The sequence below is a fragment of the Bremia lactucae genome, linkage group LG1 (genome assembly GCF_004359215.1).
Source record: "Bremia lactucae strain SF5 linkage group LG1, whole genome shotgun sequence".
In the NCBI taxonomy this organism is placed as follows: Eukaryota; Oomycota; class Peronosporomycetes; order Peronosporales; family Peronosporaceae; genus Bremia; species Bremia lactucae.
The window spans coordinates 15,433,276-15,504,060 of record NC_090610.1 but is presented as its reverse complement, the minus strand read 5'-3'; the positions used below and the strand labels follow the sequence as shown (position 1 = coordinate 15,504,060).

Sequence of the window (70,785 nt, the reverse complement as noted above, 5' to 3'; positions counted from 1 at the left end):
GACCATCAGTCTGCGGATGGTTCGCAGTGGACATATTCATTCTGGTGCCAAGTACTCGGAAAATTGATTTCCAGAATTTACCCGTGAAACGGGGATCCCGATCCGAGACAATTGCCACTGGCAAACCATGTTGTCGAAACTCGCGATCGATAAACAGCTTAGTTGTACCCTCTCCATCAATGGAATCCGGCACGGCCGCTAAGTGAGCCATTTTGCTCAAACGATCAACAAAGACCACTATACCGGAGTTACCGGCTGAATCTTTCGGTAGCCCAAAAACCAAATCCATACTAATGGACTCCTTGCATCCTATGGGGACGGGAAGACTCGCCAGTGGCGCAGCAGCATGTGTTGAGGGTCAACCCATTAGCACGTTTCGCATGTGCGAACATATGTGCTGACCCATTTATAAAGTTTGGGCCACCAATAACTCTGGCTGATAAAGCCGTAGGTCTTTTCTCTACCGAGATGACCACCAAGGACAGTATCGTGTGCCTCACAGAGGATCCGGTACTTCATATCCTCATCATGAAGAGCATCGACACGCGGAGGGTCTGTGATGTCTGTGCAATAAAGCAACAGGTTGTTATCGATAGAAAATCGATGTAATTTAGCACGCAAACGTGCCGGCAATTTAATACGCGAATCCGAGTTCTTTAAGGCTCGTAGCAGAGCTGCACGCTGTTCATCCTTTTGGCGTAAGCCGAACGGATTAATTCAGGAATAGGTGACGAGATAGTCGTTAAATAAGAAAGCTCATAATCCGGCCTGCGTGATAACGCATCGGCCAAAGCATTTTGCTTGCCGGGTTTATACTTCACCTCGAAGTTGTATTCCGCAAAAAAAGGATAGCCATCGGGCCATTCTCTGTGGGAGATGGGGCGACTTAGTCGCCGTGCATAATGACGCGTGATCTGTATAAATCAGAAACGGATTAGAGCCGAGCAGATGATCTCTGAATTTGACGAGAGTATACTTCATAGCAAGCAACTGTTTGTCATGAACTGGGTAGTTCTTTTACGCAGCTTTAAGCTGTCTAGACTCGAACGCAATAACACCTTCATGCCCCTCAACATCCGTTTGTAACAGACCACTGCCAATGGCAAAATCTGATGCGTCACAGACAACACTGAAACGCCAATTTGGGTTTGGCAGTGCCAGAATCGGGCATGGATAAGACTATCCTTTACTGCTCGAAAAGCATTATTTTCGGTGCTAGTCCAGCACCATTCTGTATCCTTTTTAAGGAGATTAGATAATGGCCTAGCCATAACATGATTTTCGCCATATTTGTGTAAATAATTGGCGAGACCCAACCACTTACGCAAATCCTTTTGGTTTATAGGAACCGGCCGATCTACTATGGTTTTTACCTTAGCGGGATCCTCTCTAAGGCCTCGCTTTCCAATGAAGCATCCTAAAAAGGAAATTTCGTCTGCGCCAAAAATGCATTTAGATGCATTGGCATATAATTAGTGCGCATACACTCGAGCACTGCTCGCAAATAATCTAAATGTTTTTTTTATATCCGACCGACCCTGCTCCGCACGACTATGGACAAAAGTGTCATCAAAACAAGTCCGTGCAAAACCTCGATGAGGGCGAAACAGTTGCGTCACTAGACGATAAAAGGTAGCCGGAGCGTTGGAGAGCCCTTGTGGCATAAACAACCACTCCCATAGCATACGCTTGGGGAGCTAACCGCTGTAAGAGTGATATCACTAGCTCGCAGGAGCAGTGCACTGTACATTGTACATCCCCCATATTGTTTTAAAAAACATCCTTTCTAGGAATAACGATTTGTGCTGGTATAGTGGTAGCCTTTAACTTATTATAAGCATGCACAATGCGCCATTTACCATTTGGCTTTTCGACACAAAATGCCGGTGTCGAATGTGGAGATTTGCTCTCTCGTACCATTCTCGCCTCGTGCTTAGCACGAAAGAAATAGTTAATGACGTCACACTGTTCCCTTTGTAAAGGCCACTGTCGTTGACACAGTATTTGGTTTCCGGGACCAAGTCAATTTCTTGACGGACATTTCTATCCGGAGGTAAAACAGATGGTGGATTGGTACACACCACATCTTGGAATTCCTTAATCAAGAAATAAAATGGATCCGTAGATCTTTAAAGATCGATGACCCACCCCACGCACTTAGTGTAGCTTTTGTGTCATTCAGGACAGCTTCGTCCATAGGTGACGATGGATTTAACTTAGTCGTCGTCGAATGACCGCCATTTCAGATAAGTCCCCAACTTTTAAGGCTCGACCGCACTCATCGATAGACATCTCTTTTAGCTCTAAAGAGCATGTAACGAAGGGATTGCCGCAAGTCTTATTTCTCCCTCAATTTTACCGGTTACACCATTTACAAGCGTGTGTAATTACTCACACGTATCACTTTGTGAGGGTATAAACGCTTCGCGTCTCCCCTGCCTTGGAGTAGAGACAATACGCCTCTTAGAGGCCGGGATATTCACGTCCCCGGGTTTTCCAGTCTGTATTGGTTCTATACAAGACATGGTGTCTAATTTGACATCCAAGGAGTTAGGTAACTCAACTTCCTTATCCAGCGAACGTTTACGTGTCGCTTCACGTGCATTAGGAGGGTTTGACCCAAAATTTCCTGGCGAACTGCCAATAGTGTCACTATTGACTCTCAGTATGGTGCCACCTCGGCCGCCCACACTCGGTGGACTTAGATGTACCACTCCATGTATCTCAGGGATATTGCACCCTAGAGGTCCTGGCGAACCGCCAACAGTGTCACTACTGACACTCAGTATGATGCCACCTCGGCCGACCATACTCGGTGGACTTAGACGTGCCACTCCACGTTTCTCAGGGATATTGCACCCTTGCTGATTCGGCCTTAGGCCAAGAATGCTTTCAGCATTTAGTGAATCGTTATTATAACGAGTGTCACTCGACGGAGCACGTGTCGTTCCTCTTATTTCTGCTGAGTCGGGCTCAAAATTAATGTTTTTAACATTAGAGTTTATTAACTCAGACATGCCAATGTCTAAAACACTGACAGACTCATTCAATGATCCGCGCTAATAGCGCTTTTGTTGCCTAGCAAAGGTGGATTCATGACTCTCCAAAACTTTGCTAGGAACATTGCGCGTGGCGCCTAAGGTCTTAGACCTCCAATCGATCCATGGCTCATGGTGTTCAAACCAGGCCATACCAAGGATGAGATCGTATCTCGAATCCAAATCAAGGACGCGACAGCGTTCCATACTGTCAAAGTCCAGACTTGGTGATACAAAGTCAAAAGTCAATAGAATTGTGTTATTCTTAACTAGCAAATCTGTTGACTGTTGTTGCCGTAAGAATATTTCAAAACTGTTCATTCACAAGATGGTCTGTCTTGATCTGCAATCGCCAAGATGGGTGATTGCATCAAGCGCTTGCAATCGATCCATGGCTCATGGTGTTCAAACCAGGCCATACCAAGGATGAGATCGTATCTCGAATCCAAATCAAGGACGCGACAGCGTTCCATACTGTCAAAGTCCAGACTTGGTGATACAAAGTCAAAAGTCAATAGAATTGTGTTATTCTTAACTAGCAAATCTGTTGACTGTTGTTGCCGTAAGAATATTTCAAAACTGTTCATTCACAAGAAAAGCTGCTTAAAAATGGTCAAGTTCGCACCTCAAAAGCGTTTATTTGTTCTGCACAAGATGAAATTGACAGGCCGCTGAGCTATGAAAAAGGGTTCTCCTATTTGTGGCTCTGTTTTCGCTTATTTCTAGATGATTGGAACAGGAACAGGCTTAAGTTCACTTTGTTAATTCATGCCATTTTTTAATAAAGTACGCACCTTGCGATTGAAGCGCTTGCGAGCAGCCCTCTTTTCATTTTTTGCATCGATTTTCTGCTGTTCTTCGTATGAAAGCGACTCGTATTCCTTTTGCTTCTTTTCAATTCGCTTTGCTTGATAGCGAGCAACCTCCTGCGGCATTCCGAATTACTTGTTATTTTTAAGCCAAGGAAAGTATCGAACTTACATTTTCCTGATCCAAAGCTACAGCATCAGCAGCTTGCTTAATTTTTAAGCGCCTCTTATTCGCGGAGTGCTTCGCCTATCAAATAATTAAAGCTGAGTTGTGATACAGCACGTAGAGCAAGCAGCGAGACGTACATTTGATGACAGCTTGGTGGTGGCCCCCACAGCGTCAACCAAAGCAAAAATAAGCTGAAGCGCTTGTAAAATGTTCAGCTTCTTGGAGCCGCCGTGAAGTTTAAAACGGGCCCGCAAAACGTTCGTCTGCGTCTTTGGCAATCCCCTATTAGGTGACACCGATACATTTGTCACATCGCCCTTTGATTCTAAAAAGCGACAACGCCGGTCACATCAAGTTATTGGTTAAATTACTCACATAATGAGCTGCTTATTCATGTCCGTGACAACAATAGATTCAATAAAGTCTTCGAGGTCTTTAAGCGACTGCAAATAACGATTAGTCTAATAGTACGTATGATGACAGACGAAAGAGAAACGAGGACTAACTGATTGGATAGAGTGTGTAAGCGCTGCTTTTGGAATTTCAGCGCAGTCTGTTGCAATCCACATGGACTCGGGGATTTCCTTAGAAGTAATTTGCTTCGCTATTTCGATCTGTAAACATGTTAAAAGTTAAAGAAACAAAGCAACTCCTTGATGTACAAGACAAAACGCACGAGCTCAGGAAATGTTTTGGACAATGCCGTAAAGCGCCGCTTCTTGATGATACCGATAATAAATGGGTCCATTTCTTCGCTATGAAGCCCAACGTCAACCGTCTAACAATGACCCTTTGTCAGTATGAGTAAATTGCATTGTATACATGAAATGTTGCACATTTGTTGTGCTTACTAAATAATCCGACGTTGGCACAATGATACGGCAAATACGGGAGATAAGGTCGTGGCGAGGAAGTAGCTATCGACACGAGGCTTTGACTACGCTGATATTGGTAATGATTTTAAAGACAGACTTTGCTCGCACCTCTAAGCTTGCGACGAAATGCGTCAAAAAGCGGCGACCCGTGCAAAAGTATTTGTAGGTATTGTAGCTTTCCTCTATAAGACCAAGGCTGTCGTCCACTGACGACCCCAAGAATGAAAATTGGGTGCGCAACACTGGTTCTGCTTCTTTCAGCCTTCGTCACGACATCTTTTAGTTCGCGATTCGTTCTCCCTCACCAAAAGAAAAGCCAAACATACCATTTGCTCGCAATTTTTCGATTCTGCGCTTTACCAACAAAGAAATGCAGAATGTACAGAATAGCAAAGCCCCAGCTAATTACCTCAAAGATAATGTCGTCCGCTGGCCAATTACAAATGCAAAAAATTAAATGTTAGTCCTTCAGTGCAAACGGATTTGGCACACCCACGATTCTGAAACGGAATCAGCTCTTGAGCAACTGTAATCAAGCCTTGCGCAGGCATGCTATTCGAAGGCTTAGTGGTCGCGGTTTCTAAGGGCTACACGACACGTCACATATCCATCAAATCTTATCAATATAAGACCCTAACTCGCAAGGTATGGACCTCAACTAAGTCAAACTCGTCTTCTCCTAGTTCTCACAAATAATAACGATAGGATTCATACATGCGATGAGAACTGTGAGTATGGCTTTGCTCACCGAGGACGAAACTCACTGCCAGTTGCGTCAACATTCCCGTATTATGCCACCGCATGTGGCGACCAACACGCGATGGATGCACTAGAAATCGGAATTAAGCGGAATTGGATAAATTGTCATTCGGTGCGACTATTGCCACAGGTTAATCGAGAGCACCTATCGACCAATCATATTAGTTTGCACCGATCAGCCAATCAGAGTGTTTTTTCTTTGGCAATAGTCAAAACGTCTGTGGCAATAGTCGCACCCTTTGTCATTTAATAGCAATTTCTCGCTTTAAGGTATGTGTGGGAGAATTCAGGACTTTGCATCAAAGAGAGTTTGTGGGCGTCCATTGCTATTCAATTAAATCGATAATTTTTTAACACCTTGGCCTGTTGTACAGTCATTCCTCCGATAGATCAACCCTCAGAAACTTATAACCCTCGCTAACTTATAAGATTTGACGTCCTAAAGGTCTAGACAAAGGCTTTAGAATAGAGAAAAGAAAAACTGCATTTATTTAATTAGTTTCCTACGTAACGATCTTCTATCTACTACTGAGCTTATAATATAAATAATTAACTAAGTATGGCGCTTCCTTGCGCACCGCACAATCGTATCTTATCACGATTGGCGGATTTAGAATTAAATCAACCTATCAATTGAGCTAATGTCTTATTGCATCAATATTACCCAATTTGGTAATATTGGAGCCATTGCAGTCAAAATTAATAAAGATAAAAATTTTGTACTTCTATCTCATAGGAAATAATAGTTATTGTTTCTCCTATAAGAGAAAATACTTATGTAACCGGACACCCCGTTACATCAACCCCCTTCTTAACCAACACAATATAGTGACTGATGTAAGGTGACAGGAAGTACTAATATGTCTTTCCAGTGATTCTGCATTATTAGGTTCAATTAAAATTCCGAGTTTTTCTGCATTATTGATTTTGACTAAATCAACACGGCGAAAAAAAATCTGTGCGCGTGGCCCGTGAGGCCACAGCTGTTATGTTTCAGTAGATGCTAATTCGTCTACGTGGGGAATACGTCACCTCCTACTCCCATTGGAGGTGACTGATACATGTCATCTGTTGATGAGATTGCAGGTGACGGTGACAAGTCACCTGCTTCACCAATTGTAGGTGACTGGTCCAAGTCACCGGCATCGCTCGACCTGGTGGCATCTGTAAAGGCCGCCCTATCACCAGAAGCTGAGTCCGTTAAGCCTTTAGGTTCTAACGTGACAACCAAAGAGGTGATGACGAGGTCGTTCGACTCGTCGGACCTCTTTGATGGAGAGTCATCTGATGATGGCTCTGTGGTCGACGATCAATCTCGTGACGTTAGTATGTGTCATCAGGAACTAATTAGTCGTGAAGGGAAGAGTGCTGCTGGTGGTGCTAGTTTGCATCACCAGGAAAGTGATGCTAGGGATCGCTCCAAGGGCCAAATCAACTTTAACATTAATATAAACCAACCAAGGAGAGGGACCGCCATACGTTGGGGCTCGCTCGCGAAAAGAAGCCTTGGTTGCCCTCGAAGGTCATCTAGCTCGTTGGTTTGGTGTGACCAACGATCGTTACCAAATATCGCTATTTGACTTATCCAGACTTCAAAAGCCTGAAGCGGATAATACGAAATTCTTCATCTATGCCTTTTCCGGCATTGGTGGTACACTTGTAAGCGGGCGAAGGATGTCAAACCTTTGTTATAAGCGTGGACGGCATTTCGCAGAATGTGCAAAGCATAGGCCGCGGGACTGGCATGACAAACTGGATATTTTCGTGAACGGCTCGAAAAACGGACCGTAGTCAGTGCACGCTATAAGTTGCACCATTTGCATATAGAGGCAGGGATACCTTCCCTTCCGTGGGAGACTCATGTCCATGCTGTTATAAGGGCGCAGGTCATACCCTTAAGAAATCATGCTCCCTTAAATATCCTCACTGGAGGACGCTCATCTTTTGTGAGGTGCACCTAGAGAATGAGAACCTTCAATCCTTTAACGAGCGCAGAATGCGCTCGTTCTCTGGTAATCCCTCTGTCGAGGAGGATGGGTCTCGTCGTACTGAAAAATGAGACCCGGAACGTCCAACATCAGTTGGGAACGAGGTTCCCAATTATAATGCGAGGGTATGAACCCTCGCCAACGAACGAGATAACTCCCTCGAACCCCCTTTACCTCGCGGTGGTTCAAGAGGCGTTCAACAAGAAAACGCTTATCACCACTCGAATTCGTTAATGGATGCGAAGGGGGAGGAAAAATCGGGTTGCCCTCGTCTGACGAATTCGAATCAACAGCGTGACTTGAATCACACCCTTCACTATTTGAGGGAGGACATTGATCACGAGCGACTTCGTCGCCGCGAGTCAGCGGTGACGGGCGATAATGTTTAATGTGACCAGCTGAAAAGTTGTGCGCAGAATGCGACTGATCAACTAGCGAATGAAAGGACACATCAGTCCCGTCAAAACAAGCTAATGACAGCTCGTCAGTAGATCTCTTCCTTGGATGAAAGAGTGGATCTTCTGGATCATGCGAATCAGATTCTGCACCAAGACTATCATACTTTGGCTCGTGACTATCAGGCTTTGGCGGATGCCCTAGATCGTTCCGGTGTAATCCGGAATCGGAAGAAGCTTCGCACTGATGGTACGGGCGGAGAGCCCAACATAAAACGTAGGATGCGTACGCATACTACGAGGCAGCTCGATCGTGTACGCATTGCCATGGCAGTGCAATACACGAAACGGGCCGATATACCTGGGCAGTAATTTATTACTGTCCCTCCCCAGCCCCTTGAATAAGAGTCACTGTCAAACAAGATTGGTATATGTGGATGGCGTAAGTCTTTCACGAAAAATGGTGTATGCTCCGCAGAAGCATGCACTGAATTGTTGATGGCAAATTCTACAATCGGCAAGAACTCGCTCCAACTCGCAAAAGAGATGGACGTCTTCGCGAAGGATCTTTTGGAGGATACGATTTGCACGTTCTGTCTGACCATCTGTTTCAGGTTGGTCAGAAGTAGACATTTTTAACTGTGTACTAAGTGATTTGAATACAGATTGCCAAAACTCCGCCGTGAATTTAGGGTCTCGATCTGGGACCAGTTCACGGGGATAACCATGGAGACGAAATATCGTGTCAACAAAGACACGAGCACAGCCTTTGGCTGTGGTCCACTCCGGTACTGCATCAAGATAAACCATCTTGCTGAAATGATCAACAAGCACAAGAATACCATTATTCTCGAGATTTCCTTGGGAAATCCGAAGACGAAGTCCAAAAATATAGGGAATGCCAGCACTCTCCCGAAACAGGCAGAGGTTATAACGAAGCGCAAAATGAAGCACTGGGCTTATGATACGTAAGTACTTATTTAGAAATACATATTTTAAAAATAAGAAAAAGGCATTAGAATACTATATTATTTGGTTGAAAAACAAAATTAATTTTGATTTTAACATATATATTCAACTTTTCATTATGATATTTAAAATTATGTCTTTTTCTTTGATTAATCTACAGCCGTTGAAAGGTTTAACTGTTTTATATAAAAGAAATTTAACTTAAATTCTCATTTTATTTTCTTAAAAACATTGTATCTCCCTAAACCTGTACCATGTATATTTTTTTAAGTTTTACTACTTAACTAACCCCTATTATTTTTTTAACTTTCAATTTGAATTCTCACCGAGTTCTCATTTAATTTCTTCAAAGCTTTCAAAACACTAATTTGATCGATTTTATGTAAATCGTCCGATAGCTCACCTAATGATTTGATTGGTTGTAATACCGAATTATTCAAAGAATCGGTAATTTAATTTAAATTATAAATTCAATGCAATCATTATTACACCATTTTAAAAATCATTCAGAAAATATTTCTATAAATATGGGAGAAACTTCCTAAAGGTGTATATGTTGTTTGTTTAATATTTATGGAACAAATACACCCTTTCGATGTAAAGTAAAATCTCCAGGGTTTTTCCTTCCAAAATATCAATAAAAAGAATATTATAGTGATTATCTAAAAGGTCAACTAAATAAATAGGGAACCGGTATAGGCACCCCCTTTGAGTATGGCCACCACCCTCCCCGTCTATATTGACTAAAGACCCTTAGCCTTTGTTTACATGAGGGTTCGAGGCACTGAAGGTCAACTAGTACTGATTAGTACTAGTGAAAGGTGCCCCGTTACAAAGATGCAGTCTAGTTCTAGAATGCTAAGCCCTAAGAAGCTTTAAAGTAGCGGGATCCATAATATTTTCTTTCCATTTTGCTCCGTGCTATCAAAACCAACAACAGATCTCCCTCACATAAATTGCAGCCCCTTTACTATAAGTTTATAAGAGGTTAGTCATTGGATTACAGTAAGTTATAAGTTAGCGACATTAGAACGACCATGGTGGGAACAAAGACGTCATATAAAATATTTTTACTGTATGGTCATTCCACTGCATCCAAAAATCAACAGTTATTCCTTTACAGTCGTGTAGCGGAGCTATCTCGCTCCCAAAGTCAGAAGACTTTTAGACTCAGAGAGTCTCTTAGTTTTATTAAATCAATGGGATTAACAACTCAGGAAGCCGTACAAGCTATAAAAGCTTAATGAGTCCTAGTTCAAGGGATTCAGGGGTTCGTAGAACCAAGTGGCAACTAGTGCCCAAGAGGATATACCTTAGAAAGGCTTCTATCTCTTACAGATCGATGCGCAAGCCTTAGAAAGGCACTTAACGCCCTAAGATCATAAGGGGAACCGCACTTTATTTAATCATTTAAAACTAAAAAACCTTACCTTAGCTAATTAAAAATTTAATTTCGGCCGCCAGATTTATATCTGGCGGAGACCACATTTGTTACCCCTAGTAATTGGGGTTTAAGTAATTATTTATTTTTAGAATAGGATAAAAGGGTATTTTACCCATAAAGTATGTACCACAACAACGGTTCTCCAACCGATGTGTGCCCCATTACACCCCCCCCCATCAGACTGTTGACACCGAGTGACAACATTCGCTTCATTTCCTTTTTGAGGTTTGAACCTAAACAGCTAACCGTTCGGCATAGTGAATAAATAGATTCACTCCGCTTGGTGCGGACGAGCGTCTCAAGGAGATAGCGGGTCATAGCTTGGCCATCTGGATCTCCGAACGGTAGCGAGAACGCCGGAGGAGATCGCTGCTCGCGACGCTCTTGATAAGCGATACCTTACGTCAAAGGTAGTGATGCGAAATCAGTATTCTGGACGAAGCTGTCCTGGATGACACAAAAACAGCGTGTTTTGAACACAATTAGGTCCAAATTCAGATAGCTGTAAGATTGAGATTTATTTTCTGAGAACGAAAGTGTATTTAATATAGCAAATTCGTTGACCAAACTTTATCAACTACAGCTGGACGCTTTATATTGTGAGTATACAGGGGCTGTTGAGAAGTAGCACTGTTTTTGTGCCATTTGATAGGTGACAACGTGTCAAAGCAAGGGCATTACGTATAAGGTGACTTGTTGATCTCGCCAGCGCCGTTGCACCGCACAATCGTGTCTTGAAACGATTGGCGGGGTTGATTTAGACTTAAATCAACCAATAGAGCTAATGTCTTATTGCACCGATACTACCAAATTTGGTATTTTTGGAACTGTTTAAGTCAAAATTAATAAAGATTATAGTTTTACGCTTCTTTATTAATTTTCTCTCATAGAAAATAATATTTATTATTTGTCTTTTAGGAAATAATACTTATGTAACAAGACACCCCGTTACATCCCCCCCCTTAACCAACAGACACCATAGTGATTGATGTAAAGTGAAAGGAAATATTATTAGTATTTTCCTGTAACTAGCATTATTGGTTTTAATCAAAGTACCAATTTCACTTGCATTATGATTTAAATCAAAATAACGATTTTATTTGCATTTTGATTTTAATAAAAAAACAATTATATTAGCATTCTTGATTTTGACCAGAATCAAGATGGCGACAAACAAGTCTGTGCGCGTCGGCCACGAGGCCGCTAAACTGGCAGCTGCATAGATCAGTGCCAGCTGTCAGTAAGGCAGATGTTTCAGTAGACGCTAATGCGTCTACTGCGGGGGATATATCACTTCCTACTTCCATTGGAGGTGACCGGGGTATGTCATCTGTTAATGACATTGCAGATGACAGGGACACAAGTCACCTGCTACACCAATTGTAAGTGACTGGTCCAAGTCACCTGCATCGCCCGACTCAGTGGCGACTGAGAAGACCACCGGATCACCCGGGGCCGAGCCCGTTAAACCTGTGGGTTTTAACGTGACTACTAAAGAGGTGATGACAAGGTTGTTTAACGCGTCGTACCTCTTTGGTTGGGAGTCATCATAAGATGACTCGAGGCGTTGACCACTCTGGTGACGTTAGTATACGTCACCGGAACTACGTGGTCGCGAAGGGAAGAGTGCTGCTGGTGGTGCTAGTTTGCATCACCAGAAAGGGGAGTGAATCTAGTGATCGCGCCCATATGAGCCACCAGGAGAGGGACCGCCATGCGTTGCGGCTCGCTCCTGAAAAGAAGCCAGAGTTACCCTCTAAGAGAAAACTCATTCGTTGGTCTGGTATGCCCAATGATCAATATCATTTTCGTGATTCGACTCATTTTAGTCTTCACAAGTCTGGTGTGCATGAAACGGAATTCTTCATCGATGCCTTTTACCGGCATCGGTATTACACTTGCGAACGGGCAAAGTATGTCATACCTTTGTTCCAAGCTTGGACAGCCTTGAACAGAATGTAAAAAACATAGGCCGAGAGGTCTGGCTAATAAATTTCCACGACCGTAGTCGGTGCACGCTATAATTTGCAACATTTGTCTAGCGAGGCAGAATTCCTTGCCTCTCGTGAGGGGGCAGGTCATACCTTAAAAACTATGCTCCCTTAAATATCCTCATTGGAGGACGCTCATCTCTTGTGAGATGCAACAAGGGAATGAGAACCTCCAATTCTTTAACGAGCGCGGAATGCGCTCGTTCTCTGATTGTCCCTCTGTCGAGGAGGATGGGTCTCGTCGTTCTGCAAAATGAGACCCGGAACGTCCAACATCAGTTGGGAACGAGGTTCCCAATTATCATGCGAGGGTGGATACCCTCACCAACGAACGAGATAACTCCCTCGAACCCCCTTTACCTCGCGGTGGTTCAAGATGCGTTCAACAAGAAAACGCTTCTCACCACTCAAATCCGTCAATAAATATGAAGGGGGAGAAAAAATCGGATTCCCCTCGTTTGGCGAACCCGAATTAACATCGTGACTTGGATCACACCCTTAACTATTTGAGGAAGGACATTGATCACGAGCGACTTCGTCGCCGCGAGTCAGCGGTGACGGTCGATAATGTTTAATGTGACCAGTTGAAAAGTTGTGCGCAGAATGCGACTGATCAACTGGCGAACGAAAGGACACATCAGTCCCTTCAAAACGAGCTGTTGACAGCTCGTCAGAAGATCTCTTTCTTGGAGGAAAGGGTGGATCGTCTGGTTAAAGAGAATTAGACCCTGTTCCGAGGCAATAAATCTTTGGCTCAAAATTATCACGCTTAGGCTGATATTCATGCCGGCTCCGGTGTAATCCGGAATCGAAAGAAGCCTCATACTGATAGTACGGGCGGAGACCCCCAAAATAAAACGTAGGATGAGTTAACATACTACGAGGCACCGCGATCGTGTATGCATCGCCTTGGTGATGTAGTACATGAATAGGGTCGATATACCTGGGCAGTGATTTTGTTACTGCCTACATTCGTCACTACATGTTTTGTTTGATTTATTGTAGACAGTAGGACTTGATCATTAACATTAAATAAAAGTATGTTTGCATTTTTCAGTTTTTCAGAGTTCCGTTTTTGTCGGTCCACCGCATCAGCGATGAAACCATGTATGAAATGGACCACTGCTTATCTAGCCAGCAGGAGATCACTTGCTGACCCGGTTTGTTTTTGTTTTCAGTGCGACCGACTCGCACTTCGGAGATATTAATCTCTTCACTATTGAGAGAACTATAATTCTCATAAATAGTATTTTTTTGATCTTGACTCTTTCATCATCATTGTCTACTTCAATGTTTGTTAATTCAACATTGGTATCCTTCGCATTGACCTTAGCTCTAATGCGTGATGAGCAAGGGCTAAAAGGTTCTTTGCTCGAGCGAGTCCCTCCCCCCCTTAAATAAGAGTTCTCTCAAACAGGGTAGGTATATGTGGGTGGCGTAAGCCATATACGAAAAACGGTTCAAGTGATTTGAACACGGTTTGACAAAATTTTGATGTGAATCTAGGGTCTCGATCTGAGACCAGCTCGCGGGGTAACTCATGGAGTCGTAATCTCGTATCAACAAAAGACACGAGAACCGCCTTTGGCGGTGATCGACTCCGGGACGGCAGCAAGATGTACCATCTTTCTAAAACGGTCAACAAAAACAAAAATACAATTTTTCTTGTTGGTTTCTCCGGGGTATTCGAAGACGAAGTCCATAGATACGGACTGCCAACACTCTGCCGGAACAGGCAGAGGTTGTGACGGCACGGGATGAAGCACTGGGCTTTACCCGATGACAAACTTCGCAAGCTCGTATGTACTTGCGGACGAGTAGAAGTCGCGACTTATTGTTAGATAAGTCTTCTCACGTCCACGATGACCACTTATTTATGCATCGCGGTACTCAAACGTGATGCGTAATCGCAAATCATTATGGGTAAAAGGATGAGGACACGAGGTGTGTCACTAGCAATGTCTGTATAATACAACAAATTCTTTGCATGTTGTACATCGATCTGTTGAGGATCGATACAATTTCAACAATCCTTTTAAGGATTGTTGAAATGGATTTGTAAGGTAATCCATCAACCTCGATAAGCTCTTCTAACTTCGTCGAGTAATGTTGAAGACGGGATACTTGTTATTGCAACAGGGGCCTTATGCTCACTGTTGATTTGCGCAGCCGGCTCAAAATCGGGCCGGCGCGAAAGGGTATCAGCGCGACGTTAAGTCGTCCGGGTTTATACTTCACGGGCTAGTTATACTCCGCTAAGAAAGACAACCATCTCGCCATTCTTTGCGAGAGGTGTGGACTGTTACGGCCGTGCGTAAAGACGCATGGTCCGAATAAACAATGAACCGTCAATCTCCCAAGAGATAGATCATAAACTTTGCCAGTGCGTATTTCATGGCAAAGAGTTTCTTGTCATGCACTGGATATGACACAGACGACGCGCACTGCGCCGTCTGTGTCATATTGCTTTAACGCACAGCCGATTGCAAAATCGCTGTCGTCAAAGACCACATGGAATGGTCGGTCTTGGTCCGCAATCGCCAGGATTGGCGATTGCATCAAGCTTTGCTTGATATTCTCAAAGGAACGCTGACAATCAGCATTCCATGACCACTTTTCATTTTTTTTTCAACAAAGACTAAAGATGTACTGTCGTTCCGGCATTAATTGCGTGAGTACTTGGGCAGGTACGTCGCTAAGCCGTGGAAATTTAAAATGCCTTGACATCGACTGGCACAGGCTAATCGGTGATCGCCTTGATCATTTCTGGATCCGGGCGTACACCGTGTTTACCCACGATGCACCCAAGAAGTGGTATTTCGCTTGCAGCGAATATGCACTTCTTGAAATTTGCATACGACTTGTGTTTACGCACACGTGTAAGTATCTTTCGAACGTGGGTACGATGTACTTCAACATCCGACATTCGTTTATGGCTCTGCTATGAAGGAAAACGTCACCAAAATAGCTCGGTGCAAAATCCCGCACCGATCTCAACAGATTGGTTACACATCTGTTAAATGTTGAAAAGGCATTACTAAGTCCCTGTGGCATGACTAGCCACTCCCATAGCATACCGCTTGGGGTGCTTACTGCTATGAACGGGATATCATGTTCACGCATAAAGATTTGATAGAATCCATTCATCAGATCCATTGACGAATATATAGTACTCTTTGACATACCATCAATGATTACGTCTTTTCGTGGATCGGCGTTTTAGCCGGTACTGTTGCAGCGTTCAATATACTGAATGCATGCACAATCTGCCATCTTCCTCTTGCTTACGCACAGAGAAGGGCGAAGAGCTATGTGGAGAAGTTGATTCCCTTACATGGCTTGCTGCTAAGCATTCGGCAAATAATTTGTCAATCGCTAATACTTGTTCACGAGGCAATGGCCATTTCATCATGACATAGTATTTTAAACCTGGAACTAAGTCAATTTCGATGCCTTTATCCTTACGAAAATCGCACGTCAGATTAAGGAAATACAACATTGCATTCGATCGCCTCTTCAGTCGATCTAGGACTTTCGCACTGTCGCTTATAGACAGGCGTTGGACATTTTCTTGGATGTTGCTTTTCAAGCTAGCATCCTTCTTTCGTACCACTCAACTCATTCGAGTGGTCGGTCTTCGACTCTGCCTGTGCTTGTGCACAGCCGTCGAATCCAACTTCACAGTGTGATGCGTTATCACACTAAGATCTTGTGAAGTCGTGTGAACGACTGAACCACATGTGAAACCATGCATGCACACTTTTATGGACGCTTCAAGACGTTCATCAGATGGCCATCTGATGAACAAGTGGCAGGCATCATCATGGCTTGATATTGCCAGCTTATGCATGGCTCGCACTTCTGAGCCATGGTTATCCAAGGATGACATCAAATTGGTCATCCAAATGCAGTACGATGAAATCATCATCGTACTGTTTACACTTTAACGTGTATTGGACACCAGCTCCACGTTTCTAAACTGTTAGAGATGCGCCTGTTGCTAGGCGCACTGTCATATTCGTTAGAGGGATGTCACGCTCAATAAATTTGAGTCTACGATCTTCTAGCGATTGGCATCAATTGACGCCCCACAATTTAGTAAGGACTTTAGAGGCAATTTATTTTTAACTATAATTAGGGTATGAGTTTAACATCATCATCTGGGGCAGTTACCCACAAAGTTTGTGTGTTAGGAGCAACTTTTGTCAAAAGGCCTCCAAATTCTTTTAACGTTGCTGTATCAGTAGGGCACTTCGCATCTACTGAACCCGGCCTTTTTTTGAACGATCGCCTCGCCGTTGCAATTTCGTAACAGCGTCGGATCCACAACCTCCGTTGTTCCTAGCGAGAGATCAGTCATCTCGCTCAGTAATTTTAGGCACTGGCCGTGGGGCACCACGCTCGTAGGCGTAGTGGTCCGTCATTTGACAACGATTACATTTTGCAATCGCTTGTAACTTGAAGAGCGAGGTTTCTCGCTTTCTACATACGAGAGATCCATGGGTTCTGGGCCTTCGTTTTCCTGTCGTTTCGGTTAACGATATGCACCCGAGTGGACGAAAACCTGTTACATGCTGAAGCTCTCCGATTCCGCTTTAGCGATCGCTTGTTCGAGCGACTCTAATTCTAGCTGGAACAGATGGGACTTAAAACACAGCTACCTGTGTTTTTTCATCAATTGGATGACTAACGATACAACTGACCAGGTATCGTGTATGTTGGGCATAAGCGTGAAGGTCATGCTTGCCATGCTTCAAATCCAGGAGCTCGGCTCGAGCCCTGAATTCGGCACGTAGCGGCTCAAATGTTTGTATGAGCCGGGTCTTAAAGACCTCAAACGACCCAACGACTAATGCGTCGTGAAGCTTGAGCCTCAAGGCCCAAGATTTGGCACGTCCGGCTAAGTTTGACATGCCAAATTTCACTATCGTCCATCATCATTGATACGGCGACTTTCTATGGCGCCGTCTAATTCGACGAACCATCTTAAAAGGGAGTCGCCTTCGACTGCCTTAAAACCTAAAGATTTCGACCTTGAAGAGTTTGGGTCGACGCGGAAGCGTCGATCCGCAAGCACTATGTAAATGCTGCTGTCTCAACAGTCCCAACTGTTTAGCACCCTGTATTTCTTAGCACCTCTGCGTATTGAGAGCCTTGCTGGTGAAGCAAGGCTACTTTCTCTCGGGCCCCGTCGAGTTCGTTTTTTTGTGAACTCGGCTATGGCCGCACGCTGTTAATCTCTTCCGAGAGTGTACAGCATGGCGCCAACAGTTGGCCCGCCTAAGGTCGAACTCGTTTGCTCGAACGCTTACCATTCAAGGTCAATCAAAAAAGAAAGCCCTTCACTCGTGACGTGAAAGCCTTCTGTAGGGGCTGGAAAGCTCACCTCCTTCTTCATCCAATATGTCCATGTTGGATGGAATGTGGTTAGGTCGTTGAACGGACTACGAAGTGCTACCAGGTATAACGGCGCTTTTTTCACTGGGCACAGAGGAAGGATTCTAAGTAGCTAAGGGTCTTTAGCTACTAAAGGTAATTCAAAGGATTATAATTAGGGAAAAGTAAAATTGTATTATATAAATAATTAGCTTCTTACGTAACGATCTTCTATCTACTAGTAAACTTATTTATTGATGTCTAACTAAGTATAGCGCCTCCATGTGCACCGCACAATCGTATCTTATAACGATTGGCGAGGTCGCTTTAGACTTAAAATAACCAATCAATGGAGCTAATATCTTACTGCATCCATATTACCAAATTTGGTAATATTGGAACTATTTCAGTCAAAATTAAGATCTAATTTTGTGCTTCTTTTTTATTTCCTTTCATAGGAAAAGAAGTAATTATTATTTCTCTTATCGGAAATAAAACTATGTAACGGGACCTCCCGTTATACAAAGTGCAGCCTTGTTTTATCGACTTCGAAGCCAATTTGTCCCCCTCATTGGGAATTTGTTATCCGTTTGGCGCATCCTTCACGTAGCACACTTCAAAACCGAAGGCTTGCGGAAATCATTATGAATTTAGTCATCCTGGGGGAGCAAATACGACAACATTGTCTCGCACCTCCAAGGGTGAATGCGGGCGCTTTAAAAGCTGCCTCGCCCTACAAGCCACACACCTTTTAAGCACAGCGAGGAAGCAGTTTGATCGTCTTCTCTCACGTGTAGTAAGGTAGTTAGTGGGCGCCTAAAGCGACCTCACACAACGAACTTTTACCTAAGAACAAGTGTCACCGCGGAAGCGGTCACCCGGCTTCACATGCGCACTTTTATGTAGCAAGTACTTTTAAGACAAATTATATCTAATCGAATTAAATATAAAACTTTTTAATCAATGCATACACGCCATCAATAGATGTGTATCCCTACGTGGCGAGCGTATTGTTCCAAATACCTCTGCTCGCGGATGACACTAGACGTCATCCCTTTCAATGTGAATATACCTATGTACATCACATACACAAGGGTGGGCCACTATGTGATCCTTACCCTAGTGGCAGGTCAAAGTACTTCACATTAAGTAATTGACTTCCCGTCAAGTGTACTTAACGGGTGTGCACTTTAGCCTGTTACAAAGAGAATTAAGGCTATAACGCCTAAGAGCTGAAAGAAGTATATTTGCAAAGATGTCTACAACTTTTCTAACGATCATGCTGCAAAAAAGGAGGCAATTGACAGTAAAGCAGCAGATGATCTGGGAGGCGGGTGCCGTTGCTCTTCTGGCTAACGCACTCCTTCCAACCGCACCATGCTCCAGACACTGTGCCGGTTTATGCGACGCTTGACTTTCTGTCAGCTCGCTGTCTGCTGCCACAGGCTTTCGGGTCTGTGCAGGACATTCGGACACATTACTACTTGTCATCCTTCTTATACTACACCAGTCTCTCCAAGCTGGGTAGGACTTGTGTCACCTGACTTCCTGTCACCTGACTTCCTGTCGGTACACTTTCTGCTACACCAGGCTTTAGGCCCTGGGTAGGGCATGGTGACGTTTGAGATCTCGTCGACGCGCCCTCAACTGCGTCTGACGCGACATCAGTTGCATATGCCTATCGCAGGAGCACATCCTTTCCGGTGTCCTGCGTGGAGTTAGCAATTGTGCGTGTACGCCAGTGTATCCATTAGTGGTGTTTTACCAACCATGTCATGCCTAGGATGAGGTCATACGGACTCTCCATACCCAGCACTGTATGCATCTTTTTACAAGAGAAGTTACTAAAGCTTGAGGCGAGTTCTACTTGAACTCTCCTCTCATTTTACGAGCGCGCCGTTTGCTTGACCAGCGCGCCGTTCGCTAAACGAACGTTCGCCTCTTCTTGTCTGCCATCCTGACGGGCCTTCGAACGAGGTGTTCGAGACCGTCAAAGACAATTTAGCGGAGGTATTCTCATTCAAGATGCTCAAGCATGTCTTAAGATCTGCCGAAGGGATGGTAAACCTCCCGAAGATGTCGTGGGATCTGCTCCTTGCCGAATTAAAGGAACGAAAGATCCACAAAATAGTCACACCAAATACAGAAGAGAATTTGGTAGATTGTTGCTCGTCGTCCACAATGGACGAAAGCGTCCTAGAAACGGATAGAAAGACACGGTTCGCTGCTCAAGGTTGGGATGCTTTAAGAGACAGTCCATTCTTGAAGTTCTGTGGAAAATCGCGTTGTGGTCCCAGAAGAAGTGCCGAGCAGCCTACCAGCAGATAGGGGCATCGGACACGAAATTAATTTAAAGCCTGGCACCAATTATTGTGTGACTAGGTAATTACCGCTGCCGAAAGAACATGTCGATAGATCGATGAGCTCTTCGACAAGCGAGCCAAGGCAGGACATGTTCGTGAGAGCAAGTCGCCTCACTGCAGCCCGACCTTTTGTGTGCGTAAAGCCGCAGGTGAATGGTGAATGGTGCGTGGTTCATGCTTACAGATAGCTGAACACGGCGTCCATGCCGGTGCAAACGTTAATCTTGCGGAAGATGTTGTTGAACTCCATGGGAAAGTCAACTATCTTTTCCGCGTTGGATTTGAAAGATGTCTACTATCAGGTACTCATGAGAGAGTCCGATGTGGCCAAAACAGCTGTAAGCAAGCGGTATGCTTTGGGAGTGGCTTATGATGCCCCAAAGTATGAAAGACACACCAGCGAAATTCAACCGAGTGGTGGCTCACGTGATGTGTCAGCACCGTGCCGACACGCCCCATTACTTTGACGATGCATTCGTGCATAGTAGGGCCGAGGACGGGCTGACCGCAACACAAGCGTCATTTAGACGCTGTGTTGCATACTCTAAAGGACGCCCAATTGTACGTCAACTTGCAAAAGTGTGTCATAGGGTCGTACTTTCTGAGCCATGGTATGACATCAAATTGACATTTAAATCCAGTACAATGAAAATTGTCATTGTACTGTTTGACCTTAAACGTGTATAAATTTCCAACTGCACGTTTATTAACTGTTGCAGATGCGCCTTTAGCAAGAAGGCTTAGAGCCAAACTCTGAATTTGACAGAGCATTCTTCATCGCAAGTAGCTCTGTCATGAATAGGATGGTTGTACTCTGCAGCTTTTGGCTGCCTAGGCTCGAACTCAATTACGCGTTCATGTCCGTCTTCACACTTATAACAGAGCACTACCGATGGCAATATCAGATGCGTCACAGACGATTCATACGACAGTAAAATTTAGGTTTGGCAGAGCCAAAATCGGAGCATGGGTGATACTATCCTCAACTACTTTAGAAAAGGGTCACATTCGGTGCTTGTCCAGCACGTAGCCTTTTTAAGAAGATTGGATAATGGCCGAGCCATATCAGCGTAATGTTCGCTGTACTTGTGCAAGTAGTTGGCTAGGTCTAGCCACTTAAGCAAATCCTTTCGGGTTCTAGAGACTGGCCTATCAACTATAACTTAAACCTTGGAAGGATCATCCTGTGGCTTTAACCTTAGCAGGATCTGCTTTAAGGCCTCGCTTTCCAATGAAGCATCCTAAATAGGGAACTTCTTTAGCACCGAAGATGCATTTGTTTGGCGCATGCCCTCGAGCACGGCTCCCATATAGACGATGTGGTTTCCACATCCGACCGACCCTGATGTGCACGACTATGGAAAAAATGTCATCAAAGTAATTCTGTGCATAACCTCGATGAGAACGAAACAGTTCCGTCACTAGAAAATTAAAAGTAGCCGTGGCATTGGAAAGCCCTTGTGGTATACCAACCACTCCTATAGAATGCCACTTGATGCTAACCGCTGTAAGCCGGATTTCACTAGCTAGCATTAGCAACTGATAACAACAATCTACTAAGTCGAGCGCACTGTACATTGTAAATCCCAGCATATACTGGAAAATACACAAACACATCCGTATCATCTATAGTTAGCATGAACAATACGCCATTTACCATTTGCCTTTTTGACACAAGGCACCGTTGTCGAATGGAGAGATTTACTTTCTCGTACCACCTCGTGTTTAGCACGCAAGAAGTCGTCAGTGACGACTTACTGTTTCTATGGTAAAGGCCACTGTGCAACGGATTTTGACACACTGCGTCTTGATATTCCTTTACTAAGAAAAGGATGGATCCGAGTGATCTTAAAGGAACGTCACGTACTCCACTCGTTGTGAAAACAAATCACTGAACGCTGAAATCATAGTGGGCCTAGGGCCGAGTCATGAAGGGCGTAATTTCCCAGATGCACGTGAAGTGACAGGTGAATGTTCCTTGAATGACGAGCTTGGGTTATATAACTCCTCGTCGGATGTCGGATTGAACATCGTAGTTGCCTATGGACGTTCCATCCAACATGGACATGTTGGATGAAGAAGGCGCTTTCTAGCCCCTCAAGAACGCTATCACGCAACACACGAAAAGTTTACTCATTTGAGTGACCTTGAATGGAGGGCGGTCGGACACATGAGCTCGGCCGTAGGCGGGCCAGCCGTTAGCGCCATGTTGTTCACTCTGCAAAGAGATGAGCAACATGCGACTATAGCCGAGTTCATACAACACGAACTCGACGAGGCCCGAGAGAAAGTAGCCTTGCTTCACCAGCAAGGCTCTCAATACGCAGAGGTGTTAAGAATACAGGGTGCTCAACAGTTGGAACTGTTGTGACAGCAGCATTTACATGATGCTAGCGGACCGACGCCCCCGCATCAACCCGAAAGCTTAAAGATAGAAATCACTAAATCTAAGGCAGCTAAGGGCGGCTTCCTTTTAAAATTATTCGTCGCATTAGACGACGCCATTTAAGCTCGCCGCATCAATGATGATGCGACGAAAGTAAAATTTGGCATATCCAACTTAGCCGGACGTGCCAAATCTTGGGCCTTGAGGCTCAAGCTTGACGACCTTTTAGTTTTGGGTCGAGATGTCTTTAACACCCGGCTCAGGCAAACATTTGAGATGCCACGTGCCGAATTCAGGGCTCGAGCCGAGCTCCTGGATTCGATGCATGGCAAGCATGACCTTCACGCTTATGCCCAACATACACGATACCTGGTCAGTTGTATCGGTAGTCATCCAATTGATGAAAAAAACACAGGTAGCTGTGTTTTAAGTCCCATCTGTTCCGGCTAGAATTAGAGTCGCTCGAACAAGCGATCGCTAAAGCGGAATCGCAAAACTTCAGCATGAAACAGGTTTTCATCCACTCGGGTGCATATCGTCAACCGAAACGACAGGAAAACGAAGGCCCAGAACCCATGGATCTCTCGTTTGTAGAAAGCGAGAAACCTCGCTTTTAAAGTTACAAGCGATTGCAAAATGTAATCGTTGTCAAATGACAGGCCACCACGCCTACGATTGTGGTGCCCCACGGCCAGTGCCTTAAATTACTGAGCGAGAAGACTGACCTCTCGCTAGGAACAACGGAGGTTGTGGATCCGACGCTGTTACGAAATTGCAACGGCGAGGCGATCGTTGAAAAAAAGGCCGGGTTCAGTAGGTGCGAAGTGCCCTACTGATACAGCAACGTTAAAAGAATTTGGAGGCCTTTTGACAAAAGTTGCTCCTAACACACAAACTTTGTGGGTAACTGCCCCAGATGATGATGTTAACCTCATACCCTAATTATAGTTAAAAATAAATTGCCTCTAAAGTCCTTACTAAATTGTGGGGCGTCAATTGATGCCAATCGCTAGAAGATCGTAGACTCAAATTTATTGAGCGTGACATCCCTCTAACGAATATGACAGTGCGCCTAGCAACAGGCGCATCTCTAACAGTTTAGAAACGTGGAGCTGGTGTCCAATACACGTTAAAGCGTAAACAGTACGATGATGATTTCATCGTACTGCATTTGGATGACAAATTTGATGTCATCCTTGGATAACCATGGCTCAGAAGTGCGAGCCATGCATAAGCTGGCAATATCAAGCCGTGATGATGCCTGCCACTTGTTCATCAGATGGCCATCTGATGAACGTCTTGAAGCGTCCATAAAGTGTGGATGTCTTACGAGTGAATGGGATGGCTTCATGTGTGATTCAGTGGTTTACACGACTGCACAAGACCTCAGTGCGATAACGCATTCCACTGTGTAGTTGGATCCGACGGCTGTGCACAAGCACAGGCAGCATTAAAGGTCCACCATTGTGACATGAACATAACTACCGACGGCTGTGCACAGGCAGAGTCGAAGATCGACCACTCGAATAAGTTGAGTGTAAAGCACGAAACAAGGATGCTTGCTGGAAAAGCAAGATCCAAGAAAATGTCCAACGCCTGTCTATAAGAGACACTGCGAAAGTCCTAGATCGACTGAAGAGTCGATCGTGGAGGATCTCGCTGTGGTTGCGCAACCACAGCTAGAGACAGTTGGCAAGGATACCCCCATATAAAGCTTGAGGATATAAGCCCCCAAAAAAATCTGCGGGAAAATGTTAGTAGGAACTTGTGGTCAGAGCATCCCAGGTACCTTTGAAATAAGTTCCAAAGAAAAAACTGAGACATTGAATGTCTTACTAAACAATGGATCAAGTGTAGACGCTTATACACTTGATCTGATAGCGCCTCCGAAGTTAACCTCGGAGATAATTAATTGGCAACGCCCGATCGCTTAATAGCGGCCATGTGGCATATAGCTATCCGACCTTCTGTGTGTGTAAAGCAACGGGAGAATGGCGGATTGTGCATGCGTTCAAAAAATTGAGCGCTGGAATGGTACCGTCTCAACCGCCGATACCACGAAAATACGTAATCATTGATGGTATGTCAAACAGTACTCTCTTTTCGTCTATGGATTTGATGGATGGATTCTATCAGATCGTATGCGTGCACAGGATATCTCTTTCACAGCAGTAAGCACCCCAAGCCAAACGGGATGTTATGGGAATGGCTATCTATGTCACAGGGCTTAGTAATGCCGCTGCAATATTCAACAGATGTGTAACCAATCTGTTGAGATCGGTGCGTGATTTCGCACCGAGTTATTTTGATGACGTCTTCGTGCAAAGCAGAGCCATGAACAGAAAGTCGGATATTGAAGTACATCGTACCCACATCCGAAAGATTCTCACACTTATGCGTAAGCATAAGTTGCATGCAAAATTCAAGAAGTGTATATTCGCTGCAAGCGAAATACCACTTTTTGGATGCATCGTGGGTAAACACGATGTACGCCTTGATTTAATAAAGATCAAGGCGATCACCGATTGGCCTGGGCCACTCGATGTCAAGGACTTCGAAAGTTCCTCAACTTAGCGGCGTACTTACACAAGTACTCCCGCAATTATGCCAAAATGACAGTATTTGTTGAAGAAAAATGTTAAGCGCTCACGCAACGCTACTTGTCAGCGTTCCTTTGAGGGCATCAAGCCACACTTGATACAATTTTCGATCCTGGCGATTGTGGACCACAACAGACCATTTCATGCGGTCTCTGACGAAGCGATTTTGCAATCGGCTGTGCGTTATTGCAATTTGACACAGACGGCTTAGAGCGCGTCGTCTGCAATCAGTAGCGGCAGCTTCAACCAGCCGAATGCAATTACCCAGTGCATGACAAGGAATCCCTTGTTATTAACTTCGTACTGGATCTGTTTAGGGTCTATCTTTCGGGAGACGGACCAATAATTGTTTATGCGGACCATGCGTCTTTACGCACGACCGTAAACAGTCCACGCCTTTCTCAAAGAATGGCGAGATGGTTGCCTTTCTTCGCGGAGTACAACTTCTCTGTGAAATATGAACTAGAACGACTTATTGTTGTCGCTGATGCCCTTACGCGCCGGCCCGATTAAAGCCGACTGCGCAAGCGAACAGTGAGGATAAGCTCACTGTTGCAACAATAAGTGTCCCGTCGTCAACATTACTTGACGGCGTTATAAATGCCTATTAAGGAGATAAGGCTCTTAAAGGAATAATGAATTACCTTAAAAATCCATCACAACAATCCTTGAAAGGATTGCCGAAATTGTATCGAACCTCAACGGATTGATACACTACACGCAATGATTTACTATATTACGCAACCATTGCTGGCGACACACTTCGTGTCGTCATCCCCACCCATACTAATTAGCGTTTGCTTATCATACATGAGTGCCACCATGCACGAATAAGTGGCTCTCGTGGACTTGAAAAGAGTTGTCTCACGATAAGTCGCGACTTTTACTGGCCACGCCAGTATGAATTCGTCCGCAAGTATATAGTGCTTGCGATGTGTGTCAACGGTGAAGCCCAGTTCTTCATCCCGTAATCCGTTAGACCCTCCGCCTGTTTCGGCAGAGTGTTGGCAGTTCCGTACCGATGGACTTCGGCTTCGGATTTCCCGAACACGATCATAAAAATGGTATATTTGTGTTAGCCGAATGTTTCAGCAAGATCCTACATCTTGATTCAGTCCCGGAGTCGACCATAGCCAAAGGCTCTGCTCGTGTCTTTGTTGACACGATATTTCGACTCCATGGGTTACCCCGTGAACTGGTCTAAGATTGAATTCCCAGATTCACGGCCGGGTTTTGGCAATCTATGTTCAAATTACTTGGAACACATTTAAAATGTCTTCTTCCCGACCATCCTGAAACAGATGGTGAGACGAAACGGGCAGATCGTACAGCATATCGCTGATTCCCTTCAAAGAGACGACGTCGAGCATAATTGCAAGACGATCCTAAGCCAATTAAATTTGGCATAGCTTATCGAAGCCCTTAACAGTCGCCCTTGCGACTAACAAGTCGGGCTTGTATCACGCCCCGTGCTATTATACACAGAGCTGTTTGGAGCTAGGATCTGTGGACCCTTACCTCCCAGAGGTTCCAAATAGCCTAGTTCTGCCCCATAGGGCGCTCTGCCACTGCTGCATATTGGCGTTTTCCGCACCGTACCAGATTTCTGGTACGAGGTGGGTTATTGCTCTTTCGATCTCTGCGCAAGTTGCGCAACGAACAAGCCGGGAGCAAGTGTTTAGTGCTCCCGTACATATAACATTTGCGGATGTTTCTATGCTGTCCCACAGCTAAAAGCTTTTCTTCTCCTTCCTCAACGAGGCTTAGATCCATGAATTCTGGCTTATTAGACGAACCCGATGTGCTCGAAGAGCTAATACAATATTCCGGCGTTCTAACGCGCAGAGTTTTTCTTCAAGTCAAACTCCGCGTGTAACGTCATGGCAATTGCAGCTTCAATCCGGGCAACGCTCTCGTTGAGCCCCCCCCATAAAGACAGTGACTAAAATTACTTGTTGCACTGAATTTTGAGCGGCGATAAGAGCGTTCTAGGGTCCGTTTACCCTGACGAGCCGCTAAGGATTGTGATCGCGTGCAAAAAGCCTGATTAGGTGGTGAAAACATGCCAGTCATTGCATACTTTGTTTCGATGCTGAGTATTCCAGCATCGTTATCAAAGTCACTAATAGCATTACCGCTTTGACTGAGTTTGAACACTTCAATGCTGATTGAAGCAACATTGATATCCTTCGCATTGACCGTAGAGTCAATGCGTGGTTAGCAAGAGCTGAGATTGTTCTCTGGTCGAGCAAGTCCTTCCCCCTTTAAGTAAGAGTCACTTTTCAACAAGGTGGGTATACGTGGATGGCGTTAGCCGTTCACGAAAAACGGTGTATGCTTTGTAAAAGCTTGCACAGAATTTTCATGGCACATTCTACTATCGGCAAGAACTGGCTCCAACTCGTAAAAGTGTGGACGCGTCCGCGAAGTATCTCTTCGAGGAAGGCGCTTAAAGCGCATGAAGGTGATTCGAGCGAGGGGATAGCCTCAAGGCTAATATTACTCTTAACGCTGCCAGTCACACTATTAACAAGTGTGAATAGCTGTACGCCATTATCACTGTGTGACCTGATAGGCGCGTTGCACCTCTCCGTATCAGCCTTTAATACTTGTTGTCTCGATGGTGAGACAAAACACCTATAGTTGTTCCCAAGTATTACAGGTTTTTTAATCATAACTAACTCAGTAAGTCGCACAAGCTCGTGGAGCTTGATGAATCCTAGTTCAAGGGACTCAGTAGTTCGTAGTACCAAGTGGCAAATAGTGCTCGAGATTATATACCTAAGGAAGGCTTGTTACTCTCACTGATCGCAGCGCAAGCCTATGGAAGACACTAGACACTTTGAGATCAAAATGGGGGCTTAACTTTTTCTTTTCTTAAATATTAACCTTACAGATCTCTCTATCTGGTGGCAGCAACTCGTAATACCCATAATAAATGTAATTTTGATGATATTACCTATTTAAATAAAAAAGGGGAAGTTGACCTATAACGTGAAATGTAACAGCGGTTTACCAACCGAAGTGCATTACACTATCTCAACAATTATAAAAAGCAAATAAGTTGAGAAAAAAGGAATAAATTTTTGTTCCTCCTTATTTACAAAAAAATCCTCCTTACATTCTGTCATATTTTGCTTCGGCGCAGATGAATGCGGAGAGGCAATCTGCTCGCTTAAAGCGACGCGCCGAACGGCTGGGGCCACCGCCGCGTGAGCATTGCATAAACAATGGAATAAGACACAGTTCTGTTGGGAGCAGTGATGTGAATTCAGCGCACGCTCATGGCTCCAGTGATCCCATTTGCAGCAGCGACAACTTCCGCCGCCAGCCTACGCCCACATCTTCCACGACCGCCGCGTGCCGTACTTTAAGTGACCGCAGCCCACGAGATATTAATACGTTAGTAGGAAAGCTACTAAATAAAATTTATGGGGCTCCATCTTCCATGACCACACGCCGTACGGTCGTACGTCTCATCGATAGCATGGCCACGGCCCAACAGACGGATGCGGTGCGTGTTTTATCTACCATTCTCATTAGTAAGCGTAAATTAATAAAATAATTGCATCACTCTCTGTAGTTAACTGTGTTGGAGAAGATTAAGCGCAAGATCTCTGCAGACGCAACACAATTCTATAGCGACTCCCAGGCGACTGTCATGAAGCTCAACGAGGTTTACTCGCGTTTTGTTAGGCTCAAGAATCTGGATAATAAAACGTGAGTGAAAATTAAATCGTTTGATATTGTGGCTACTTCTAAAAGCCCATTGCATCGCTTTAAGTGAGGCGTTGCTGCTGTTGTATGGCCTAATGGACACGACGCCGCCGCCAATGGTTAGTCGAAAGAAGTCTAATCATTTGGAGAATGCGGCTGCTATGAGCATAGATAGTAATATGAAAGAGCCTATGTTAGACGCCTCTGGGTCAGCAACGTCTGGATCCCATGATCGGTCCGAGTCGATGCCTGCGCCGCTATTAAATCTTGAAAACCACTCTGTGCCACCTGCTGCATCAATAACAATGGCGGCCACTGACGTGGAATTATTGGAAGAATCGTTCAAGTTTGCAGTCGGCATTGCTCAAGTAAACAAGCCTAGCCGAGGAAAGAGTAGTAGCCCTCGCACACATGCAAGAATGCTAGATTCCGAGTCGAAGGGGATCCCTAATGTAGCATTGGAGTGCTTGACTTTTGATGTACCAGAAGAGGTTTTGATGCGTGACGTGTTTTACGCTTTACAAGCCATCGAGTCGCGTTACTTGTACTTTGATAATGCTGCTGACCGCTTTCAGATAATTAAAAGTGCCGGTGTTCCAAAGCGTACGTACAAATATTTTTCGCGCTAGATTATAAACATCAACGTTATCGTCGATTGAAGCAATGCGAGAGCTGATTTACATGCAATGCGAGCTCGGTTGGGTCTTCCGCAAGATTTCAGAGTACATTAAACAGCATCGCCGAGAGCTGGCGTATGGCTTGGTTCGTGCCTGTTGAAAGCAGTGTTTATTCTATGTCATACTTGACTTCGCTGCTTGTAGGTCGGACAGAGCTTCTGCCATGTGCTTAATACTGAACTAGCGAATTATTATCGCCTGATCGCTGTTCTGGCTGCACAGATTGATGATGATGTGGAGACAAGACAACCGCACGAACGCAGAACGAGCAATCTGACGTTGCGGACATTGAGTGTATGGCTTCGGGATCCACTGGACAAGATGCGCTTAATTGCTCGCCTCATCGACAGGTTTTGTTCGATGGTGCTTGCTCACGCCGCTTGATTAGTATACTTATACTTTGTGCACTGGTGCAGTGTTGAAGGACTGCGTGGTGGTGCGCTTGCATCCGGCGTTCACTCGCATGTGCTACATGGAGATCCAGGCGTGTCGCAATTTGTTCAAAGGGTACTTAAACAGATTGCCGCGCCACTTGTTCGTATGATTAAGCGATGGGTCTTTGAAGGAGAGCTGGACGATCGACATGTGAGCAAAGCATCGGCCTTGGGCGTATGTGCGTTACTGATCTGTCGTTGCCTTTAAAAATTTCGTATAATTAAGGGCGAGTTTTTCGTGGTGGCCGACCCAAGTGTGAGCGACGATCAGTTTTGGGATAAGAGGTACACTTTGAATCTGAAGATGTTGCCAACATTCATCTCCATGTACGACGCAATCATTCGCTTGCTTTTTTTTGTAGCTCACTAATACGTACCTTTTGGAGAAAGTGAGCTCGCGAAAAAGATTCTGGTTATTGGAAAAAGTATTAACTTTATTCGCCAATGCTGTGGAAATGCGGATGTAAGTTTAAGGACTTGAGCTTAATTATTTATTAGTCGCAGAATTTACTTTTCGGCGGCTTTTCACTACAATAGTGGGTAATGGATGCTGCAAAAGAGGCTGCCGTGATTGGAGTAGAGTTCGATAATGAAAATGCCTATGTTGCGGAGCTGAAGCGCCTTGAAGCAGTGATTGAAAATGTGTCAAACTCAACTAATAAGTATCTGATCCGTTCCTTGACGGAAAAATTTCAACTACTGGATCATTGCCTTGCATTAAAACGATATTTATTGCTTGGACAGGTACAGACTGAAAAGCTGCTGAATATAAATTGTTGGCAGTGTCATAAAAATGATATTGTTACAGGGTGACTTCATTCAATATTTAATGGATTTATTGGGGCCCGAGTTATCTAAGCGAGGGTCGCAAGTATACCGTCATACGCTTACAAACGTGCTTGAAACCGCGCTTAACGCGTCCAATGCGAAGTTTGAGGTTTGTCGGTGCTCTGAGAGGTTATAAAGTGTAACTGGGCATTTACGGCTTCATTTTTGCGCGATAGTCAGCGGATATTTTAGGGCGTCTTGATGTAGAGCTGCTACAGGGATCCCCAGGTGGTTAAAATTCCTTAATTAACAGTCTCAGCTGTTCATGACAATTCTTCGCTTGTAAATATGCTGACAGCGGAGACTGGATGGGACATCTTCTGCTTGCATTACAATCTGCAAGCACCTGTAAATAGTGTCATTCCTGCAACTTCAATATTCCAGTACCAGCAGATATTTTCCTTTCTGTGGCGGATGAAGCGTATTGAGCATTCGCTGTCTGCGTCGTGGTCGAAGGATATGAATCTTGGTCATGAAGTTCAGGTACGCCCCGTCATACGGATTCAAATATACCTACTTGCATGATCACAAACGCGACTGTACTGCGGTATTTTAGGGTTGTGTGCCTGGAATTCGACCTGTTCTACACAAGAGCCAACTGATGCGATCGGAAATGATTCATTTTATTACAAATTTACTTAACTACATGATGTTTGAGGTAAGAAGCTTCCAGCTTAGGCCCGCAACTGCTTACTGCATTGATGTATGTGCTTTTATCTTTTAGGTTCTGGAGACGGCATGGCACAAATTGGTAAAGGACTTAAACGCTGCGAAAGATTTAGACGGACTCATTGAAAGCCACAGGGCTTACATTTATTTTATTAAAAACAATGTAAGTAAATAATACTTAGGCAGAAATGACGCTGATAATTAAAGAGTTTATGCGCATACTTTTTTAATAGGGCTTTATGATGAAGGAATCTCGGGATCTTTTAAAACAATTAAAGCTCATGTTCTCAACGATTATTCGTTTCTGTAAGGCTCAGGAAAATTTATATACTTCAGCAATGCATGAAAAGCACGTGGTTCGGAAGCGTTTGCTTGTCATGCGGCGCCAAGAATTTAATGTGCGTCTGGCAAAAAACATTACGATAACGCTTTCTCTTGATCTTTACCAAGACTATATTTGCTTCTGGGCCCTCAGAACTCGGCGTTACTCGCGAAAGACAAAAATAACGTACAAGTCGACCAAGATACATTCGCGGCAAACTCGAAGATTATGAGTCAGGTTGAAGAAATTTCTGACGATTTTTGTAACCAATTTATTAAACTTCTTGACATCATCAAGCAAGATTCAACTCGGTAGTAAATTAACTGATTTTAAGGGCATAAGTTTTTGTGATTGACTTCCATGATGATGCATAGGGGCTCGCAAAGCTTGTCATTTCTCATATCTCGCTTCGATTTCAACGAGTTCTACCTTCAAAAGACTGCTGTTCCCGTTGGTATAAATTAAAAAATGGTGAACAACGTCAGCTGGAATGGGTTTGTGTAATCTCAATTCTCATTAGAATAGCTGTCTAGAAGATATCTTAAAAAGTAAAAAGATGATTTTATAGATTTTACCCCGTTATTGATATCAAGCTTCAAGACGCAGTCGAGCAATAATTGTGATGAGTGAGTATTGATATCAAGCTTCAAGACGCAGTCGAGCAATAATTATGATTTCGCATGGAGGATGCAGCTCATACGTTGAATTAAATCTCGTCGGTCATGCTTTGTGTCCGTCTTACTCTGTATAATTTATAATGAATCATTCGGCAGAGTGGAATTATGGTACAATTAGAGTGTCGAGTCTTTGATATCTGAATGCTTGCTCAGTAGTAGGAGAAAAAAATATCCTTTTATCCAAGCGATGTTAGTACCCTTGATTTCAATAGAAAGCGGAGACTCAAGATTCAAATATATTAAGTGTTCCTGTTATGCATCAGGTCTGTCTCTTAAGTGTACACAACACATTAAATAAAAGGGAACGCTCATTTGAATGTGTTGTGTACACTTGAGAGAATTGCGATTTTTTCTTTGCCCAATACCTTTTTTAGCCCGTGTGAACGATAGACATTATTCAGTAACAGCAGAGAAAATCATCATACTCTCGTCCTCTCACTGCTTGCGTGGGCTTGTGCGAAGAAGTTGCTACACTTGGGCTCTAAACTTTTTAAAATTGTCCATGTGGAACGATTATTTCGACCCGAAGCCTTTGAAATATGACTCGAGCCTTAAATAAGATTTTTGAAACAAAATGTTGCTAGCGTTGTGGAGTGACGCGTTGGTGAGTAACGTTTTTTCAATTCGCAAGAATATAATGCCTATAGGTAATGGTTAAGGCATTCCGTTAATCTCTTGCGTCCAAGCCACAATTGCCGAAGCACTTGGTCAATTTGTACACTAACTCTTATCGGCTGCGATATTGGACTCACAGCACTAATTTGTGAACATTTCGATCATATGATTCGACTATTCTTTATTGCTACCGCTACTGTCTGGCATGCCCACTGGCATGCCAGATAGTAGCGGTAGCAAAAAGAATAGTCGAATCACTGTCTCGCGTCCCGATGCCAGATTTAATTAGTAGTCACGTACAGAACTGCATTTTTTGAACGCCTATTAGCAGCTAACTGAATTATCAAAGTATTTTCTGCCGCCAATTTTGAAAGCATTTCATCACAATTCTGAACAGAATTAACGAGTATTGATGAGTAATGCTGGGTTCAAAAAAGGCGGTTCTGTGTGTGACTACTAATTAAATCTGGCATCATTCCATTACGTCTGGTAGAAGAACACTGTGCATCCATGTATTAGACGGGACGCGAGACAGTAGCCAATGGGCATGCCAGACAGTAGCCAATGGGTGGACGTATTAATGGTCGGGTAGCAATAAACAATAGTCGGGTAGCAATAAAAAAAGTCGGGTAGCAATATCATTTCCCTAATGTTATTGTCGAGTTCACGTTTTATTCAAGAGAATACATTTTGTGGCCTTTGCGTCTCCTTACAATAGGATTTCATCGTGATAGCTTCTCGCTAGAGACTTATGAGGCAGCACAATACAGTTGCGGATAATGACTTCTGGGCTGGCCACGACAGACACACCAAAAATTGTGACGTCACGAACCAGTGCGGTTTCCGCCGAGTGCACCTGAATTTGCGACGCATTTGGAGGCTGTCCTTCAATGCGAGCCCAATGTCCAATGATCGAATTCCAGCCGATGACGGAAAAGAGCACACACGCGTGATCCTTAATGATCACGCCTTCAAGAATGATTGAATGGGCAATTCGTACTCCTGGCCCAATGGTCACTCCAGCTGCAATCGTCACATTTGGGCCCAACTTCGCTGTTGGGTGCACATTTGCCGACGAATCGACCACCACATTGCCTTCAATCGTTGGAGATAATTTCCCACCGGTTGAGCTTAAAGCACTCGGGTTTGTAAACCGAAATCGCTGCATGTATAGCTCCGAGCATGTAATTGCCATGCCGGGCGTCTTGATTTGACACCAAAAGTCTCCTAGTTCGTGCAAGTACAGGCTATGCTGATCTGCTAGTGGCAGCAATACATCTTGCTCTAGTCTGTTGTACACAAAGTATTATTAGATAGATCATTAACAATATCGATTCTGCTCGCGCGGGACGTACCGAAGGTTGTCGAGATTATTAAAGTCTGGAAACAGTTTCTTTAAGTCATACTGCACGTTAGCCTCCGAGTTCGACCCGCTTCGCAGCCGTTGTCGACTGAGCTTGTCCCCAATACTGACAATCCTGTCCATGAGCGAAACGTTGAAGAGGTAAACTCCACAATTAATAATGTTACTGACAAATGTCTCAGGTTTCTCGGCCCAGTGAAGGATCTCTTTTGTCACGGGATCGGCTACGAGACAGCCGTACTTCTTCGCTTCGTCGTGAAATACGCGCTTGCCGAGCACTGTGCAAGATCCGCTGTGCTTTAAGTGAAAATGCATCATTTCATTCAGAGGAAAGGAGCAACATATGTCACAATGCAATACAAAGAGGCTAGCTGGATCTCCTTTCATGATCTCATTTCGAAAGAAGCGGATGCCACCGGCTGTGCCTAGTGCCTTCGTCTCGCGCAGGTAGCGGATCTGGACGTTAAATCGACGCCATACCGAGTCAAAGAAGCGAGAAAAGAGTCCCTCATCATACGATCCAATCATCAGAATTTCCTGGAGATTAGGCACGCGTGCGCAAGCCTCCACGTGAAAGTAAATCATCTCTTGACCCGCCAACTGGAAGAGCGGTTTAGGCAAGTCAAGTGAAAGTGGACGAAAGTGGTTACCCTGCTGATTAGGCCCACCAATGAGGATCACCGCTTTGGTTATTGGAAAGGGCGTCGCGTTTGCCCCACCAGAAGAAGTTGCCCCCGGTGACATTGCTAGCAATTGTTAATAACTGTAACTCATTTAAATCGCACAAAATCTCGCATTTCTAGTTTTTTGCATCGCTTTTTTTAAGTGGGCTAATGTTGAGTTTATAGAAAATATTGTTCTTATATTGGGAACGTCATGCAGTTCACGGAGCTTAGTGAGCTCAATCACATGGTGGGACTCATGCGGATGGCGGCATGCAATAGTCCGACGTTTCACGACCGACAGGACTCAGAAGTCGATCGCATATATAATTCGTCGCCTAAAATGGAGCTGCAATTGCGCAATTCGTGGATTGACAAGATGACAGCTTTTAAGCCGCAGCAGTCATCGATTGTATCTCCCTCAAGTGGCAAGAAATCACCCAAAATCCTGCGCAATAATATAAGCTCCAGTATCACAGCAGTTGCTGGTGGTAAGGCTTCCGAAGACGGAGCAATGAAGACGCGAGAGGGGAGAGAGAAGAGTGTTGTCTCCAGCAACGCATCAAGACGTCGCACATTTACTCAAACTGGACGCGCCGACAAGAAAGGTAGCGCGGCTGCTAGTGTGAAAACTGGAGAGCAAGAGGATCAAGTAGAAGGAGCGGACAAGAAACCTATCGACGATAGATTTGTGTTTGAGAAAGAGGAAGTGCTGCCTATTTCTTTTCACGAGTCTTCCATGCTGGATAAGGCGCTCAAGGGCCCAACAGCATCCGGCATGGGTCCAAGACCGCCCATGATTGGGGCAGACGGAGGCTCTGTGCTGCACTTAACCATCTATTTGCCCACAAGAGACGAGATGAAGATCGATGTAGGATGTAGGACACTAGTAGGAAATGGAAAGTCGGGTATTGACGCTTGTCACTTTTGGTAGCTCTACGACGTATCGACGGTAGACGAAGCGATTCAAGAGCTTTTGCGTGTCCACCAGCTCGACGCACGTCAACCGGCGCTTTACTATGGTCATCCTGAGTGCTACGAGCTTCGACTGCATGATTCGGACGGCATCCCAGACGAAGATTTTCCAGGTTTATTGCCCAGATTTTTTATATTTGCGTTTGTACTAATCGAACTAATGAATCACAAGCGTTGGATCGGTCGAGAAAGATTAAAAACTTTGGTGATGCGGGTGGTCACGAGTACTGCTTATGCGAACGTCCAGATGCCTGCCCGCCGTCAGGCGATGACTCTGCTGGTACTGCACTATTATATGCTATGTGTCAGTATGTTATTTATTTGTTCGTGCATTGTTTTCTGTAGATGTTGCTACGCCGGCAACAGTGGCGAAACCGACCGCTGCTGTTGCCAAACCGCCGTTGCTGAATGATAAGGCTTTTTTGAAGATTTTCATGTGGGGGCTATGGTTATTCGAAAAACGACGTAAGAATGGATTTAATTGTTACAAACCTGTGCATACAGGCCCAAGAGCGACGACTACACTGTGGTGGCTATTGACGGCACGACGGTCGGTCAAGATTTGCTTCCAACGCTTAATAAAAAGCACCGACTTCAGCTCTTTCAAGAGCTTTACGTGCTCAAGATCAGCGAGGCTGAGCGCGAACGACTGGACCTTGCCAGTGATGAGATTGATATGCATACTAAGTTGCGGCCATTAAATCTTCATGAAGTTACACTCGCTACAAGTAAGTGTGCAAGCAATAATTCGTTCTTATGTCCGTGACTTACAACTGTCTTTTAGAAATTTTTGCTGATGCTCCTCAGATCTCGGCTCCAGCTCCATCAGCGGTGGAGGAGACGAGAAATCTAGACAGTCGCTCTCGACCTCCTCCAGAGACGTTTATGTTTAACGACGTCACGGCTGCCATGTTTAAGGAATGGCATGTAATCAAGAAGAACAAATACGGCAAGAAGCAGCAGCGCATGTTGGGTATTGATCTGAACAAAATCTATAATCGCAAAGTTGGAGAGCGTGTCATCACATCAAGCAAGTCGACTAAGATTGTACGTGGGAAGGAAATTGCTGGTTGTGTTGATCTCACTACGACTTGTGAATGGATGCATATAGGCCGAAAGGCCCATGTCTGGCGTGGTCTGGGTGCGATTCAATCAAGATCCGTACGAGTTTCAAATCTACTTTAAAGACAGCATTGAGGAGATTATTACAGACTACACTGCTGATTCACCGTATGAGTGCGGTATGTGACGCATTCTTATCATCCGAATGCAAATTGATACTAAGACTAGCTTTGGATACAGCTGAAATTGTTGCGAAGCTTAAATACATCCTTTCACGTAGAAAGTAACCTCCGCGCCGAAGCCACTTTTTTTGCACCATTTGAGTAATATTAAAGATACTTAATAATGCGAGTAAGGAAATAATGGTTCGCGTCTCAATTTTATTCCTGAGTTTGTTTATTCCACTCGCTGGCAGCAAAAAGTCTCGTGGCAGCAGCCCATGGACTCCCATGTAACATTGTCCGTTCACTAGTGGCGAGTGTAATATCCAAACCCGAAAAGCCTCGTTCAATATGTTCGTAGCTAGGCCGATTACACCTTAAAGCCGCGCGATTTCCTGCGGCCACGGGCTCGCTCAAACTTGCGGCCCTTGCTACGGACGTACGGCTTTACGTGATCATGCGTGTGAACTGACTCAAGGGTCGACTTGTGGCCGAAGTGAGCGTATACACCACGAGCCTTGCGTGCACCGCGAAGCAATACTGTATTGGTACCCGTAGGGGCACGCAGTGCCAGCTGGTCAAAGCTGAGACACTCGCCGCCAGCCTTCACGATGCGGGCACGAGCCGTCTCGGTAAAGTTCAGAGCAACGACGGTAAGGTTAGGAACATTCAGTAGGCGAATGTCGTCCGTAACGGTAGCCACGACCACAGCAGTTTTGCCCTCGTGCTTCTTCATAAAACGAACGACCTTGCCCAGAGACATTGGCGCTTGGTTAGTGTTACTTTGATAGAGACGACGGAGCACTATATCGTTGAACTTGGCGTCGGTACGGCGAGCCAGAAAACGATACAGGCGCACTAATAGGTTTAGATAGACATTCTCCGACTTGGGGCTTGTACGGTTTTTCTTGCCGACGAGCTTGCCCCCAGCGACAAGATCAATACCCTGTACGTGATTACATAACATTCAGAGCATTTGTTAGCGAGAGACGCACATCTAAGGGTTTATTCAGGTCGGTGGGTGTCTGCCTCATACGCGCTGCTGCAAATGTTGCTGGCTACCTCCTCTCTCGTAAACATAAAATAAGTTTTCACTTGAGCGACCTGCCCTTTACATATTCTAGTTCCTGTCTAAGAAGCAGATTAAGCTGCAGGGCTTGAGGCAGCTATTTCTCAGAGACGAGCAGACACCCAACCACTGTTGCTACGACATGACTTGCATGTTGTTGCAAGTCTCTTAATCGTCATACAGGCCACGTACCATATTGTTAGTCTTTAAATTGAAACTTGATGAAGACAGATGCCTTAAAAAGACTGTCGACGGCGTTTTCGCAACCAACCACACAAGGGAGACCACTGGTTGGCTGGCTCGCCCATTACTCTCGTACAACCTTCAAACGACATGTGTTTGCCAATTTTCTCAAGTGCGCTTTATATTGCGCTTAGACTCAAATCTGTGTAATATTGATGTGGCATTTTCCTGCCATGAAGTCGTCGCCCGATCTCTTCATACATTGTGCCCGTGGGTCCAGTTTGTAAGATGACCTTGTCTACTATGACTGCCGTTACCTGTATCCCACTTGAGTGCGTACAATAAAAAACTTGCATTGAGTTTTATTCTTGACACTGTATCCAATGCGTAGGCAGAAGAAAATGCCGACGCAAGAACTTCCTGAAGAAGTCGCCAAGGACTATTCCATGCTTATAATGCGTCAAAAGAACATAGATATCTCATTGTTACAAAAACGCATTAGGGACAGTGGAAGCGAGCTCTGGAATCCTACTCAGCAGACAGACAATGTTCCTGTACGGCGTGCTGGCCACGATTGGTGGGGGATTGGCAAAGTCGTTTTTATATATTGTGACGACTACCTTCAGAAAGTCTTCACGTTTCCATGGTTTTATTCGTGGCAAAACGAGCTTGCTCCTATCATCAAACAGACCCGCATTCCTTTAAATCGCATCGTGCGATGCATACTTGCGTCGATGCCACCCGGAGCCGACATCCCCGTGCATCACGACACTGGATCATGGGTGCACTTTACGCACCGTATGCATCTCCCTGTCTTCACAAGTCCCGACATAGACTTTATGGTCGGACTAAATGACCAGAACATGCAACGCTACGAGCTTCGACAAGGCAATCTGTATGAGCTTAACAACATGAGTTGTCACTGTGTCAGAAACAACTGGACTCAGCATCGAGTGCATTTAATTTTCGACTATGCTGATGAAGGTTTTCCGCTCAAGCACTTAGACTTGAAGCAAGATACGGTCGTGTGGCAAACTCGCCGCTCTATGGACTTGGCTACAGACTATGGCAAGCGCATTCCACCGTCGTTCGTTGTAATTGGCGCTCAAAAATCCGGCACTACATCTCTGTATGACTATATTCTACAGCACGACCTCGTGTGGCCTGCTAAGCGAAAGGAGACGCACTACTTTGACTGGCGCTGGAATAATGACCTATCCGATCCATCGACTACTAAAGGCGCCAACGAACATCTTCGATACTATGAAAACACATTTTTAGACAGGCAAGTTCTGTACCGATACCCGACGTTAATGTCTGGTGAAGCTACACCAAGCTACATGCTCGGTGGGAATACCGTCATTAATCGCATGAAGCAAGTTATGCCGCACTGCCGCAAGTTCATCGTTATTATGCGTAACCCTATCGAGCGTGCATACTCACACTACTCAATGACTGCGGACACCGATGGCTCGAAGAATCAAAAGCGTAATCGAGGCCATTATTTCCTTAAGAATCGCAGCTTCGAGCAGATCGTGGACGAAGAGATTGACGAGCTTTTGAAACTTGGCGTGCATCCGGAAATGAGCTATGAGGCATTTGATGAAAAAGTTTTGCACCATCGCCTCAAATTTAATCATGGCGCACACTCGTTTGTAGCGCGTGGGCTGTATGCGCTACAGATTGCGGGCTGGATTAAGGCATACGGTGAAAGCAACGTATTGCTACTGACGCTTGATGAATTGAAGACTATTCAAAGCCTACATGTACGTCAGCAAAATGATCGTCGCACTCACAACGTTGCTGACTATTTTTTATGCTGTTTGTAGAAAACCATAGACAAGGTGTTTAATTTCTTGAATTTGCCGTATCACCGAATTAAGGACACGTCTGCCAAAAATACACGAAAGTACAGCGCCATGGATGAGATTGTTCATACTAAGCTCGCGGCGTTTTACAAGCCATACAACGAGAAACTTTACGCGCTTCTTGGTCGTACTCTTAATTGGTAAGCTGGCAATCAATTTAAAACAGGGAATGAATCGAACCGAAAAGGGAGCGAACAACAATTTTCTAATGTTAACCTCCTTTTATACTTTTTTTCTTGTCGGAAATAATATATATTAACCATCCTATATAAAATAATACGTACATGCTTATCCATGACAGTTCGTATATTGACAATAGAATGCAGGTTGACTCCATTTGGAAGAGGCTGGTTAGCACTGACAAGATACGGCGCATGTCAAATGTGACATGTCAGCAAGCCGTTCTGGGTCAAGAAGTCGAATCCTGTGTCGCGAAATTTACGGCAGGACACGGGCACACATCGGTTGGAGAACCGTTGTTGTGGTACATTTACTTTATAAGTAAAATACTCTTATCTAATTTTAAAATAGTTAGTTAGTTAAATCCCATTTATCATGGGTAATAAATGTGGTCGCCGCCAGATATAAATCTGGCGGCCAAAATCTATTTTTAATTAGCTAGGGTAAGGTTTTTAGATTTGTATAATTATAAAAAAGTTCAGTTCCCCTTTTGATCTTAAGCGTTAAGTGCCTTCCTAAGGCTTGCGCATTGATCTGTAAGAGATAGAAGCCTTTCTAAGGTATATCCTCTTGGGCACTAGTTGCCACTTGGCTCTATGAACCCCTGAATCCCTTGAACTAGGATTCCTTAAGCTTTAATTAAAACGGGGCACTACGACTTCTACTGCTTCAGTACAAGTCCACTTCGCACTGCTTCAGTTGCGTGTGGTGCCCTACGATATTTCACGTACACTAGTATGTGCAGAGGAAGACTTCTCTTACGGTAACTAGATCTTACCTCCCGGTTCACATCTAATAAATGAGGACAGATAATTCTGATTTTAAGCGACAGAATTACATTTCCTTACACATCTAATATGTAACGGGGTGTATCGCTCCAAGAAATAAACACTTAAAGGTTGTTAATAAATATATTATCTAAAAGGTAGATAATATTTGGAGGATATTACTTTATATAGTAATGTTCAGAAATCTTCTCCATAAATAGGTATATGCCATTATATCGATTTATCCCGCAGACTAATCAACTGTAGATGTAAACAAAAGAGAGAGAAAGATAAGATAAGATAAGATTTCAATTGCATGGTTAGTATTAGTTTATAATTAAGTTAGAGTTAACAGATAGAAATAAGAGATGCTTAATCATATTAATACAGTTTTCATTTTACCCTCTTTAAGCTAATTACCTTAAAGAGAAGTCTTCCTCTGCACGTACTAGTGTGCGAGAAATAACGAAAGGCACCACTCGCAACTGAAGCAGTGCGAAGTGGACTTGTATAGAAAGCAGTACAAGTCGTAGTGCCCGTTACACCTGGTAGCACTTTGTAGTCCGTCCAAGGACCACATTTCCTTCATCTAACATGGACATGTTAGATGATAGTGGGAATACGCATCACGTTTCCCGTGAAAGCTTCGCCTTCTAAGTGACATAGAAAGGAGTGCGGTCGAACGAATGAGTTCAACCGTAGGAAACGATGCAATCTTGGCAATGCTGTCCAATTTAAACAGAGATGCCCTCCATTCAGCCATCGTCAAGTTCATACAACATGAACTTGACGAGATGAAGGAGAAGGTAGCCTTGCTGAATCAGCAAGGCTCTCAACAGGCAGAATTGTTGAGGTTACAGCAGGTACAGACCCCTGTACCTGGGATGACGCATACGCGTCGTCTCGAAACTTTGAAGATTGATATCTTTAAGTATTGGGGAGTCGAAGAAGACTCCCTCTTGAGATGGTTTGTCGAGTTGGACGATGCCATAAGGGCACGTCACATCGTCGACGAGCAAATGCAAGTCGCATTCGCTCGATCAAATTTGGCAGGTCGTGCCAAAACTTAGGCATTGGGCCTTAAGTTGCGCGACCCATACGTCTTTGGGTCGCTAGAGGTCTCTTACGTCGAAAGCGAGAGACCTCGCTTTTCGAGCAATAAGCGATCGCAGAAATGCCATCGCTGCCAAATTAGGACACTACGCTCATGATTGTAGTGCCCCACGCCCAGCACCGAAAGGTACTGAATGTAATTTTGGACCGTATGCCAAAAAGGGCAACGGTCGCGCGCCCGACGTTGTTGCGAAACGCAACAGCGAGGCGGACCTTAAAAAAACGGTCGGGGTCAGTAGGGGCGCAACGTCCTACTGATCCAGCAACCTCAAGAGAATTTGCAAATCTCTTGATTAAAGTTGCTCCAGACACACAATCATTATGTGTCTCTGCACCTGGTGATGAGGTATCCCTCATCACCTTGAAGTTGAAAGTGACAAATGATTTGTCACTCAGAGCCCTAGTGGACTGCGGAGCGTCGAATAACTTTATTCGTCGCCAGTCACTAGAGGGTCGTAGGCTCAAATATGTTGAGCGCGACATCCCTCCAACGAGGATGACGGTGCGTCTAGCGACAGGCGCATCGATAACAGTAATGAAACGCGTAGTGAAATTTCACTACACGTTAAGAGATTTACAGTATGATGATGATTTCATCGTACTGGATTTGGATGACAAATTTGATGTCATCCTAGGTTTACCTTGGCTCAGAAAATACGAGCCAAGGATCAGCTGGCAGCATCGATCCGTAAAGATGCCTGCCACTTGTTCATCAGATGGCCATCTGATGAACGTCTTGGAGCGTCCACAAGCGTGTGGATGTACTACGAGTGAGTGCGATGGCCTCACTTGTGGTACGGTCGTTAGTACGACTGCACAAGATCACAGTGTGATTACTTATCACCCTGTGGAGTCAGCTGCCGGCGGCTGTGCGAATGCACAGGCAGCGCCGAAGTTCCACCACTCGAAGAAGTCGAGTGGATTGAGACATGAATGTACGCCTAGCGGGCGACATTCAAGTAGTATGCCGGTTGCCCCAAAGGGACAACACGATGATTCTAGGCCGAGTAGAGAGTAGATCGAGAGGACCCGACTGAGATAGCGCAATCTCAGTCGGAAGACGTTGAGGGAATAAGTCCCACGTACTTGATGAGAAATCTCCTCAAATAGTTAATTTGGATGGATTTTATCAGATCCGTATGCGTGAACGGTGTGCGAGTAGTGCGGCGCCTTCGGCACGGCCAGGTGCCATATTCGTTTTATTAAGACAGTATACTAGAAGTCAGTTTTGATCTTAAAAAGCGATCTCCATCACAGTCTTACGCATTGGACTGAGATTGTTTCTTACAGCGCGTGTGAAAATTGATAGTATTTATTCTTCTTTAGAATAAGGTGGTTCCTGCATTATGCGGAACGACATGACGGATGGCATCATCAATCATGGTTTCCGCCTGGTCTTGCCCAAAAGGAAAGCTCGCATCAGCGACGATATTAAGTCGCCCTGGTTTATATTGTCTGAAAAGTCTACTCCTCACAATAAATATTCCTTAATGCTCATCACGCGTCGAAGTTAACAACGACGCGAGTGATATCGATGTCAAAGAAATCGACATCGAACACCTGTGGTGCATAGTGCATCCACGTTTACCTCGTACTGTAATCGGCAATCACATTTGAATTTTGCCAACCGTTTTACAAGACGTGGAGCATGTCAGCTTCTTGCCATCCACGTAACTATCTTTCTTAACGAAGCTAATAAAAATACCGCTCTTATGCTTATCTTTCAAGCCTCGACTTCTGCAATGAGCTCGACTGGACCTTGTTGCAATTTGTGGTTGGTCCGTTGAAACGAGGCCATTGAGATGGAGGGGCCAGGTTGGAGTAACTAGACTTCAAGATGCCGAGGAAATAATTCCTCGGCAGCCTGTGGATAAATCCCAGGAAGAAACCGAGACATTAAATGTCTCGGTTAGTAACGGTTCAAGAGTAGGCGCTTATACTCTTGATCTGTATGCGCCTCCGAAGTTAACTTCGGAGATAACTCAATTACCAACCCTAGAACCTAAGCGGTTCTTGAGAGATCTGCATTGTGGGAAAATCAAGCAGATCTGCGTACTCGTCACAGAGGACGATTACGTAACCGACATTCGGTCAGCGGTAATTTTTGCAGAGAACGAACGGGTTCTCAGCAGCTCATCGATGGACGAAAGTGTCCTCGATGTGAAGACTCGGATTGAAAGATACAGTACTCAATCTTGGGAGTCACTCAAGGGAAATCCTCTATACGAGAATTTAATAGAATTCAGGAATGTATTCCCCGAAGCAGTTCCATGCGAGTTGCCTAAGGATAAAGGCACTCGACATGAGATCGAGCTCAAACCGGGCTCGAAGTACTGTGTCATGAAGCAGTGACCACTGCCTCGCGAACAAGTACTTGGGATCGATAAATGCTTTACCGATCGAGTAAAAGCGGGCCATGTAAGGGAGTCAACCTCCCTACATAGCTCTCCGACCTCCTGTGTGCGAAAGGCCACAGGAGGGTATCGGATATTGCACGCATTCAACAAACTGAATGCTGCAACAGTACCGGCTCAAACGCCGATACCAAGAAAATACGTAATCATAAATGGTATGTCTAAGAGTACCAACTTTTCGCCTATGAATCTGTTGGATGGATTTTATCGTATCCTTATGCGTGAACGGGACATCCCGTACACAGCAGTGAGCACTCCCAGTTCGATGCTATGGGAATGGCTAGTAACGCCACAGGGGCTTAGTAACGCCCCTGCAACATTTAACAGATGCGTAGCGAATCTGTTTAGAGGTGTTCGAGAATTCGCACCGAGTTATTTTGACGATATATTCGTCCAGAGCCGGGCCTTGGACGGTAATACGGACGTGGAAGTTCATAAAACTCACGCTCGTCAGGTTCTTACACTTATGCGAAAGCATAAGTTGTAAGCAATCTCAAGAAGTATATATTCGCTGCAAGCGAAATACCACTTCTTGGGTGCATCGTCGGTAAACACGGCGTGCGCCCTGATCCTGAAAAGATCAAGGCAATCACCGACTGGCCAGTTCCAGTCGATGTCAAGGGACTTAGAAAGTTCCTTGGTTTAGCGGCGTACTTGCACAAGTACTCTCGCAATAATGCAGAGATGACAGTTCATCGCTCTCGTCTCTTTAAAAAAGACGAAAAATGGTTATGGAACGCTGATTGTCAGCGTTCGTTTGAAGGTATCAAGCAAAACTTGATGCAATCGCCCATCTTGGCGATTGCAGATCAAGACAGACCAGTCCATGTGGTCTGTGACGCCAGCGATTTCGCAATATGTCTTAAGACATGTAAGGGATACGATGGCTGATAGCCAAGACAAACAAAAAGAACAAGCAGATGCCAAAGGCAGAAGCTATATTTATTCTCATGCGTCGGAAAATGAGTTGAAGTACCCGCCGAAAATTACCTACTTACTTTGTTTCCGCGGTCTTTAAGACTAGATTGCACCCGCGCTTTATTGGACCATCCAGGCTTGTAGTGCACGAGAAACTAGTGCTCGGAAATAATGACAACCAGCGCGCCATGCGCTGGCTGAGATGCCAAATTTTTTTTTAAATTTTTTTTTTGATTATAACTAGGGAAAATGAATTGATATATAGTTTCCTACGTAACGATCTTCTATCTACTACTGAGCTTATATATCAAAGTCACTGCTAGCTACTGCTCACCACTTCTTATGCCTAAGCAGAAATAAAGATTAATTAGCTATATTATTGACTAAAACCAAATACACTGCAAATTAAAGTTTATTTCTTAATGCCTTAGCATGTGTCCCTCCAGCCGCAACCATGAGATCGGCTTCTCGAATTAATATAAATGAAGAGGATTTATATTTTACGGTCGTGGCCAAGAAGGGCCTAGCTTACACGCTAAACTTCCTAGCAAGCTGCGTACACACCCAGTTCTCTACGTCGGCTTGCTTAAGCCACATCATGACCCTTCTCGCGTGGCCCTAAAGGCGCTTGCGCCGAGAAAGGCGGTCATGCCGCAGATTGCTGCATCCTCACCAAGATGTCCAGCTAGCCTTCTTAATGATGTTCCAGCATCGAAAGACGGTTTTGAATCGCCTTAAAAGATCCCTCAACCCGAGCAAGGCCCTCGCGAAAAAGTTGCACCTCGTACGTAAAAGCATCAAATGCTTCCGTCGAGGTTTCGGCTCCCTCCCGCGGTGCTTGATGCGCGAGGAAATGTTAAGTTTCACATAGAGAAACTTTTAAAGCAACGTCGTCGTAGGACACAATACCAGTATATAATAAAGTGGTTGGGTTACCCCTCTTCTGAAAACGCTTGGGAGTTCGAGGTACCTCTTCGGCAACATTGCCCGTACGCCGTTGACGTTTTTGAGCGCCAAGCTCAGGGCCAACTCGCGTCAAAGGATGCTTTCCACCACTAGATGTGGGATAAGGTGGATCTATAGCCTCAGTGCGGCTTCGATCCATGGTTTGCACGGTCGACATAAGCACTGAAATATTGGCTAGGCCTTTCGTCATTTTGTGGCATAAATGCCGAACGTAACTGGCCTTTGGCCTTAAGCTTAGCGGAATTGAAGCGAAGTTTCCGTTCCAGACAAACATCAGCCAAATCCGCAGACTCTCTAATATTCCAAATATTGTGGAGGCGGCAGGCCTGATGGACCCAGTTCTCAAACGAAGCGTCGTTCTCGGATTTTGCTTCGTTTGAAAACAAAACGATCGTAAAATACCTCATGGAGGTCACCGAAGCCCCACGGGCTTGATCACGTAAACGCGTCGGATACTGGCTTCGCGTCATTACCTTTGGCGTAAGGTATTGCTCATGAAGAGCGTCGCGGGCAGCGATCTTCCCCGGCGTCCTCGCCGGGTCACCAGGGACCCAGATGGCCAAGCTATGACCCGCTATCTCTTTGAGACGCTCGTCCGCACTTAGCGGAGTGAATCTATATTCACTATGAGCTTTAGCTTTCGCTATCTCGGCAGCTCGAGGACGAGCTTTTTCCTCTATGAGGGTTATCTGCTCTTGCTCTTTATCGATCAAATTCGTAATAATGTTGGACTCAGGGTCCCGTGCCCTGCTCAATGCATTTAAGACATCAGTGGCACCACGTTCTGGGAACGACTTCGGGACCCGCCGACGTTCATCCGGAGGAGAAGGCGTGAGAGAACGACGCTCTTTCTCCTCCTCCTCTGATGGAGAGCAACTTTGAAAGTCCACCATTCCCTCATCGTCGAGGAAGGTGCTAAGAGTCTATGACTCACGCTTAGTTGTCATGGATCAAAGGATAGCAAACCACTACGAAACGGTTAGTATGAAGCGAATGTTGTCACTCGCCAACAGTCTGATCGGGGAGGGTGTGATGGGGCACACATCGGTTGGCGAACCGTTGCTGAGGTACATTTACTAAATGGGTAAAATACCCTTTTATCTAATTTTAAAATAGTTAGTTACTTAAATCCCATTTATTATGGGTAACAAATGTGGTTGCCGCCAGATATAAATCTGGCGGCCGAAATCTATCTTAAATTAGCTAAGGTAAGCTTAAAGATTCAAGAATAAAATAAAGTGCAGTTCTTCTTTTGATCTTAAAGTGTCTAGTGCGTTCCTAAGGCTTGCGCATTGATCAAGCCTTTCTAAGGTACATCCTCTCGGGCACTTGTTGCCACTTGATTCTACGAGCCTCTGAATTCTTAAGCTAGGATTCGTAAACTTTAATAGCTTGTACGACTCCCTGAGTTGTTGGACCTAGTTGCTCTATAGAATTAAGAGACTCTTTGAGTCTATAAGTTTTCCTCTGACTTAGGAGTGAGGTAGCTCCGCTCCAAGTACTTTGTTTTTCCGATCAATGACCACCGTATAAACCGCCCAACAGGGACATGTTGGATGAAGAAGAAGGTAGCTATCACGCCCCGCGTGGAGGCTTCCATGTGATAGGGGTTCATTCACATGAGTGACCTCGGAGGTCGAACGCATCCCGCAAACTCATCTTTTAACGTAAGAACCTTTAATGAGTACTGCCGTTGGCGGGCCAGCCGTCGGTGCAATGATGTTCGCTCTGTAAAAAGACAATCAGTATGCGGCTATCGCCGACTTCATTCAACATGAACAAGACGCGGTCCGAGAAAATGTAATCTTGCTTCACCAGCAAGGCTCCCAGCAGGCAGAATTGTCGAGAGAACAAGGGGATCAACAGAAGAAACTCTTGATTCATCTCATTCACATGATGCTGCCGAGCCGACGCATGCGCACTGACCCACAAGCTTGAAAAGAATAGATTTTTTAAGTTCAAGGCAGTCGAATTTGACTCCTTGCTAAGATGGTGCGTCAATTTGACGATGCCATCGAATCTCGTCACATCGAAGATAATGCGACGAAAGTAGAATTCGCATAGCTAACTTGCTAAGCCTGCCAAATTTTAGTCTTTGTGGCTCAAGCTTTACGACCCATTTGTGTCTGGGTGTGCCATATATTTAAGACCCGTGTTAAACAAACGTTTGATCTGCCTCATGCCACGCAGAGCTTCTGGATTTAATGCAGGGTAAGCGTGGCATTCACGTTTACGCCCAGCACATAATATACCTTTGACTTGTATCGTGTGTTTGTAAAGGGTTTTACAGACGGTCCAGTCAAGATAAATATGTTCCGGCTGGAATTAGAAACGCTTTATTAATCGCTCTCCGTAGCGGATCAGAAGACCTTCATCCTGCAACAGGCTTTCTTCGTCCATGCGGGTTTTACCATCTACCGAGACGACAAGACGTCGGAGGTCCCACATCAAAAGAACTCTATTATGCAAAGAGCGACACATCTCGCTCTTCAAATAAGAAGCGACTGCAAATTTCAATCGCTTCCAAAATACTGGGAGCTACATCTATGAGTGTAGTGCTCCACACTCGGTACCAAGAAGTAATGAGCGAAATGATCGACATCTTGCTAAGAATAGCGGAAGACACGGGTTCGATGCTGTTGTGAAATCGCAACGGCAACCAGAACCGCCAAAATTGATTGAGGTGAGTAGGTGGGGGGCAACCTACTGATCCAGCAACGCCAAGAATATATGTAAGTCTCTCGAAAAAAGTTGCTCCTCACGCAAACATTGTGTGGAACCGTCCCTGGTGTTGAGGTCAACCTCATCATCCTGCAATCAAAATGACATATTACTTTTTACTTCGTCTCATAGCGCGATATACCTTTAACGAGGATGACAGTGCGCCTTGCAGTAGGAGCAATTGTAAGAGTTAAGAACGTGTAGTTGGTATCCAATACACGTAATAAGAAAACCAAACAATCATATTCCTTGTACTGGCTTTGGATGACAAATTGATGTCATCCCGAAAATACCATGGCTCAAAAGATACGACTTATGCATAAATTGGCAGCATCGATCCGTTACGATGCCTGTCTCTTATTCATCAGATGGCATCCGATAAATGTCTTGGAGTGTCCACAAGCGTAGACATGTCCTACGAGTGAGTTGATGTATTTTTAATCTTAATATATATATAATATGCTCATAATTATTAATGGCCTCACTTATGTTTCGGTCGTTAGTACAACTGTACAGGACCTCAGTGTGACGATCCATCATACTGTGGAGTTATAGACACCGACGGCTATGCACAGACACAGGCAGCATCGAAGGTCGACCAAGTTGAGTGGAGCGAAACAAAAGTGCTTGTTTTGAAAGCAACACCCAGGAGCAATTGAAATGCCTGTCTATAAGAGACAGAGCGAAAGTCCTCGATCAACTGGAGAGTCATTCGTAGAGGATGTCGCTGTGGTTGCGCAACAACAGCTCGTGGCAGTTGGGTGGATGTTCTCCAAGTACATGAGGGATCAAATCCCAATATACTTTTGGGAATAAGTCATCAAGAAGCTGAAGGAATAAGTTCCCAGTTATCGGTGTAAAAATCTCTAAGGAAAAACGTATACGTTTAATGTTTCCGTAATCAAGTTTTGGCGCTTACACACTTGATCTGATAGCGCCTCCGGACTTAACTTCGTAGATAATTCAATTGCCAGCACTAGAACCAAAAATGTATTTGCTTGATCTGCGTGGTGAAAAGTAAAGCAGATCTGCGTGCTTGTCACTGATGACAAGTACGTGGCCGATATTCGGTCGGCAACAGTATTTTCTGAGAACGAAAGGTCATCGATGGACGAAAGTTTTTTCGTTGGGAAGACTCGGATTGAACGTTTTACGTCCCAATCTTGGGATCTTTGAAGACAAACCTCTCTCTATATGGATTTGATCGAGTTCAAGGGAAGTATTTCCTAAATCTGTACCGTGCGAGTTGCCTAAGGATAAAGGCACTCGACACAAAACCTGATTCCAGTTGAAGTACTGTGCATGAAGCAGTGGCAACTGCCTCGTGAACGAGTATTAGCGATCGACAAATTCTTTGCCAATCGCTTAGCATCGGGCCATGTGAGGGAGTTGACCTCTCCACAAAGCTCTCCGACTTTCTGTGGGCGCAAAGCAGGAAAATGGGGGATTGTGCATGCGTTCAATAGTTTAAACGCTGGAATGGTACCGGCTCAAACGCCGATGCCACGAAAAAAACGTAATCATTGATGGTATGTCAAAGAGTACTATCTTTTCGTCAATGGATCTAATGGATGGATTCTATCAGATACTTATGGGTGAACAGGATATTTAGTTAACAGCAGTAAGCAACCCAAGCAGAAAGTAATGGGAGTGGCTAGTTATTCCACAGCGACTTAATAATGCCCTACGACATTTAAAAGATCTGGAATCAATCTTTTGAGATCGGTGCGGGATTTCGCGCCAAGCGGTTTTGTTAACGTCTTCGTTCATCGCAGAGCCATGAACGGAAAGTCAGACGTTGAAAGACATCGTACCTACGTTCGAATGGTTCTTACACTTATGCGTAAGCATACGTTTTATGCAAATTCAAGAAGTTAATATTCGCTGCAAGCGAAATATCAGTTCTTGGGTGCATCTTGGGTAAACGCGGTGTACGCCCTGATCCGAAGAAGATCAAAGCGATCACCGACTGGTCTGTGCCAGTCGATGTAAGTAGGACTTCGAAAGTTCCTCGGTTAGCGGCGTACTTACATAAGTACTACCGCAACTATGCCGAGAAGACAGTACAATTCTCCGTGGAATACAAACCAGGACGAATTAATGTCGTCGCTGATGCCATTTCGCGCCGGTCCGATTTTGAGCTGGCTGCTCTAAACAACATTCAGGATAGGCCCACAGCTGTAAATATCAAAACTAAGACTAAGCCAATTGTTGCAACAATAACTATACGTCATCAACATTTCTTACGATGTTAGAAGAGCCTATGCAAAAAATTGTCACTCAAAGAGTTGACGGATTATGTAACGGTCTAAAGTTGCCCTAATGTTACAGTCCCCGTGAAGTACACTTGGTGTACTTACGAGATGGTCATTACTTAAATAAAATAATTAGACCCACCACTCGGGTGTGGTTCACATTTGTGACCAACCCTTGTGTATGTGATGCACATAGGTGCATTCACAATAGGAGGGATGACGCCTAGCGTCATCCGTTGCGCGAGGTATCTAGAACGATACGTTCGCAATACGTATTAGTGTTATCTATAGAGATGACATTTTTGATTGGTAAAAATAGGTATATATATTTTATATGGTTAAATATAAATCAGTCTGACTTGTACTTTCTACTTAGTATGTGCGCACGAGGAGCCGGATTACCGCTCCCGTGACGACATTTAATCAAAGTACTTAGTGCGTTGGGTGAGGTCGCTAAGGCGCCCACCACAACACGCAAGAGAGGCTGGTTTAACCGCTTCCTCGCTGTGATAGGGTGTGTGTCTAAGTAGAGCGTCGCCGCATTGCGACGTGTCCACCTACAGATTACCATAGAAATCCATCACAACAATACTTGGAAAATTTGCCGAAATTGTATCGATCCTTAACGGATCGATACACAACATGCCAATGTTTACTGTATTACACAGCCATTGATGGCGACAGACCTCGTGACGTCATCCTGCCATAATGATGTGCGTTAATGCATCATGTTTGAGGGCCACGACGCGCCAATAATTGGGCATCGTGGACGCGTTCGTCCGGAAGAACATCCGTGCTTGTCAACGCCAGTGATTCATCCCGTGCTTTAATTCAACCTCTGCCTATTCCGGCATAGTGTTGGCAGTCCGTATCTATCGACTTCGTCTTCGGAGTTCCCGAGGACGATCACAAGAATAATGGTATTTCTTTGTTTTTTTATCCTTTCAGCAAGATAGTTTATGTTACTGCAGTCCCGGAATTGATCACAGCCAAAGGCTGTGCTCGTGTCTTTGTTGACACGATATTTCGTCTCCAAGGGTTACCCCTTGAACTGTTCTCAGATCGCGATCCTCGATTCACGGAGAAATTTTGGCAATCTGTGTTGAAATCACTTGATACACAGTTTCAACTGTAGTGATTTAACAGCAGGCGACAATGTTCGTCCTGACTGTTGCTCTTCTTAATTCGGAAGCCAACGAGTTTGTTACGTGGTAGACCTCTATGGCTGCCAACGTTGACAACTAAATTCGTGCCTTACCACGAGACACACTTTCATGGTCTAGCCTCGAAGTCTTGTCTGAGCGATAACGCCCACTCAAGACATTGGATTAATCCGGCTTAAATTTAACTTTGAAATTCAATTCAGAGAAGAATGTAAGCCATCTTGCCATCCTAGGCGAGAGGCGCGGTGGGTTTATTACGGCCCGCAGTGATGCGTGATCCGTTTAAACCGCAAATGTTTCGGTGCAAACAGGTGCACTCTCAACTCAACATGATCATACTGAATTGATGTAGCTCCTTGTTATGCACAGGAAATTTCACTTCCGCAGCTTTGGAAGCCGGGACAGGTAAGAGATAACACGGTCAACGCCGTCGCAAACTTCTGTATTAACGCGTTGCAGATTGCAAAATAGCTCGCATCGCAGACGACGCTTTAGTGGTGCTCTGGACTCAATGCTTTGTCCTAGATGCTCTAAAGTCGCAGCGAGGGGCTTATCCATGTCTGACAATGCAGAGCCCGGTGCCTCTACAAAAAAAGAGATTGCTTCACTGATGCGAGCGCATCTAGTTGTTCTTTTGATGAAACCCATTCTTCATCCTTTTTAAGGAGGTCAGACAAGGGTTTAGTCCGCTCTGCATAATTCTTGCTGTACTTTTGCGATTAATAGCAAGCCGAGGAGTTGGCGCAGATCCTTCACGTGCGTTAACCATGTGTATCTACAATGGAGCTCCAAAATAGGTATCTCGGGACACATATGACGCACTTTTGCAAGTTGGCGTACAATTGGGCGTCGCCTAGAGTCTTTAACACAGCGTTCAAATAACGCTTGTGCGACTCTGTTTCGCTCAGCCCGTCCTTTGCCCCACTATGCACGAATACATTGTCAAAAAAATCAGGCGCGTAGGCGCGGTATTGGAGCATCACGCGAGCCACCACTCGGTTAAATGTTGCCGGTGCGCTTTTAATTATTGTGGCATTAGAAGCACTCCCAACACCCACAGCATACCGCTTGGGGTGCTTAATGCCATCTTTTTAGCTGCATCGGACTCTCTCGTTAGTACCTGATAGTAATCATTTTTTAAATCCAACGCGGAAAAGATAATTGACCTTTCCATGAAGTAAAAAAAACATATTTCCGCGGGAGTGGCGTTTGCCCTGGTATGGTGGCCCGCCGTCCACGTGCGGCCTTATGCCTACAAAAGGTCGGGTAAGGCGACCTGCTCTCACGTACATGTGCCGCCTTGGCTCGCTTGTAGAAGAACTTCGGTATTATTGACTTTTTCCTTCGGCAACGGCCATTTTTTTGCCTGGTCACGCAATGCTTGGTGCCAGGTTCCAGGTCAATCTCGTGCCTGATGTCTTTATCGGCCGGTAGGCGGCTCGGCGATTCTTATGGAAACACACTACGGTTCTTCCACAGAAACCTAAAGAAGGGGCTGTCCTTCAAGGCATCCCAGCCGTGAGCAGCGAACAATTTCTTCTTGTCTGTCTCTAGAACGTTCTCGTCCATTGCAAGCGACATTCAAATTTGAAACACAGAACCGTGCCGATTCGAAACGGACCGTCGATCCAGCCGGCAAGGGCATTTATCGACATGAGGTTTCTGCTGAGGTTGCGCTGCCAAAGTCAATATTAATAATTTGTGCTTCTTTAATTATAGGAAATAAAAATTATTATTCTCGTGATATGACATATTATTTATGTAACGCTACACGGGCTTGGACAGCGACGTCCACCTCGCACAGCCACCGATTAAGCGCGAGGCGCTTCGGTGCCTCGCCGCTATAACACGAGACGTCGAGTTTGACGACTTCAAACCCCGTTCGGGAGACTCAAAGCAGGCGGATTGCAACATATTCGTCCTTCATCTTGGCGCCGATACTGCTAAGCTTGGTGCTGATGTTGAGACCCATGTTGCAGTGATGCAAAATGTTGTCGCCTTCCGCCATATGAAATTGTGCCTTGTATATACCAGAAGACTCTCTTGAGCGCTTGCCAGTGTGTCGGATATGGTTCTGAGGCAAGTAATCTAAGTTTTTTTCTGGAACTGGCGCGACTACCTCGTATATCTTTCCTTCCTTAAGGTCGGAAATAACCAGATCCACGGCATCTTCGGGAGGTTTCCTATCTCCTCGGCAGATCCCAAGACGTGCTACAGAACCCCAACTGAGGATGCCTCCGCCATTTTGTCTTCAACGGCCCCAAATATCTTGTTCGAAGGTCCGTCTTCATGGACTGGAGCGGATCCAAAGGTCACTCATTGTGACGTGCCTTTGATCGTCCTATTTGTCGGATACTTGCTTTCCGAGTCACGATAACCTTTAGCCTGGAAGTGGGTGCCGCTGCTCTCTCGGCCAACGCACCCCTTCCAACCACACCAGGCTCTAAGCTCTGAGTCAGCTTTTGTGATACTTTATTTTCTGTAAGCTCGCTATCAATTGTTACAGGATCAGCTCTGTGCAGGACCATTGGACGCACGACCCCATGTCATTATCCTATTCACTACACCAGTCTTTTCAAACTAGGCAGGACTTTGTGTCACCTGATTCCTGTCGGGACACTTTCGAATACACCAGGCTCTAGATTTGGGTAGGATGTGGTGACGTTTGATATCCCGTTATGCACCCTCAACTATGTTGGACACGACATAAGTTGCTTAGTCCTCTCGCAGGAGCTCATCCTTTCCGGTGTCCTGCGAAGTGTTACTAGTCTATCCATGGCTGGTGTCTTACCAACCATGGCATGCCTAGAATTAAGTCATACGGACAGACCTAGCACCGTAAACTTCTCTCCAAAGAAGAGTCACTAAAACTAAAGGCGGTTCAACTGTCTTTTTCAGATTTTACGGGCGCCGTTCGCTAAATGAACGATCGCCTCTTCCACTTGCCATTGGCAAAGCTTCTCATACATCGTCGGTATCTGTTATATAGACCGGAGATTCACAAAATTCTGTGATGTACCCGAATCCACGAGAAGGGTCATCACATGATCTTAGCCTCGTCCACGAGCGCTATAGACCAGCAGAATTGGGGCTTGAACTTTCGGGACCTCAAGGACTTTGCTACTCACTGTTCGATAATTCTGAACTTGGGGGTAGCTTCAGAGTCCGCGTCAGGTAGACATCCCTACATGGCGAGCGTATTGTTCTAACTAACTCTGCTCGCAGATGACGCTAGACGCCAATCTGTACCTTCACCCATAGGACAGGTCTTTTACTTCACACGAATTGATTGATCTTTCCGTTAAGCGTACTTAACGGGCGTGTTGTTAGCCCGTTAAAACTCATCTGATTCCGCGTAGCGAAATTGCCCCATTAAAAGGCATCATGATGAGAAAACTTTTAAATTTCATAATTTATCACTATATGCAATACACGGTAGCATGCCTTTCCAACATGGGGGCAGCATTTTTACGGATATGCAGGCTCACCGAATCTAGTCTACCAGACACATTCCTGATTTCTATTGTCACGACAAGGTAAGCGTGGGCTGGCGGCGCACATGCAAGATTCACATGCGCTAGAATAACCTTTAATCGTAAATGCCGGAGTGGCATTTTCGTAAAAGGCCTGTGGATAGGAACAGCTCCGTCTCACCTATTCCTAGTGCAGTAAACCACTACCAGGCAGGGTTTATCGTCCATGAAGACTACAAGCTCCGACAAGCCCGTGGATGAGTTAATCTTGTCATCAGACTGAGTCAAATATAGATCATATCGAGCTCCGGAGTACAATGGTGCTGCTCGAAATCATGTTCTCGTACTATATGAAAGTCAGAACCGTCACACCGAACGAAACGGTGGTTGCGGGAGATGAATAGCATAATATGCTATGTGGCCAGAGCGGCCATACATAAACACGAAAATTGTCACAATGAGGATCTTAAACAAAGAGTTCAAAAGTGAAGGTAATTTGAGGATGAAAATGTTCGAAATTAGAGTGTTGCCAAATTATTGTCGATTTCGAAGATTCTAAATTTGCGCTTTTTTCTGCGTATTTTTTGGCAGTTTTTATCCCTTCTGAGCGTCCCCCCCACCCCTATTCACTACAACACGAAGCATTCTGCAGCTCTGCCATATATTAAGAGAACGCGCTTATTCATTATGCTTCACTCCACAATCGAACGTCAGCACGATTCGGAAAACACGAAGTAATGCGCTCTGTACGCCTACTACTTTCTGGGATTTACGAAGACCAGGGTGACTACCATCTACCGAAAAGTTCCGTCTACCGTCAGCGCCTGGATTAACGCGTACGAGAAGACTGGCTGTATTGCACGTCAAAGCACAGTTTTCAAACCAAAAGAAAAGTATTACGCGGAATAGCGCAAATGGCTTCGTTGCTATATAATTAGCAACCCACTCTCACCTGGGCGAGACCAAGCATGCTTTTGCAGTAAAGTGGAGCACAGACATCAGCTGATCGACAATTTGGCGGATCCTTCGAGACTTCAACTTCACATATAAGGTCAGTCTCTAATTTTACAAAGCGGGAAGGTTGATTGATAATATACAATGCTAATACCATAAGATAGATCTTGGAACGCCGCGCAATAAATATTTAGCAATCGGATATCGTGCGCTTCGAGTGTGAGATCAATGCTGTGGATTGGACGCATTTGACGTTGACGTTTTTGGACGAAGTCTCATTCGATAATTGCGGAATGTTGAGAAAGCGAGGATATGCCTTAAAGGTAATCATATCGAATATGTTATCTGGTGGTATTTTGGTAGGGGCAAAAGCTGCTCTATCGAGGCGAATTTACCAGAATGCCAAGGACATCATTGCTCTACTTCATCGGGTGGGAAGGTCTATTGGATACCTACAGACTAAGGGAACATTTGATCGGAGCTAATTCATGGACTGCCGTAACTTTGCCCTAAAATCAGGTAAAGTACAAAAGCACCCAGGAATGCACTCTCTGTGGATTGCTGACGGCGCACGGATTGATTGCCACCCAAGTTTCACTAATTACCTGCGGTCACTCGGGATTATACTCATACTTTTCCCTGCGTATTGTCACTTTTAAAATCTTATTGAGGGGATGTTTGGATTGATTTTGCATCGCTACTACACAGAAGGCTCAATCAAGGCACGACATATGCCAGCGGCAATCTTCTTAATGCTTGAACTATATAGAACTACAAAATGCACAATCTTTTTCGTAAATACGGGATATTAACTTTCAGGACGATTTAACCCTGGTTTAGGGTACAATAACTGATTGATCTCTCTGAACTGGGATTTAAATTAAGAAAACACGATTCTCAATTTGTTTTTTTCTACATGATGGTTAACTATTGATCAGGAATATCTTGAAAGATTGCTTGACTGTCAGCAGTTTTGACGAGTATTAATGCGTTGTTAAATGCCAAAATCATGTGACGGTGACGTGCCATACTCTGCTCTAGAGCCTCAATTCGCACCGAAGAATCCTCAATCGCGAATTTGATCACATTAACTTGCTCAAAAAGTCATCAAGAATTGCTTATGCAACCGAATTGTTCAGTTGAGCAGATTGTACAACAACATCTCCATCCCTTGGGGAATGTCGGAGAGATGGATGATTTAGATTGGCGGGGGTCGCTCTATTCTGATTGCCAGTGAAGGCACTGGTTCACTGACAATCTGCGACACCCAGATTTGCCAATTGCTGTGCTCAGCGTATAGATTTTACCTCACCTTGACAAGAGCTGCTACGTAACATCGGCAAAAAATTATTGTGCAGCTGCCCCAGCCCTGTCCGTCTGCTTTGGGAATAACACAGTGGTGCTGAATGTTGAAAATTGTGCAGCTGTTGCAATTTTTAATCCATACTTGAACAGGTAAAGTTGCGGGGTGGCATTGGTCAACTCAATAAGTTGCTGCTCAATACCGCCAAGCCAAAAAAATATGCCGTGCCTTTTTCCAAAGTTTTTAAAAGTCCCTGTAAAGTGGATGAGTCGATTGTCTGCACGCCAAGATAATCTGCTGCGCAGCTCTGTAAGACTTGAGACTGACTTTAAACTTCACGCGGAAGAGTTCATTGCTTTCTTCAAAGTTGTCAGCTCCTTGTTGAAATGCAGTCAATGTACCAGCCTCGGGTGTAACTATTGACTTGAAGGGCGACGGGGAGACGCTGACAAGGAAATCGACATAGACCTGGACGGGTGAGAAAGAAAGGTGTTTCGGTTTTGGTTGGGTGCCTGGATGTCACGCTGTTGCGGCGGACGGGTTAAGGGTGACGAAGGGGTACCAGACAAGCGATGTCGCGGTGTGGCAGGAGGTCACGATGTGTGTGCGGTGCAAATTTCGATTTAGAAAAAAATGCAATATCAATCAGAATTAATGCAGGGTTGTATCACGCGCTTGTGACCCGTAACAGTTTCCGAATATTTCTAATACTGTAGGCGGGCACGTCTTAATGCGGGCACGTCTTGATGCGGCCACGCTCTACTGCGACACACACCCTAGCACAGCGAGGAAGCGGTTAGTGTAACGGGGTGTATCGTTACATGAAATTAACACTTAAAGGTTGTCAATTAATATATTATCTAAAAGGTAGATAATATTTGGAGGATATTACTTTATAGAGTAATATTCAGAATTCTTATCCATAAATAGGTATAGACCATTATACCTATTTATTCCGCAGACTAATCAGCTTTAGGAGTAATCAAAGAGAGAGTTACAGATAAGATAGAGATAAGAATTGAATTACATGTTTAGTATTAGATTATGATTAAGTAAGCATTTACAAAGATAGAACAAGAGACACTTAATTATATTTAATACAGTTTTCATTTTACCCTCTTAAAACTAGTTGCCTTAAGAGAAGTCTTCGTCTGCACGTACTAGTGTACGTGAAATAACGTAGGGCACCACTCGCAACTGAAGCAGTGTGAAGTGGACTTGTACTGAAACAGTACAAGTCATAGTGCCCCGTTACACCTGGTAGCGCTTTGTAGTCCGTCCAAGGACCACATTTCCCACATCTAACATGGACATGCTAGATGATAGTGGGAATGCACGTTTCCCCTGAAAGCTACTCTTTCTAAGTGATATAGAAAGGAGTGCGGTTGAACGAATGAGTTTAACCGTAGGAAACGATGCAATCCTGGCAATGCTGTCCAATTTGGACAGAGATGCCCTCCATTCAACTATCGCCAAGTTCATACAACATGAACTTGACGAGATGAAGGAAAGAGTAGCCTTGCTGAATCAGCAAGGCTTTCAACAGGCGGAACTGTTGAGGTTACAACAGGTACAGACCCCTGTACCTGGGATGACGCAAACGCATCGTCCCGAAACTTTAAAGACTGACATCTCTAAGTATAGGGGAGTCGAAGAAGACTCCCTCTTGAGATGGTTTGTCGAGTTAGACGATGCCATAAGGGCACGTCACATCATCAACGAGCAAATGCAAATCGCATTTGCTCAATCAAATCTGACAGGTCGTGCCAAAACTTGGGCATTGGGTCTCAAGTTGCGCGACCCATACGTCTTAGGTCGCTAGAGGCTTTTGAAACCCGACTCAAACAGACGTTTGAACCACCAAGGGCTGAGTTCAGAGCTCGTTCAGAGCTTCTGAAACTCAAGCAAGGCAAGCGTGATGTTCACGCATATGCCCAGCACATACGACTCTTAGCGAGTTGTATTACAAATAATACCGTCCATGAACACACATTGATTACGGTGTTCATGCCAGGTCTTACGGATGGTCCCGTAAGGACCCACATGTTCCGCTTGGAACTGGATACGCTTAAAGAAGCAATATACGTTGCGGAACAGGAAGACTTTAGCTTGAGACAGGCTCAAGCTAGTTCGTCATCATATCGACCTCCAAGACGACACGAGTTAGAAGGTCCAGTACCCATGGACCTCTCTTTACGTCGAAAGCGAGAGACCTCGCTTTTCGAGCAATAAGCGATCGCAGAAATGCCATCGCTGCCAAAAATAGGACACTGAGCTCATGAGTGTAGTGCCCACGCCCAGCACCGAAAGGTACTGAACGTAATTTTGGACCGTATGCCAAAAAGGGCAACGGTCGCGGATCCGACGTTGTTGCGAAATCGCAACAGCGAGGCGGGCCGCCAAAAAATGGTCGAGGTCAGTAGGGCGCAACGCCCTACTGATGCAGCAACCTCAAGAGAATTTGCAAACCTCTTGATTAAAGTTGCTCCAGACACACAATCATTATGCGTCTCTGCACCTGGTGATGAGGTATCCCTCATCATCTTGAAGTTGAAAGTGACAAATGATTTGTCACTCAGAGCCCTCGTGGACTGCGGAGCGTCGAATAGCTTATTCGTCGCCAGTCACTAGAGGGTCGTAGGCTCGAATATGTTGAGCGCGACATCCCTCCAACGAGGATGACGGTGCGTCTAGCGACAGGCGCATCGATAACAGTAATGAAACGCGTAGTAAAATTTCACTACACGTTAAGAGATTTACAGTGCGATGATGATTTCATCGTACTGGATTTTTGGATGACAAATTTGATGTCATCCTAGGTTTACCTTGGCTCAAAAAATACGAGCCAAGGATCAGCTGGCAGCATCGGTCCGTAAAGATGCCTGCCACTTGCTCATCAGATGGCCGTCTGATGAACATCTTGGAGTGTCCACAAGCTTGTGGATGTACTACGAGTGAGTGCGATGGCCTCACTTGTGGTACGGTCGTTAGTACAACTGCACAAGATCACAGTGTGATTACCAATCACATTGTGGAGTCAGCTGCCGGCGGCTGTGTTAATGCACAGGCAGCGCCGAAGGTCCACCACTCGAAAAGGTCGAGTGGATTGAGACATGAATGTACGCTTAGTGGGCGACATTCAAGGAGTATACCGGTTGCCCAGAAAGGACAACACGATGATCCAAGGTCGAGTAGAGAGTCGACCGTAGTGGACCCGACTGTGATAGCGCAATCACACTCGGAAGACGTTGAGGGAAGAGGTCCCCACGTACTGAAGGAGAAATCTTCTCAAATAGTTGAAGTAACTAGACTTCAGCATTCCGAGGAATTGATCCCTTGGCAGCCTGTGGAAAAATTTCAGGAAGAAACCGAGACATTGAATGTCTTGGTTAATGACGGATCAAGAGTAGGCGCTTATACTCTTGATCTGTATGCGCCTCCGAATTTAACTTCGGAGATAGCTCAAATACCGACCCTAGAACCTAAGCGGTTCTTGAGAGATCTGCATGGTGGTAAAACCAAGCAGATCTGCGTACTCGACACAGAGAACGATAACGTGACTGACATTCGGTCAGCGGTAATTTTTGCAGAGAACGAACGGGTTTTCAGCAGCTCATCGATGGACGAAAGTGTCCTTGATGCGAAGACTCGTTTTGAGAGTTATACTACCCAATCCTGGGAGTCACTAAAGACAAATCCTTTATACAAGAATCTGATTGAATCAGGGATGTATTCCCTAAAACAATTCAATGCGAGTTGCCTCAGGATTAAGGCACTCGACATGAGCTCAAGCTCAAACCGGGCTCGAAGTACTGTGTCATGAAACAGTAGTCACTGACTCGTGAACAAGTACTTGCGATCGATAAATTCTTTATCAATTAATTAAATCGGGCCATGTGAGGGAGTCAACCTCCCCACATAGCTCTCCGACCTTCTGTGTGCGAAAGACCACAGGAGGGTGGCGGATAGTGCACGTATTCAATAAACTAAATGCTGCAACGGTACCGGCCCAAACGCCGATACCTAGAAAGACGTAATCTTAGATGGTATGTCTGAGAATACCATATTTTCGTCTATAGATCGGATGGATAACTTATGTCAGATCCTTATGCGTGAACGGGACATCCCGTACACAGCAGTGAGCACTTACAGTGGGATGCTCTGGGAATGGCTGCTAATGCCACAGGGGCTTACTAACGCCCCTGTGGTATTAGCAGCCATTCCCCTGCAACATCCAACAGATGCGAAACGAATCTGTTGAGACCGGTGCGAGAATATGCACGGAGTTATTTTGACGATGTATTCGTCCATAGCCGAGCCATGGACGGAAAGACAGACGTGGTAGTTCATAAATTCACGTTCATCAGGTTCTTACACTTATGCGAAAGCATAAGTTGCACGCAAATCTCAAGAAGTGTATATTCGCTGCAAGCGAAATACCATTTCTTGGGTGCATCGTCGGTAAACACGGCGTGCGCCCTGATCCGAAAAGATCAAGGCAACCACCGACTGGCCAATTTTAGTCGATGTCAAGGACTTAGAAAATTCCTTGTTTTAGCAGCGTTCTTGCACAAGTACTCTCGCAATTATGCAGAGATGATAGTTCATCTCTCTCGTTTATTGAAAAAAGATGAGAAATAATTATGGAACGCTGATTGTCAGCGTTCGTTTGAAGTATCAAGCAAAGCTTGATGCAATCGCTCATCGTGGCAATTGCAGATCAAGACAGACCATTCCACGTGGTCCGTGACGTCAGCGATTTCGAATTCGGCTGCGCGTTAATGCACTACGATACAGACGGCGCGGAGCGCGTCGTCTGTTACCAATCTCGTCAGCTGCAACCAGCTGAACGCAATTACCCAGTGCATGACTAGGAACTCCTTGCCATGAAATATGCATTGGCTAAATTTAGGGTCTATCTCGTAGGAGATAGACCCTAGGATGCGAACGCATCCTACGTTTTACGTTGGTCGGCTCAGTCCGTACCATCAGTACGCGGCTTTATCTGAGGACGGATTTGACCACCCTTTTCAAGAATCCCGAAAGGATTCTTGTGATCGCAAGCCAGATTCTCATGTTGAACCTGAAGTTTCTCATGCCGGTTCCGAATATCCTCGAAACTGCGATGAGCTGACGACAGCTCATCGCGAACAGCATGATATTTCCGTTCGTACTCCAACATGGAGTACGCACTCTTCGAACGGTCTCTTCCAACTGCTCGATATGGTGAGACTGCACCGTCTGCTCCAACGAGCGACGCTTGCCGCGCTCGTGGTCAAGTCTCTCCTCCAAATCATGGAGGAAGTGATCGTTTTTGTCGATCCTCGACATTAGATACGACACACGGTTCGGATCAAATTTTCCCTCCTCCACCACAACATTTGGTGGATTCCCACGATGATCAGCGTTTTCTTGTGGAACGTATCCAGAACACCCGTGATGTGAAGGGGCAGCGAACGAGTTATCTTATTCGCTGGCGTGGTTATCGACCTTCACATGACAGCTGGGAGCCTCGTCCCCAGCTGGTTGCTGACGTTGAGGGCCTCGTCCGTCAGTATGACAAGACCCACCCGATGGTTCAGAAGGCTCATCGAAAAAACGCGCCCCTGGCGCATGTAAATCGATTGCAAAACGTCAATCGCTTCACGCATCTCAATAGAGATGCGAGCCCTTCGCCAGGGCGAAGAAAGGGAATAGACATCCCCTTTTACCCTCTTCGAGTTGTCAACACAACACGGACTGGGATCACCCCACGTGAGGCATGGAAGCCCAGCCTCACGTGACAACCGATGCAATTTATACTTTGCACCGGTTGGAGTTCGTTTCTCAAACTTAACGCGATTCGCGTTTAGTTTTTGAAGCCAGGCTTCGTGTTCAATGTCTTTGACATTGCGAATGAACGCGCTCTAGGCTTGTATTAGCGAGACTTTATCTCGCTTATTGTTGCCACTAAACCATCGATGCTTAAGAAAAACATAGATAAAAATCTTCCTCAGCGCGAAAGTTCTTCGCGCTGGGATAAAGGCCATGTAGCTTTGTCGCAATAACTAAGGGATATTTATTGTGAGGAGTAGTTTCTCCAGACAAGCTATTGATTAGCCGTTCTGGCACAAGCCACGGCTTCTTTTTCGGCGCGAGATGAGACATTTTACTGTCTTCACTCCCCTGAGTGGTACCCACTGAAGCAGGGGTACCACAAGAACTTTTCTTACGATGCCTTACGCCATCGTCGTCACCTTGCACAGAGACACGTGCAGGTGACCGAATGGGAGACTGTACGGGAGATCGTACGGGCGATGAGGGATCATCCTCATCGTCGGATCCAGATAGACTGTTCCCACGTCGATCAGAATGACCCCTTTCCTTCGAAGGCTCATAGTCAGCCGCCTGACGGATATCAGGCGACTGCTCCATTCTCCCCGAGTCGGCCACTTCATCCGACTCGCACTCGTAGTCGACCTCCAAAGAGGGGTCGTATTCACGTGGTGATTCACCACGTGCACTCGCAACATCTAGTGTTGTGCGAGTGGAAGACACTACGCCAGACGTTCCGTCTGCCGCAAGAGATAACAGTGCGTTACCCGCGGCTGCAACCGCAGCCGAAGGCGCAGCACTATCAACACCCCGCATGAATTGTTCCTTCATGCGATGGAATTTAAAATGATGGATCTGACCAATCAAAAACATTTTAAAAATTAAGTGGTCATTTAGCGACCACTCCATCTAATGACATTCAGAGTGATTGTCGTTTAAGGGAGGGGTGATGTAACGGGGTGTATCGTTACATGAAATTAACACTTAAAGGTTGTTAATTAATATATTATCTAAAAGGTAGATAATATTTGGAGGATATTACTTTATATAGTAATATTTAGAATTCTTATCCATAAATAGGTATAGACCATTATACCTATTTATTCCGCAGACTAATCAGCTGTAGGAGTAATCAAAGAGAGAGTTACAGATAAGATAGATATAAGAATTCATTTACATGTTTAGTATTAGATATTAATTAAGTTAGCATTTACAAAGATAGAACAAGAGACACATAATTATAATTAATACAGTTTTCAATTTACGCTCTTAAAGCTAGTTGCCTTAAGAGAAATCTTCCTCTGCACGTACTAGTGTACGTGAAATAACGTAGGGCACCACTCGCAACTGAAGCAGTGTGAAGTGGACTTGTACTGAAACAGTACAAGTCATAGTGTTCCGTTACAGTTAGTCGTCTTCTCTTGCGTGCAGTGAGGTAGCTGTGGTGGGCGCCTTCGCGACCTCACCCAACGCACTAAGTATCCTAGTAAAGTGTCGTCACGGGAGCGGTAAATCGGCTCCTCGTGTGCACTTACTAAGTAGAAAGTATAAGTCAGACTGATTTTTTTTTAATCGCATTAAATATAAATACTCTTTTACCAGTCAAAAACGTCATCTCTGTAGATAACACTTTTATGGATTGCGAGCGTATTTTTCTAGATACCTCGCGTAACGGATGACGCTAGGCGTCATCCCTCCTAATGTGAATGCACCTATGTGCATCACATCCACAAGGATTGGTCACAAATGTGAACCACATCCGACCAATTACTTTAAGTAATTGACCGTCCCCTTAAGCACACCAAGTGTACTTAATGAGTAAAATTAGGGCAACTTTAGCCCGTTACAAATACTGACAGCAATCAGGTCTACTATCACTTTTGGCTTTAATCAGATATTGAACGCTCTAGGATTGTTCCATGAACCTACGAAAGAAAGTTCGGGTCATCTGTTGAAATAAAAGTCAAGTGGAATCAGGATCCGATATCAGGGTGACGGCACCTGCAGCTTTGAAGGTATGACTGACGGTAGCAGCGCTCCCGCTGTAAGCTGCAAAGCCATCCGCCGCCAGTACCAGCAGCAGCCAATTGCGCAGCTCGAGCACCACTACCACCACCAGCATCAATGGCCGACAATTACGCAGCACGAGATGCCCTACGATTCGAACAGCAATCTACCACGCCTCTCGTCACCGCAGCCCTCTTCGTCTGCAGACACAACGGCTTTATTGCGTCCACCTTCCCAGACGCAGCTTAGACGTAGTGAGACGAGCGGCGCCAAAGCTGCTCATAATCGCACTCACGAGGCATCGGACATTCCTGTTTTTCACAGCATTCAAACGGCGAAAGTTGCTGCGACCGAGTACTTTAACAGCTTATCGCCACATTTGAGTCGCCGCGACGTTCTTCGAGACAAAGAGAATGGTAAAGTAGCGGGGAAGAGTACGCCATATGATCATTGGAAACGACTACGACGAGCACGTACTGCCAGTGGCAACAGCTGTGCGAGCACCAGCAGCACCAGCAGTTTTGCGTCTTACGTAATAAATTCTAAAACGCTACCACGTGATTTTGATTTAGAAAGTGATGATGAAGTTGATGGAGATCAAGGCCGCATTGTTAATGAGGAGAAAAACGAAGTCACGGATGGTATACTGCCGTATGTACTGCAGCATGTCATCGCACCAGTTTTACCTTCGCCGCCATATCCTGTAGATCCCTACCACTTTTACAGTAATTTGAAGCGAAAACATGAAGGCCCTGGCACTGCAGCTGCAGAGGTGACGTCGTCGCTTGCAGTATTGTTCGCGGCCTCTGACATTGCAGCCATTTTCCATCCGCTTAAATGCAAATTCAAGTGCCTCAAGTATGTGCACTATAGTCACGTCGAATTTGTTGTGAGAGTATATAAACACCAGGAAGCGCTTCTGATTGAGTTTCAGAGACGCAGCGGAAGTATTTTGCTTTGGGATGGGCTGTATCGTATTCTGTATGAAAAATTAGTCCCAATTATCGACCTCACGGCGCTACCATGCGCACAAAGTAGTGGCCAGAAAAGAATAACAAAAAAAGAGGCTGCTGAGCTTTCAGCTACTGGAATTCCCGAACCAAGCCATAACCTGATGCAGATTCCTCCAGATTGCGAAAATATTGGAACGAAATTATGGCAGACCCTTTCACTGGAGAAGCCCACGCCCACCTCCGGTGTCGAGGCCATGAAGATAATGCTCACGTCTCAGTATTTAGATGCAATGCGAGAAGGATGTGCTGGGCTTGCAGAGCTCACAGAAGACGTGCAAAATTGCTGTCTCGTTGCCCATGCTGACATGGTGGCGCCATTGATTCAAGTGGCTAAAGCCATGGATCTAAATATGTCGCGGTGTGCGGTCGGAGCGTTAGCAAACATTGCTCTTGCCATCCCGCGGTTTCCAGTCAATGAATTGCCATTAGCTCGGCAAACAGCGCAGGAGCTTCGCATTCAAGCCACGCCCGTGATATTAGGCCAGCTTGAGCATGCAAACAAACACTCTTTGTATTCGATTGAATTGTTAAGGGAATGCGCTCGAGCTCTGGGTGCATTTGCCAGGCTTGCGTCGGAAGTGGACCCGCAGTCTGTCGTCGCTTCGAGAAAGAATGATGAACGGTGTATTCAAGCATTTCGTCTCAATGCAAAACACCGCGACGCACAGCTTGCATCACATTGCCGTGCTGCATTGGAGCAGTTCGGTCAAATGTCTTTTGTTTAGCTTTGAAAGCAAGTAGGAATAATAGGCATTTTACGAAACCAAGTAAACAACTTGAGGAAAATGAAAGCTCAAATAAACAGACTAGAGTTGTGTGACGGAATTAAAATGCTCACCTAGAGTATAATAATGAAGATGGTACGCCAATTGTAGCTTTGCACTTTCGTCATTTTCCTCAGTGAACTCGCTCCCCATCACGATAACGTCGCTTTCCGCTGAGAAGATCTCAATGGGCGTCCGGAGTGCGCAGGCCAAGGCGCGAAGCTCCAGCTGTCCACCCCAGTCAGCAGTATTCGCTACTCTGTCGCAGTATGTCGAAAATTCTTTTGTCGGACTGCCAGAAGATTCATCGAGCGCCACAAATGGTAGAAACTCGTCTGAATGCGCGAGCATGTACTCGCTTGTGAGCTTTCGTAGATACTGAAATTCCATCGCTCTGTCCGCAATTGTCAGATTCTTCTGCTTTATCTGATCTGCTACAGCATGGTACATGCAATGACCATCAGACGGAATATCCTTAATTGTGAGACCGTGTCTGGCTAGCTGCGCTCTAATAGAATCGGCTTCCATCTGCCGTTTGCTAACTATGTTCTTGTTACTTTCTTCGATGCGCTCGCGTCGCTCTTGACTTTGTTTCCTTTTGGCCTCACGTTTTCGCTGAGCTTTCGTTGCGCCTTTGGCTAGATTTTGACAATCTGCTGACTCAATTTCGGCCGGAGCGGCAGAAGTAGGCGCATCATTTTTTTCATTTTCTGCCCCAAAAGCCACCAATTCGTGATCGTGAAGATTCTTAACGGCATCCTCCATAGCATCTACGTAATCTTCAATGTATTTCTTGCTCTTTCGCTCCTTTTTGGCTTTCGTACGGAACACCTTAATATCATTTTGGAGCGTCTAAAGCGGTAGATGAAAAAATGTATAGTATGAGATATGTATCATCTTAAAAAAAGCTAAAAGCGGCTGCATAAGTCAGACTTTACAGTGACTGTGTAAGGTACATTCAAAGAGAGTTCGTACGCGTTGTTCCAGCTTATGACGCTGCTTGATCTGTCCTAGCGTCTCCATCCTTGATGTCCAGCGTGTTTTAAATTGTACAATATAAATGTATAATCGCAGGGGTACATTTGGAAAAAGGTTACGTATTAGACACATGTGTCAAATTGCAAATACCGCAACCAAACCAATACTGCTGTGTGTCGACTTTGATGAGACCATTACTCTGTATGATACAACCTCGGTCCTGTTTCAGCTTGCACCTTCAAGCTCTCTTGTACAAAAACAGTTGCTGGCGACGCAATACGCTGACGAGGTAACTCAGTACCTAAGGAACTATGAGATTAAGTGGCAGCAAGAAATCGACAGCTCCAATCACAATAGAAGTTTTGACGGTTCAGGGCTACGCGAGTTCCTAAAAGGATATGCAGCAGCGGATCTAAGATCGCTACATCGAGTCGTAGAACATCGAGCATTAAAGGGCATTCAAAAGCAGGATCTCATTCAGGCTGCGAGCTGTGTGCAGACTCGCCCAAACTGTGCAGAGACATTGCTTATTCCTTTTCATTGGAACATTATTTCCGTAAACTGGAGCAAGGAATTGATTAAGACAGTTATGACTCAAGCTGGAGTTGCTTGTGAGACGACACAGATCATCGCCAATGGTGCGTTCAACAAAAATATCTAACTGAGCTAAATTAAGAAGCTGTTTACGTAATTAGATCTGATTATGAATGAACAGGAAGTGACGACTGGAGAGATAGACATGATAGTGCAGTCTCCTGGAGACAAAGCAAGGTGGATAACCAACATGCGAGTGATCCATGCAGAAATCCAATCAACAATTGTGTACGTTGGCGACAGTGCTACGGATTTGTTGGCTCTACTTTCGGCTGATGTTGGTATTTGGTTGGCTTCCAATATTTTGACACCCTCTGCTAAGTTATTGCGCCGACTGATGGAAGTTTATGGAATTGCGACGATTGAACTAGTAAATTGCTGCTCGTTCAATGATTGCGTCTCCAAGGCGTCAGATTCTAGACCTGTGATATTTCTTGCCTCAGACTGGGCACAGCTAAGGTCAATCCTTGAACGGACCACTTGAACAAAAATTATTTCAAAACATGTGAGGATACGACAGAATATGAAGTACTAGAAAAACGAGTTCCGTAAGAAATAGCTTTCTTCATTTGGCATTATAATGGCCAGTTCTTAGAATTCTTTTCAAATCGCTCACTATATGATTTAAAACAGCGACAACTGACTTCACATCGAAATGATTGAGGCCTCACAAAGCGTACTTAGTACGCACGCAAATCCCGTATACTGATTTGTTCTTTAAATGCATACATGTATAGCAAACTTGTTATAGCTGACTCTAACACGCCTCACTCCAAAGGTAGTCACTTCGGAATATTGTCCTTGGTCATGCCAATTATGCCACACAACTTCTCCAATCGGCTACTGTTGAGAGCTTTTGTCCTCAAATCTGACGGATGAATATCAGTCTTCACTTTCCATAATTCGACTGTCCTTTTCGTGTAGCGGAGCTACCTCGCTCCTAA

At 45.0% G+C, this 70,785-nt stretch overlaps 9 protein-coding genes across 9 annotated transcripts; 5 read left to right on the top strand and 4 right to left on the bottom strand.

The window, feature by feature from the left end:
* Positions 1-3,344: 3,344 nt before the first annotated feature.
* On the bottom strand, positions 3,345-5,673 carry CCR75_004049 (uncharacterized protein; the record flags this gene model as incomplete). Its single annotated transcript, XM_067962139.1, has 12 exons — positions 3,345-3,760; positions 3,833-3,964; positions 4,020-4,094; positions 4,154-4,298; positions 4,392-4,459; positions 4,523-4,630; positions 4,693-4,794; positions 4,839-4,958; positions 5,000-5,153; positions 5,218-5,320; positions 5,388-5,478; positions 5,656-5,673. 12 exons carry the CDS (start codon positions 5,671-5,673, stop codon positions 3,755-3,757), a joined length of 1,122 nt encoding a protein of 373 aa, XP_067814944.1. The 3' UTR covers positions 3,345-3,754.
* A 22,605-nt stretch (positions 5,674-28,278) lies between these two features.
* Positions 28,279-32,600, top strand: CCR75_004048 (uncharacterized protein). The gene is given in 17 exon segments (XM_067962138.1): positions 28,279-28,676; positions 28,746-28,882; positions 28,947-29,482; positions 29,541-29,641; positions 29,701-29,906; positions 29,973-30,063; positions 30,076-30,165; positions 30,217-30,275; positions 30,381-30,453; positions 30,528-30,734; positions 30,799-30,927; positions 30,995-31,046; positions 31,072-31,301; positions 31,375-31,476; positions 31,543-31,650; positions 31,721-31,885; positions 31,963-32,600. The coding sequence occupies 17 exon segments, from the start codon at positions 28,311-28,313 to the stop codon at positions 32,122-32,124; spliced, it is 2,814 nt and encodes a 937-aa protein (XP_067814945.1). The 5' UTR covers positions 28,279-28,310; the 3' UTR covers positions 32,125-32,600.
* A 1,126-nt stretch (positions 32,601-33,726) lies between these two features.
* On the bottom strand, positions 33,727-35,218 carry CCR75_004047 (uncharacterized protein). Its single transcript, XM_067962137.1, has 2 exons — positions 34,457-35,218; positions 33,727-34,390 (listed from the first exon to the last, which is right to left on the bottom strand). Exons 1-2 carry the CDS (start codon positions 35,206-35,208, stop codon positions 33,811-33,813), a joined length of 1,332 nt encoding a protein of 443 aa, XP_067815137.1. The 5' UTR covers positions 35,209-35,218; the 3' UTR covers positions 33,727-33,810.
* A 122-nt stretch (positions 35,219-35,340) lies between these two features.
* Positions 35,341-38,582, top strand: CCR75_004045 (uncharacterized protein; the record flags this gene model as incomplete). Its single annotated transcript, XM_067962135.1, has 8 exons — positions 35,341-35,997; positions 36,061-36,214; positions 36,274-36,381; positions 36,447-36,537; positions 36,606-36,829; positions 36,886-37,148; positions 37,213-37,342; positions 37,404-38,582. 8 exons carry the CDS (start codon positions 35,341-35,343, stop codon positions 37,448-37,450), a joined length of 1,674 nt encoding a protein of 557 aa, XP_067815026.1. The 3' UTR covers positions 37,451-38,582.
* On the bottom strand, positions 37,695-38,291 carry CCR75_004046 (uncharacterized protein; the record flags this gene model as incomplete). Its single annotated transcript, XM_067962136.1, has 1 exon — positions 37,695-38,291. One exon carries the CDS (start codon positions 38,289-38,291, stop codon positions 37,695-37,697), a length of 597 nt encoding a protein of 198 aa, XP_067814999.1.
* A 342-nt stretch (positions 38,583-38,924) lies between the features above and the next one.
* CCR75_004044 (uncharacterized protein) lies at positions 38,925-40,793 on the top strand. Its single transcript, XM_067962134.1, has 2 exons — positions 38,925-40,342; positions 40,406-40,793. The coding sequence occupies exons 1-2, from the start codon at positions 38,960-38,962 to the stop codon at positions 40,586-40,588; spliced, it is 1,566 nt and encodes a 521-aa protein (XP_067815002.1). The 5' UTR covers positions 38,925-38,959; the 3' UTR covers positions 40,589-40,793.
* Positions 40,794-66,476: 25,683 nt separating this feature from the next.
* CCR75_004042 (uncharacterized protein) lies at positions 66,477-69,292 on the bottom strand (the record flags this gene model as incomplete). Its single annotated transcript, XM_067962132.1, has 2 exons — positions 66,477-69,121; positions 69,245-69,292. 2 exons carry the CDS (start codon positions 69,290-69,292, stop codon positions 68,312-68,314), a joined length of 858 nt encoding a protein of 285 aa, XP_067815043.1. The 3' UTR covers positions 66,477-68,311.
* On the top strand, positions 66,503-68,230 carry CCR75_004043 (uncharacterized protein; the record flags this gene model as incomplete). Its single annotated transcript, XM_067962133.1, has 1 exon — positions 66,503-68,230. One exon carries the CDS (start codon positions 66,503-66,505, stop codon positions 68,228-68,230), a length of 1,728 nt encoding a protein of 575 aa, XP_067815005.1.
* An 85-nt stretch (positions 69,293-69,377) lies between the features above and the next one.
* On the top strand, positions 69,378-70,477 carry CCR75_004041 (uncharacterized protein; the record flags this gene model as incomplete). Its single annotated transcript, XM_067962131.1, has 2 exons — positions 69,378-69,885; positions 69,943-70,477. The coding sequence occupies 2 exons, from the start codon at positions 69,378-69,380 to the stop codon at positions 70,323-70,325; spliced, it is 891 nt and encodes a 296-aa protein (XP_067815006.1). The 3' UTR covers positions 70,326-70,477.
* Positions 70,478-70,785: the final 308 nt, after the last annotated feature.

Bases quoted from the DNA above. Each gene is read 5' to 3' on its own strand.
- CCR75_004044 (XM_067962134.1), top strand. From the start codon at position 38,960: ATGCGTAGGCAGAAGAAAATGCCGACGCAAGAACTTCCTGAAGAAGTC. The intron at 40,343-40,405 runs GTACGTCAGCAA...TGCTGTTTGTAG, and splicing joins AGACTATTCAAAGCCTACAT to AAAACCATAGACAAGGTGTT.
- CCR75_004048 (XM_067962138.1), top strand. From the start codon at position 28,311: ATGAATGCGGAGAGGCAATCTGCTCGCTTAAAGCGACGCGCCGAACGG. The intron at 29,483-29,540 runs GTACGTACAAAT...CGTCGATTGAAG, and splicing joins AAGTGCCGGTGTTCCAAAGC to CAATGCGAGAGCTGATTTAC. The intron at 30,454-30,527 runs GTAAGTTTAAGG...TCACTACAATAG, and splicing joins AATGCTGTGGAAATGCGGAT to TGGGTAATGGATGCTGCAAA.
- CCR75_004047 (XM_067962137.1), bottom strand. From the start codon at position 35,208: ATGTCACCGGGGGCAACTTCTTCTGGTGGGGCAAACGCGACGCCCTTT. The intron at 34,391-34,456 runs GTACGTCCCGCG...TGTGTACAACAG, and splicing joins AATAATCTCGACAACCTTCG to ACTAGAGCAAGATGTATTGC.